Here is a 60948-nt window from a genome sequence, read left to right as displayed (position 1 = left end):
TGTGTGTGTGTGTGTGTGTGTGTGTTGGGGGGGGGGGGGGGGGGGGGGGTAGTCCATTTTTGCGTGTAATGCCACCTTTTCTTTTGAGGTGGAGCCTGTGAGTCCCTGACTTCTGAAAAGAGCCGTGGCGGACACAGACCAAGGGATTATTCGAGAGAGAGACTGAACCAATCAAGTGTATGATATCATAGGTTGGTTAACCCCTACCGCTCACATACTCGCGCCGGGTTGTCTGAGGTAATCATCAAATTGTCTGAACATTATTTCCAGGATTGTTTCTCAACATCTGAGGCAGACCAAACCTCTCAAGATGCATCGGATCTTATTGCCATTGCTATTTTCCGTAGTTTTGGCTGAGAGGACGCCTAGGCTGAAATTTGTTATCCAAGGTATGTTTTATTGCATGCAGCAATAACATAACGTGATTATGAAATAAAGTTGCTGGGACGCATCCACGTTATCTATGTTGAGACGTGTAGTAATACAGTTGATTCATCCCACGCCAAATGTATAATTTTCTGTTTCATCCGTCGAAATAGTTAAATGACCGAATGAATGGTAGATAAGAAAAATCCTGATTGAGCCCTCAGCGTATGGTTGAGGAGAAATGAATGTAAATAATATAACGGTAGCCTATTAGTCGTGAAAGATGTGTGAGAGTGCAGTATGTGCATGAAAACATTGATTAGGCTACATCTCAAGTAATCAATCAATCAATTTTGCGGCGGTGCAACAACAGCTGTGTGCAACAGCAAAATATATTTGTCAACTGGACTAGCGTCATCACTTAACCACTTGTGGAGTCAGCTGACTGAAGTATTAAGGAAAATGCGCAGCATATAAATTGATATCCCAGGTAATAGGTCGTAAGTAATGGAATTTCTGTGCTTTCTTTGCGATGTAACTTTTGTGATTTTATGACCACCCAATGGTGATGGTCCTGAAGCACGTTGAATTGCTTCTCAGCCAGCGCGTTGCCATTTGCCCAAACCTAAATTGATCGTTACACCGATGTGTTGTTAACAACCTGCTTTATATGAAGGACTACACTACAAAGCGTATGCGTATAGTGTTTGTGTTAAAGCGCACTTATCAGTACTCAATACGTTTCGGCGGAGCGGGTCTTGCGTTGCAGAACTGCAATGCAGTCGCTCATACTAAGGTAATGATGCCACTGCAGCAGTAGCCTGCCGCTGTCTCACTGAAGACTGAGCAATATAAGCGATCTCGAAAGCATCGCACATAAACGCTCGCACGCGCCCGCACACACTGACACACACACACACACACACACACACACACACACACACACCAATCAGACACTGGATAGATGGAAAATTCCACTCATCCAGAGCACAATTATTCATTCAAAGCACGCCCGCCACCACACTTCGTTATCAGACGCAAGTGTATAGGTCCATAATACACAAAGCTGTATATTGACGTTGTGTAGAAGTTGCAAACATCACTCCCGCTCATAGAAAAACCACCCCGGGTAAACCCTGTTTAATTCAGCGATCCATATATTGTTTCTTACTTCTGAGCAAAAGGCGCCGAAGAAGCACTATAGCCTAGCATTTGACCGCAAAGACTCAAAAGAGAATGTATGGCGCGATACGTTTCAGGACCACGGACAGCACCAGTAGCCTCGCCCAGCATCTCCTATTCCAGACACGTTTAGTTAAATTGTCAGAGGACTGGCGATGCGAAACGCTCTGACCACAGGATCGAAAATGCCCATCCCATTTGCATTTTGTCATAGCAACCACACTAGCATGTATCACCGATTCTCCTCGGCTTTACCTTTACCAGTTCAGAAACGGAGTAATCAAGTTAACTATTTGAAGGTTTTAAAATAAATATATTACACCGACGTCTGTCATGTCCTACAGAACCAGACAGGTTTCATTTCGAGAAACCAGAGAACTACATGACTGTATACCACAAGCAGGGAACTGATGTCCTCTACGTGGGAGGCCAGGCAGTTATCTATATGCTGACATTCACTGACAAAGGAGTCCAAGACACGAAGGTAGGCGGTGATTTAGTAACCCTACACTAGGACACTGTTCCTCTGCCCTAGCTTTGACCCAGGGAAAAGACGGTGAGAAATTGATTATCAGACTCTAGCCTATAAGCTTACATATATACACCTCTAAACTAAACCAATTCAATATAGGTTAATCGTTGTGTATTAATATAATAGTAGCCTAGCCTATATAAACTAATATATAATATAATTAACACCAGTAATGTCTGTTTCACCTGGTTAACATGGTTTATATGTTTAAACAATGTATTTTCTCTTCAGATCCCAGTTGTCACAAATCAGAAAGTCAAGGAGACATGCCTCTCCAAAACTGCCTGGGGCAAGGTATGTTGTTGCATTTGACTTGAGTTATGCATGTTGTGTGCATCATTCACATTTTTACACCTAATGATTACCATCTGAACTCATGTAAATTGACAACTGTTTTATGCACATTGAGATATGTCAATTAACCTTGTTTGATTCTTAACTTTGTTAAAAAAAATAAATACTATACTTCTGTGAAGTAGAGTAGTCTCTGCATTGCTAGGCTATTGTGAGAGGATAGCTACTGAGTCAGCTATATTGGTTTCCCATCAACCTTATGCTGACACTGAAAACAGGCAAACACAAAACCCAGAACATCTGGTGCTGTTTTTCCTTGTTGAATGGTTTTGCTATAATCTACAGCATGACTGAAATTGAAGATATTGAAAGTATTGATCATAGTGGAGACTATCATTTTGATGTTTACTACCAGGCTCTCTGTCCATTTCCAACACCATGTTCAATTTGAACTTTATAACTCAATTGGAAAACCATGTAAATCCACGATCCACCATGCAGTAGTCGGTTTAGCAGTTTATAGCAAGGCATATTTGTACTGATAATCATGTCTAGTCCCCATGCTTGTGAGCATATACAGAACAGAATACAGAATATACATATACTTTGACATTTAACTTAGTATTGGCAAGATTAGCTGAGTCATTGTGACATTCTACAAATAGCCTAAATGTGCTTCACTTCCAGTCATAGCCTGGGTCATGAGAGATTTTATTTAACATCTCTTTTGTTATCAGCTAGAGTGTGATAATTTCATCACCGTTCTTGAAGAAGTCAATGGTACATTTGTGGTTTGTGGAACCAACACAGGCTCTCCCAAGTGCTGGCTTCTGGTGAGTCTACTTCCTCCATTTTTGTATTATGTTAATGCCGATTGTCATATTTTTTATTTATTGGAACTTTCCACGACTTGATATGACCTCATCCTTATTTCTCAGAAGCCCATATGGCAGGCCACCTTTACTAAGATGGGGAGAAAAGCTTTTAAAATGATGCTCTCTCAGCAAGGGTGTATGACAGTATGACTGGGAGGTCATGTTTAGATTAATTATCACTGGCAGGTCTAAGCCATTTGCATCAACATGCTATTCTACTTGCCTGGTATTCCAACCTTGAACACGTTGTTGTTGTTGTCTGATATTTAGCAGATGCTTTTATCCAAAGCGACATGGACTCATAACTGCGGGTTACTTTTCCAATCCACAAAATTGCTTTCTGAACTTAAGATGTCGATGCGTCTGAACACACATAAAGTAAAAAAGAAATGTGATAAAGAATCTGTAATGAAATGAAACACATCCTTGAGGTATGGTTTTAGCAGGGATATATTACTGCACGGGCCTACCGGGCCCAGGCCCAGGGGCCCAAGGGGTCAGGGGGCCCTGAAGCCCAAGCCTTTGCATGGAATCATTGCCTCAATATCAACACATCAGTATGTACGCTATCAATCTGATTGAATTAAAGTATTGGCCACCCCCAAAATGCACCAGAATACAGGAAATCACATCAAACAAATAAAAAAAATTTGTGACAATTACTGGGGGGCCCTTAATACATCTGGGCCCAGGGGCCGGAAAAGTTCATAATCCGTCCATGGGTTTTAATGAGTGTAGGGGGTGATGGTAGTGCATTGTGGATAAGGAGCTGGGTTGCCATGCAGTAGCCTGAAAAGTTGTGAGTTCTGTTCCCAGCAGCCACTGTTGTGCCCTTGAGGAAGGCACTTATCACTGCTAATTATGCTCATTCATATCTGTAAATTGGAAAATAAATAAAGATGAAATGTAGCAAAGTGTGAAGACTATTAGTATAATTAGATATAACTGTGAACTTAAGTATCTGCCTGACCAGCATCCAAAACTATTACTGAAACAAAAAGAAGATTAGACTTTCTGCCAGAATATACGAAATGAGCACAAACAAAGATTAAAATAAGAGTGCACTAAGCCGTGGACACAGACAAAGCCAAATAAGGAAAGGGAACTGCAGGAACTAAACAGCTTAAGATAAGAACTAAATGCACAATACAAAAAGGTACAAATATAGATTTTAAAAAATCAACATCTAGTTTGATAATCCACATTACATTTCTGTCTATACTGCCCTGCAAAAGGCAAAAGACCTTAACTCGCTAGAGTGTGAGACTGAGAAAAATGACTTTAAACTTTCTGTTTCGTATGGTTTTGGAAGTTATGGTTGTCATACCCCCTTATTTGTTTTGTTAAAACAATCAAATTGACTCACAATATTTATTCACATGATAAAGGAGGTCTCAAATACCCCATGATGTTAAGGTGTTTTGCCTTTGTAGGCCAGTATAGCTGTACATTTTAAAATAACCTGTAAAATCAGTCTAGATAAAACACTGCTAAATAGGCAGTTACAGAGCATATGGGGGATAAAACGACAAAGGATTTGTTTCCATTCCATGTTAATCATGTCCTTGGTTTAGGTAAGAGAGTCTAATTAGTTCATCAAAGGTTAAATGTTCTGATGTGTAGCCAAGACCAATGCCATGAAACAGTTTGTAGCTAATCAATAAAGCCCTGAAATCAATTATTAGACCTACTCAGTTAGGTTTTCACTGAGTAGCTGAACGGTAACTTTGTGGGGTTTGAGAGTTGAAAGTATAAATAACTGATAAATAACTGCTGAAACAGTCCAGGCACGGAAAGATAAGGGAACTGAGAGCAAGCATTATCTTATAAAGGAATGCCCCTCAAAGATCAAAGGCACGATTGGAATTTGCTTTCTCTGTGCAAAAGAAAAAATAGATCTTATCTGTAAACACAGTATTTCTTGAATGTAGATTTGATGTTTTAGAGTTGAGAGAAGCCGACAGTAACTGTACATGTCTGGTAGTGTTCACAGTCAAGGAAAAGTACCCCGGTTTTAGTGGGATTTAGCCAAGTTATGTAAGGGATGCCGAGCAAAGTGGCTAAATGCATAATCGTGCTGTATTTGACTGACGTGGAATGTGAAGAAATTAAGGCTCAAGTAGAAATGTGTTCAAAAGCTGCTAAGTGTATACTTTCTTGACCTTTGACCTGGCACAGAACTCCTGAGTTTCCTGAACCCTTTCTACTGAAACCAGTGTTTGTATCTGTGTTCTGATGATCTCCACAGAACAACACTGTGCTCAGTGAGGTGCCCAAAGATGGACGCATGACCGCCGCGTCGGACATTTTCCCCCGCTTCCCCTCCCACCGCTCCGTCAGCCTCTCAGCAGGTAGCAGACCAAACGCCTGCGCCTCAGCCCCAGCCTGCTCTAATATACTGCTCTAGTTTATGCCACAAAGGGGTCACAGGAAACTGAGAGACAGGCAACTGCGTGGGGATATAGGGCAATGTCAAACAGTGGCTCAGTTTGGCACTGCTCTGGATGCCCTTTTAATGATTTTGATGTACTATATGCGTCTCTGGATATCTCGTGATTGGAGACACAAACACACACACACACACACACACACACACACACACACACACACACACACACGCACAGAAACACACACCACTGATTGATGTGTAATTGCAGTATTGTGTTTTGCCCTATTAAATATGGCCTCAAAATATAGTGTTGTTGCACAAAATTCAGGCCTTTTTTGACCCTTTGGGAAGTGATGTCCTACATTGACACTCTTTTCTTATGGTGTACTGTGATGTGATTTCTTGTGCTTTGAGAGGGGAGTCTCTACGCTGCCCTGTCGACTGTGGATCAGCAGCAGGGTTCTATCCGTCGAGTCTTGGGGTCTGGACGGCTACTCAAAACCGAGAGCAAATGGCTCCTAAGTAAGTGTGTGTGTGTGTGTGTGTGTGTGTGTGTGTGTGTGTGTGTGTTTGAGTGGTTGATATATTGAGTTGTCAGAGGACACAGGAAAAGGGGAGGAAGTTGGGGTGAGAGTGGGCTCAGATGAATGTTTCTGCGAAGACCTCCACAATGGAGTCCTCTCCACCATAGACATCCATAATGGAGTCCTCTCCACCATAACACCAAAGACCTCCATAATGGAGTCCTCTCCACCATAGACATCCACAATGGAGTCCTCTCCACCATAACACCATAGACCTCCATAATGGAGTCCTCTCCATCATAACACCATAGACCTCCATAATGGAGTCCTCTCCACCATAACACCAAAGACCTCCATAATGGAGTCCTCTCCACCGTAGACCTCCATAATGGAGTCCTCTCCACCATAGACATCCATAATGGAGTCCTCTCCACCATAACACCAAAGTCCACCATAACACCAAAGACCTCCATAATGGAGTCCTCTCCACCATAACACCATAGACCTCCATAATGGAGTCCTCTCCACCATAAAACCATAGACCTCCATAATGGAGTCCTCTCCACCATAGACCTCCATAATGGAGTCCTCTCCACCAAAGACCTCCATAATGGAGTCCTCTCCACCATAACACCATAGACCTCCATAATGGAGTCCTCTCCACCATAACACAACTGATTGGTCTCTGTCTGTCTCTCTGTCTGGATGCGACTCCTGGCTCCGCTCACTCCAGACCCCCAGTTTGCGGGAGCGGCCTTAATCCCAGCATCGCACAAACACAAGGAGGAGATCTATTTCATGTTCAGTGAGGTCAACAAGACAGCCAGTGTGGACGAGGAGCTCTACAGGGCACGTATTGCACGTGTCTGCCTGGTAAGTACATTTACAGTAGCAGCATTTTTAAATGGTGTAAATGGCCTAAATGGTTTGTGTTTGTTATTCATTGTGTTACAATGTTGTGTGAGACTGTGATTATAGAGCTTTTCATGTCAATACACTGTATATGTTGAAGAACATACTGTGTAATGAAATTCTCTCTGTCACTCATGGGTACAATAGTATATAACCATTTGTACCCATATTATTATAAGTGACGGAGAGGATTCCAAGGCCAGTGCTGGATAGTGTTTATTTCTGTCTCTCTCTCTGTCTCTCTGTGTCTGTCACTCCCCTCTCTCTCTCTCTCTCTCTCTCTCTGTCTCTGTCACTCTCTCTCTCTCTCTCTGTCACTCTCTCTCTATCAGACTGATCAGGGGGGTGCGAAGAACATCCTGCCGGACTCCTGGACCACCTTTCTGAAGGCCCGAGTGATGTGTGGCAGTGGGAACACCGCGCAGCAGTACAACAACATCAAGCAGGCCTACGTCCTGACATCGCAGAGGACTGGCATCATGTACGGTCTCTTCTCCAATGCCTGGTAAGTGGATGCACTGCAGCTGAATTTTTAGGTGGACATTGAGGTAAAGATAAGTTTGCAGTAATTTACACAGGGGTAAACAGACCCATCTTTTCCCAGAGGACACAGAGTAAATTGAGTTAATGTTGATTATGCAGCCTTAACATTGCATGTGTATAATTATTTTTAAAGGTAGTGTGTGTGTGTGTGGGGGGGGGGTAATTTTATTGGTTAATAAGCTAAAATATGACCAACCTTTTGCCAGTATCTATGAACACCATGCATATATTCCCTATATATATGCATATATATATATATATATATATATATACAGCGGGGAAAATAAGTATTGAACACGTCAACATTTTTGCATGAAATTTTCACCAGACATTAGTATTAACTCAGATAATCCACCCATATAAAAAAATCCAAACATTAAAGTCCATAGGTAGAGTTATGTGCAATAAAATGGAATGACACAGGAAAAAAGTATTGAACACGCCTGCTGAAATTTCTTAAATTCTTTGTGGAAAAGCCTTTATTCGTAATGACAGCTTCAAGGCATTTCCTGTATGATGAAACTAATCAGTCACAGTATTCTGGTGTAAGTTTGGCCCATTCTTTTAAACATATAGTCCTTTAATATTGAAGATTTCAGGGGTCCCTGTTGTGAATCCTAATCTTTAGCTAACTTCCAAAACTGTTCAATTGAATTGAAGTCAGGGCCTTGACTTTCTTTCTCTGAAACCAGTTGAGAGTTTCCTTTTCTGAATGCTTTGGATTATTAGCAATGTCTCATCCTCATCATCCTGGTGGATGTAAAGATTCTCCCAGAACAAAATGACTCCATTCATCATTCCTTCAACTGTATGAAGTCTGCTAGTACCATGAGATGAAAAACAGCCCACACCATGATGCCACCACCTCTAAACCTCACTGTTGGTAGGGTATTTTTAGGGTGATGCACAGTGCCATTTCTCCTCCAAATATGGTGTGTAGTATGACATCCGAAAAGTAAAATTTTTAACCAGAATACATTCTCTCAGTATTTCATAGGATTGTTCAAATGTTGTGTAGCAAACTTTCAACGAGCTTTGACATGTTTTTCTTCAGCAATAGAGTCATGCGGGATGAGCGTGCATAGAGGCCATGGCAGTGGAGTGCATTAACTATGATTTTCTCTGTAACAATTGTACCTGCTGCCTCCAAATCTTTCTGGAGCTTTCTAAGAGTGGTCCTTGGCTCTTGGGCTACTCTTCTGACTATCCTTCTGACTTCCTGGTCAGAAATCTTGCAAGGAGATCCTGTGCATGGCCAGTTGATGATGTAGTGATGTTCCTTCCACTTGCAAATAATGGCTCCAATACTGCTTGCTGGATGATTCTGAAGTTTTGAAGTGCATCTGTAACCTGTTCCATTAATATGTTTTGCAACAATAAGGTTGCAAAGATCTTGGGAGGGCTCTTTGCTTTTACCCATCATGAAATGTTTCTTGTGTGACACCTTGCTAACAAAAAACCTTTTTATAGCCCACCAGTATGTACTAACCCAGCTTATATCAATTTGTACAGATAGGAAGGATAATTTCTCTAACTACTTATAGATTCCAGTTTGTTCCTTGCCATTCTTTGCGTTTGTGTACTGCTTTTTCTTAGCGTGTTCAATACTTTTTCCCAGTGCCATTCCACTTTTTTACTCATAACACTACTTTTAGACATTAATGTTTGGATTTTTATATATGTGTGGATTACCTAAGTTAATACTAATGTCCGGTGAAAATGTAATGCGAATAGCCTCACTGGAAGAATACTTACTGAAAAAAAGGTTGACGTGTTCAATACTTATTTTCCCCGCTGTATATATATGAACTATCCTCTCCAGGGAAACGACAGTTGTTTGTGCCTACTCCATTGAAGACATCGACCAGGCCTTCTCCACATCCAAACTGAAAGGCTATAACAGCCCTCTTATTGGACAGCGCCCTGGAACAGTGAGATTCTCATTTTCTAATAAAATGGCAGAGAATATCCTATATAATATCTATTCAGTTGGCTACCAGATATACATGTTCAGATGTCTACAAGAAAACATGTATGCATTTGATGGAAAACATCTAAGTAGGGCATTAAAAAACATCAACAAGAAAAGTGTTTTCTCTTTTAATTTACATCAGTCCCTTATTATGTTTGCAGTGCACTGTGAACACCACAACACCTCCAAACACCAAGACCCTTGAGGTCATCCGAGATCACCCCGAGATTGAGGATGTGATACAACCAATCGGTAACGCTCCTTTGGACTTGCCCACGGACGACCATTTCACTCATATCGTCATGGGTACTGCGCTGGCTGTCAACGGCGAACACTATAGTGTGGTCTATCTCGGCACAGGTAAGAGTCTGAAGGCTGACACGTGCAGTAATTAATGAGTGGCGAGCAAATAAGACTCAGATCTTTGCCTCTGTAGATGATTGAATATGTTTTTTCTTGGTACCCCAGAGCAGGGAAAGGTGCTGAAGGTCCTCCACACTTTTGATGAGGCATTCATCATTTCCCAGTTCTCTCTCTTCCATAACGAGGGGCCAGTACTGAGCATGGCCATAGACTCCCAGAAGGTACAGAAACAAGTCGTCATCATCAGTTATGTATCCAATTATGTGTATATGCAGAGTTTCAAGATTAGCTTCCAAATACTGTACAAAGTTCCAAACATTCACCAAAAAAGGTATAAATAATTTAATGAAATTTGGGGAAAAATCTGTTTTGGAGACTATAATTGCTATACCATTATTATGTCATAAATACACTTAGCCACTGAAACATTCATTATTTTTACTGGAGAGTTTGGTTCCAAAACGTTACTGTATATTCACCATTTTAATGAATTTTCATTTTTTCATTTTGTTTTCCAAATAATTTCAGTAGAACTGTAATTGGGTATTGCTATTTGATATATCGTTACTCAATCAAAACAACACCACTGCAATTTGATTGATATTACCTAAAATAGACAATTAAAAAGCATGACTTTTTAAAATATTTTTAAAAACGGAGACATAGCATTTTGGAACCGAACTCTTCACATGTGAACATCAGTTAGAGACCTTCGCTTGCTAGGATTGCAATAAGAAGTAGAGGAGCCTCTAAATGCTACACTGTGAATTCCATTACGGTGGAACATGGGCTCACAAGTGAGTCCTCCTGAATCCCAGCCAATATAAAGTGATTGTCCATTCTCATCACATCCCAAACGTCTGGCCTGCCTCCCCAGGGTCACCTCTACGTGGGTACCTCCACAGAGATCCAGCGTGTTCCCCTCGCAGACTGCAGTCGCTATGGAGACAGCTGTCGAGAGTGTATCCTGTCTAGAGACCCTTACTGTGGTTGGGACCGTGCAAAAAGGAAGTGCTTGGCCATCCCAGCTGGATACAACATTAGCACTGGGTATGAGACACCAATGTTGGCAGAATACCTGAAAAATATAACATTTAATGGATATTTAAAGGATAATTCTGAAGACCAAATTTTTAGTGAAAGCTTTTGAAATGTGGAGTAATGACCATCCTTTTTTCTCTTTTACTCCAACATAGTGCACTCAGCCAAAACCTTGATCAGTCCAACGCCTCAATCTGCGGAGATGTTAAAGGTGGGTAGGCTATAATGCAGTGTCCTGCAAACCCCAAGAAACTGTGGCCAAATGTTCAACAGTTCAATTACATTTGCCTACTCTACCTCTGACTAACATAATGCTTCTGCTTGCCTCTCCAGCCATGAAGAGCCGAGCCACGGTGCCTAAAGATGTGGTCATTAACTCCAAAGGTCCTGTCCTGCTCCCGTGCCCTGTCCACTCCTACCACGCCACATATCGCTGGGAAAAGGACGACTGTAGCAAGCACTATCCCTGCACCATCTCAGGGACCTCCTGCGTGCTGGCGCCCACACCCGAGCTGCCTCTGAAGGAAGGCGTGTTCCGCTGCATGGCCGTGGAAGACGGCTTCAAACAGGAAGTGGTGTCCTATCGCCTGGTGTTCAATGGCAGTCCACTTCCTGTCTCCTTGGCCTCCACCCTGAGCGTCTCTGTTCTTCTGGCCGCGTCCACCCTTTGGCTTCTGTAGGTCTGTGTTCCCCGTCCCCCTACCCCCACATTGGTGAGCGAGTTAGTGAGCGATGGACAAGATGATCTCAAGGTTAGGTTCGCAGAGCAGCGTTGCAGGTCTGGGTGAATGAATGACGTGAGTTGACCCTGTCTGTGTGGCACTCTTGGCTGTTTACGGCCTGCGTGAATACTAGGATTGTAGTACTTGAGTCTGGTCTCGAGACCACAAATTAATGGCCTTCGTCTTTACACTGTTCTCCAACATGAATTTTTACTTACCTTCTTCCCGATATCACCACAGAGACCTGATCTGAATCACAAACCAAAAATTACAGAAATAATTTTGTTAAAAACAATTCTGTCTTTTTTTGCCCCACTCATGCAGCTGTGCCACCCCCTGCTACTTAGAACTGATCAAGTCTTTGGCCTCTTGTCTCCTAACTATTATGGTAGTTTCAAGAAGGTACTTAAAGTCCCAAGAATTCAAGTAGTGGTCTTGGCCTTGTCATGATTTTTGGTTGTGGGTTTTTATGCAGTCCTCATTGTTCTGGCCCATTATACAAGACAATACAGGCCGAGATCGTAGATCATCCATTTGCAGCTTATAGTTTTGCAATATGGCAAATACAGCTTTTCTCTCTGAAAGTGCACTTCAGATGGAAGTGGCTCATGAATTCTCTTTGGAGCTTATTACAGTGACAAAAATACTGTACTATGCTCAGTTCTACTCAGAAATCAAATGATCATTTAGTCAGTAAGGTCATTCTTGATTTACCATCAAAATTAACATCTTCAACTCATGGTGTAAAGATTGGAATCATCGAAATATGGAGGTTATATAACCCTTAGATAAAAAATAAAGAGTAGTGGGCATATTGTGAGTGTGGAGAGTTGCTACTAGATGGGGGTCCGAGAGGGGAGTGTTATCTGGAGAAAAGCATATTTCATGTTTTAAAATGTACCTCAGTGACTCAGTGTGTGAGTAGGAGTGGGCTTCATTTGGAGAGAGAGAGTAAACAAATATAAATAGCCAGAAGCTGGAAAAGGAAAGCTGGGCTTTGTTATAGTTAAATATTACATTTGTTTTAAATTACATTTCTTGGTCTTGATCTTGACTCATACTCTGTCACCTATATTTTGTAATGCCCCCCCCCCCCCCCCCCCCCCCCTTCTTAGACTTGGTAGCATCTTGATCTGAGGCTCAGAATTATGATCTTCAACACAACATGAGTAAAATGCTAAATTTCACCGATGAAGCCTACAATTTGCCTGGGGTTAATACATTTACTAATGTTAAGTTAGGTTACCTTTGTATTAAATTAATGAATACAAAAACAGTACTGTACAACTGCTGAAGTTGTTGCATCATAGTATGCATTTAGAATACAAATATGTATACATATAGATAATAGAAATTATTTTATACTCATATACAATTTATGTCTTGCCAAACATACCATATAATTTTTAAAAACTAATTTGAGTGCTTGGCAAACCTATCTTTGGATGCTGTAGGAGGCCTAATGTCCCTGTTTGTATTGGTAAATGCTTTGACACTTGTGTGTAGGATTTCATGAATTCTTAAAGCTTGAAAACTGCTGTAATAATGGCAACTAATGAATCCTCAAACAGAACAATTCTGGAAAGTGGAGAACTGGAACTAAAAAGCCTTAACATATATGGGATGGTATGTATCCCTAAGCACAATTCACAGTGAGAGCAGATCTAAACTGTTGTTAATACATTTGAGAAATGGCTTTGTGCATGCCATAGAGCCTTACTCTTCTTTATTGTATTACAAAGGGAGACAAACCCCAGAGGATCCACAGGTATCGATCCTACGTGTCACTGTGTCCAAGATCAGTCTGCCGTCACCGCAGGCTCTGTGTAATTCGTCAGAGCACATTCCATAGTTTTGCCTCTGCTTTGGCTTTTCCCAGTTGAGGTCATCTTAAGTGAAGGTCAAGTTAGTTTGAGTAAATTGTAGAATTGCGTTTTGTAGTTGCTGTGAAACGATGCTTGTGGTTATATCAATACGTAGGTATTGTGCATTTTCTCTGCTCTGCAAATGCCTACTTCCACCATTGCTGCCTATTTCCTAAAAACTGACATTCTATATATTAGTTGTGTAGTAAGGATTCATGCATAAAACACTAACCATGACCATCACCAAATGGCAAATAACTTCACTGGCAGAGAAAAGGGGACAATTATTTGCCTAGTTTGTAAGTGGTAACTGAAGAAACTGAAAGTGCATTAACCGCTAGAGGTTGAAATGGAGCTTCAGATAGCAGTCATACCCAGTAGAGACTTAACTGTGCTAGTAGGTTGTGCTGTAAAATGGAGCAAGTCTTGTTATTTCTGAAACTCTGTCTCTCATAACAGCTGACCCCAAATACCAATGAGGTTTTCATCCTTCTTTCATTCCAGCACACAGTATTAACCCATCAGAACAACCAATATTGGTGTCAAATGCAACAGATGTGTTTTGAATGTAATTATGGTTTATGGACCTTTGCTTGTCCTTGTGGCCCTGATGTGGCTAATGTTTCCTCTAACGTCATTTTCGTAGTGTTATCAAATGCCAAAATAGTGATGCTGTCGTAAGTGCCATATCTAAGTCCTCTGTCTGGCCCACTCAGCTGTGTTGGTAACAGACCAGAGTAGAAGCTGCCAACGTCCAGAACAAGTGATTTAGTAGTGCTATACTGTGCTATACTGTATATAACATGGAAGAACAGACTAATTCAGAACTTCTGCTAAACACTTTGACAAACAGCATAATGTATTTGCTATGTGAATGTACTGGATCTGGCGGCTGCATTTAACTAACACATGTGAAGAACTGTGCCAAACTCTGCTTCATGTGATTACACTTTGGACTATGTAATGGCCATATATGTCTGTCTTTGTTTCTTTACGTTTGCCTCCGTAACTGTCATACAGACACATTATCAATATAAAATACCATATCTACTAGGCATATTGTGGAACAGTGAAAAGGAATCAGTGTAAACATTAGGAGCACCTTTTCTAAACATTTGTTTGCATACGAGCTAGACAACTGGGCCTGTAATTTCATATTGCCTCAAATACAACCATACAACAAAACACATGTACATTAATATTAATTTGGGCCAAGAAATGTTTTCAAATGGGAACTAAGAGTTGACAACAATTCAATTGAAAACATTACATCACTTCTTGCAGCCGATTCTTCTGTAATGTAGGCCTACTGATGAGCGGCAGGGAGGGTTGTTTTCCCATTATATAAAACTGCTGGTACATTTGCACTGCGTTTTGCCCAGGCAAAGTATGTAATTGTTTTTATTTGTATCGATAGTAAAATTATTGTTAAGGTCTCTGTTGATACTGTGTGGCCTCATGGTACATCATGTTTAAATGCCAAATAACTTACCAGCATTTATTTTTTTAACAGGACAGATGCCTGAAATGCAATACATCCAAATGTCATTGTGTATCATCGGCATACATTTCCCTGCACTGAATATGTACACTGAAAGAATAAAGTATTAAACAAAAATGAATATATTTGTCATGCATTGTTTTTATTATTATTTTTATTTCTAATATTTCATATCTGATCGAGTACTACTTTGCTTTGCTCACTGCTTTGAAGATCACCAAGCCTCATTTTCTTCTATGAAGTATTTTTTGCTTGTGCAAGTGCCATTAAGATAGGATGTTTCAATCGCTGGGCCGGAATGAAAACCCAGAATCTAAGGCAGTTTAATTTATAAATGAGTTGTAGTTCATTCCAAGTAGAACCACAGTAGTATGCTCTGGCTAAGTTACCTATTAGTCACAATGTCTCTGTTGTCTTGCTTTATCATTCTGGTGATTTTTCAAACTGAACAGAATTGTCTTCCTGTAGTATGTTGCTCAGTTGGTTGTATCATTATTAGTTTGAATTCACCACCCCAGAACCCCAGAGATCCTTCCTTCAGTCTACAGGTCTTCATGAGTTAGCTATTTTATTTTGTGTGGGAGTATCGCTGCCTAGTGGCTACTGACTGATCATTCTGAGATACCACAGAGACACGGAATATGCTAAAAAGGAGATTATTAATCATGGAATGAATTAACCCATCTGATCTCATCATCCTTCTTCAGGATGGTTGCAGTAGATCCTCCAACACTTTATACAGCTCAAGAATGATCAGTGGTCCTCAGTAGCAGACACAGAAATATCCATAGAAGCAGATACAGTGGCAATAAAAAGTATGTGAACCCATGCCATAGTTGACTAAAAAGAGGAATAAAAAATCATCTTTTGGCAATTGATCTTAATGCCTTAATTAAAAAAATGAGGAAAATTCCAACATTTAAGGACACCAATTTTCTTTGTGATTGAATAATGTATCATAAATAAATAAATGTTCTTTAAAATACAGGAGGCATAAGTATATGAACCCCAATGTTAAATTTCCAGAGACAGGCCGATTTTTATTTTTAAAGGCCAGTTATTTCATGGATCCAGGATACTATGCATCCTGATAAAGTTCCCTTGGCCTTTGGAATTAAAATAGCCTCACATCATCACATATCCTTCACCATACCCAGAGATTGGCATGGTTTTATTTCAGTTAGCCTAATAGCTGGTTTGATTTGCACTGAGCTATTTTTTGAAGGAAATAACTTACGTGTAATTTGTTACACATGCGCATGGTTCATTATGTATCCTTAGTATTTTGAATGTAGTTGTTACTAGGCTACATCTTCAGGCAAATGTAAATGTAGATTTTGTATTAGAGGTGTGATAGTTTAGGTATTCATTCCCAGAGATAAGATACAATATGGAGGAGATCTCCAGTGAACCTCCCGGTCCTGGTCCTTCCTCTCTCCCTCATTACTCTCCCTCAACACTCTTCTGTGTGGCCCCCAGTGTGTCCCCATGGACAGACTCGGAGATGTCCCTCTAACATTCTAACACAAACAAAAGAAACCACGGAGATGTCCCTCTAACATTCTAACACAAACAAAAGAAACCACGGCATGTAAGAGGCCAATAAAACCACAGCACGTAAGAGGCCTACATTCTCAAAGAGATGGAAGCCATCTACTGACCTCAGCAAAGCTCACATCCTGTCTCATCTGAGCACATACAGTTCTGTGACTTTGTCTTGTTGTCATCCAACAATACTGTGTCAATCAAATGTATATATCTAATGAGTGTATGGTCCATTTCATGAGATTTAGAAGCATTTGGAAGCACTAATGTTTTGTTTCATCATGGTGATGCTGTAACATGAATAGACAGTAAAGACCCTGTGTGCTGAAAATCATGTTTTTCATCTGGTTAAGATGTCTGGAGTTTTATCATGAGAGAAATAAATCAGGATGATAGATAAGGATGTCTGCTTTGGATTGACAGTCTAAGAGCATACCCATATCCTTTCACACAGCCTCAAACAGGAATTATAAAATATGGAATCATCACTGAGTACTTTATGGGGGACAATTATTCAAAAGACACTACGTTTACCTAGGGTTAGTGTTAATGTGTTTGAGTGTGTTTCTGTGAGTAAGCCTTTGTGTGTATGTGTGTTAATTGTATGGGTTTTTGTGTATGAGCCACTGTGTTCTTGTGTGCCTATTGTGATTGTGTGTGCATGTGTGCAATGCTTTTGTGTGTGTGTGTGTGTGTGTGTGTGTGTGTGTGTGTGTGAGAGAGAGAGAGAAAATGTGAGCTTATCGCCAAGTAGGAGTACAGAGGGTTCAAATGAGTCTCAGACCGGGGCGGCCTGGGTTCACAGGAGGAAATTTATGGTCAGCCGTGGCCTACTGATTAGCGCTTCGGACTTGTAACCGGAGGGTTCGAACCCCGACCAGTAGGCACAGCTGAAGTGCCCTTGAGCAAGGCATCTAACCCCTTACTGCTCCCCGAGCGCCGCTGTTGTTGCAGGCAGCTCACTGCGCCGGGATGAGTGTGTGCTTCACCTCACTGTGTGCTGAGTGTTTCACTAATTCACAGATTGGGATAAATGCAGAGACCAAATTTCCCCCACGGGATCAAAAGAGTATATATACTATGTAAGCAATGAAAATGTCAAAACTGTAGCTTGAATGACTCTTGAAATATAAATACAGATAATTTATTATGCAGCAGCAGGAAGAGGCCTACAAAGAGATGACCACCTGCTCTCTACCTCAGCATAACCCTCTTCCTGTCTGATCCAGCTCAGGACAGTCAAATATGTCAGTTTTATTTTTATTTACACAATCCTCATTAGTGGGAATGAGAACTATATGTCCTCAAAGAGACAAAGGTTGCATTGTCAAATCCTTCCCGTCTGATGTTAACCAGGAACAACAACAACAACAAAAAACCCCAGCATTCTTCAAATTCAATGGCAAACGTTCAGCAAAGGAGGTCAGTGGGATAGTGAGTGGTTGTTTTCGGCTAAATACAGGCATGAGACATTTGAAAATCTCTAGCACAAAGGTAAATAAAGTTAACCTTGCCTAAATACAGCCTATATGTCCCAGAAACAAAGACAGTTATCCTTAAAACCCGCAGATAACAGACACGTTTGTAGCAGCACGCATTTCTGAAGCCCACATTCCTTAGACTTTGACATAGTTACAGGAGTCACAGGAGTTCCGTGTAGCCAGACAGAAAGTGCGCAGCGTTTTTCTTTTCAATGGTCTCCTTGTTATCATAATCAAAGGTAAGATTATTCTGCTGGATTCGTGTCATCTTGACGATATCTTTAGGCGTGTCTGCCGTTGACAAGCTCTTTTCTTTGACATGAGGGATACATTTTTTAGTTCGGCATCCAGACATCGTCAGGGTAATGGTTTTCGACAACATCGAAACTCAAGCAACAATTTCAGCCAAACTACATTACATATCGTTTTATTATTGTTATATTATTATTATTATTATTATTATTATTATTATTATTATTTTGTCTGCTTTAAGTAGACTATTCCAGAAAACTATTCGAAGTCACGTGTGCATGTGTGTAGTTGCCGAAATGAGTGAAACATCCGTTTCACAATTTTGGCATAGGTCTCCTGCAAGGAAAGGTCCTTGATATGGAATGCACACACAATTAACGCTTCATTTGGAGTAGTGGAATGTTGTGGTATTTAAAACGCAAAGAAACGACCACACCAAGAGCCCTACCATGCACTCATAACATGTCTCAAAGAAAAACAATATCAGCTCGAATCTTCAACTCTCCTTCTGGTTAATGAGTAATGGGAATATTGGTCTATTTAAACCATTTCTACATGGATGGTGAGAAAAATGTTTGGAATGTTTAAAAAAAGATGTCATCCTGAAATCGTGAACTTTGCACAACTTTGTTTTGAGGCATCTAATGTTTTGAAAAATAGGCTACAGTAGTTATTGACTGTGTTATTAACTCATCTAGATCTACATGCTTAGGCTAAGTGAAAGTCATCAATAAAGAATGATATTGGTGGGCTGTAATGAGAGCTTGTCATTGACATGTTTTCTGACTTCTGTTATTGTCATCTTTGCTCCTGTTTTAGTTAATACATTTTACAGACTTAAAGGAATGTGTTCCAGAATGTGTAAACATGTTACCCAGTTACTCAGAATGTAAGAGGTACAAAACAAAGTAGTAAGGGTTTGTGAATGATGATCCTTCTGCATGCCAAGTATGTTGTGAAACTGAGACAAGTTCTCACCGTTTGTATGCGCTATTGTGGTTGTTGGTTTGTGGCCACTTTTTCAAAGTATCTTGTAACACGTCCCTGACAAAGTAAAGTGCCTGGTAAGTTTTCACATCAAAAGCATTTAATTGAATGTGATTAATGATTGATGCAAATTATTTAAGTGATGCAAAAAAATCATGACTAGTATGTTACAGCATATGTTTATTGTACATTGACTCCACTGTTATTTGACTCTGTCTGTTCTGATCTTGTCATTCATCATCAGTTATCATAAAAAGTACAAAATCTCTCAACAGTTAGTACCTTTCATGACTGATTAATTATGTAAATCAATAAGTAATAAGTAAATTTTTTGATGAGACTTGAATATTGGTCCATTGCCTTGTGTGAGAATCAGGTTGTGGTGGGTCAGGTGAAAAATATACAGTAGTTCAGTTCAGTTAACTTTATTGTCCCAAAGGGAAACTTGTCTCGCAGTCAGGTACACATATAAATAGCATAAGATACACAAAGACACAAGATGGGGTAAAAGACACAGGTTAATATCAGTTAAGAAGGTTCAGAAAGAAAATAAGAAAGAAAGAAACTGTCTTATCAATCTACGTTCCTGACAGATGCTCATCAGAATCGTTTCTGTGCAATTAAGCAAAATTGTGCAAATTTAGCAGGCGTATTGCACTAGGAATAAAAGAGTTTTTTGTCCTATTGGACTTATAAAATGGGACTCTTAGTCTCCGGCCTGTATTACTGTTAAATGAGATCCCGACTGAAATTATTATAGAAATCAGTAAAATTACCTATTTTGGCAGTGAGAGAATTGTGTGTCTCAGCAAAATCACATGCTTCCACTGTACAGATGGAATTGTATTTCAAAAATGAGTTACTCAGCTGAAGTAAGAATTAAATGAACCTTATTTTTTTCTTCTCAGATCATGCGTGGATTCATGTGGACTGTGGCTGTTATGCTTCCCTTAGTGCTGGAGGTCCATACTGTCCAGCAGTCCAAGGTTGCGCATTTCTGCTCTGTAAGTAATGACCACCGTAGGGCTGACTGCCGTGGACAATACCTGGATCATGTACCCAAGGAGAGTCTACCTGTTTCACTTGAGCAGGTGGATCTCTCTCACAACATCCTTGAGAGGATCCACAACACAGATTTCTCCCACCTGCCACACTTAAAGTTGCTCAATCTCGAGTATAACAACATCTCTGTCATCGAGGATGATGCCTTTAGGTTTAACAGTCTTCTGGAGGACTTCAATATTTTTAACAACTCCTTGACGGTCGTCCCGAACAAGGCATTGAGAAATCTGACTAGGCTTCAAAACTTGGAGATGTCAAATAATTTTTACGACGAAGTGGCTCTTGGAGAGGTGTTCTCAACCTTCACTAGCCTCCGGAAACTCTCCGTTGGTGGACCTTTTGTCAAAGAACTAAAGAAAAGCAACCTCATTGCTTTAAAGAACCTCTCACTCTTCAAGTTTGCCTTTAAAAGTGGTCCAAGTCTTGTGAAGTATGAGACAGGTTCTCTGAAGTTTCTAAAGACTAAAGAAATGTGGTTTGATGTTGCCATGGACAACATACCAAATGAGCTAAATATTATGCTAAATGATTTAGCCAATAAGTCCTTTGATCATCTTCGCTTCCGTAACCTGTTTGAGTTTGTTTACTACACAGGAGACGGTGATATTTTTCAAGGTTTGCAGCACATCAGAGCTCAGCAGATAGTTTTTTTTCGTGGCAAATTTAATGAGAAGTTGCTAAGGATGGCTTTAATAAACATACAGCAAAGTCCCATTAAGGAACTTGGGCTTTATAATATTGACTTTGCACGCTCTCCCACATTTGTGGATAGTGGAGCAGGATCTAGTGTGACAAATCTAACCTTAAATCATCTTGTGCTATCGTAAGTATGTCATAATGATCAATTATACTTAAAAAAATATTAAAACACAAAACATGTGATCAAGTGTCTTTAGCTGAATCTGAACCTTTGTGTCCCACAGGGGTATAAGCAATCCAGACATTTTACGTTTTGACTGGCGCTTCACATGGTTGAAGAAGATACGCAAACTGTCCATTTGGAATATCAATTTCAATTTTGTGCCCTGTGATGCTTGGCTGGAAATGGGTGGTGTGGAGGTACTGAATGTCTCCGGAAACCAACTGAGAGACCATTACCTCTTCAATAGAAGATGTGATTATACAGGCACCATGCCAGTTCTTCACACCTTCGATGTCAGCTTTAACCAACTTACTAGTCTAAATGACTTTGCATCATTTGCTGGAGAGTTTGAGGGGCTCCAGATTCTAGATGTCAGCAACAATCAACTTCAAACTGTTGATGACAGTGTGTGCAACTGGAAGCAGAATATATCACAACTGATTGCACACCACAATGCTTTAGAAGTTGCCAGTTTGAGGTGTTTGCCCACAACAGTGCATTTTCTGGATCTCTCTTTCTGCAAACTGGATCAGCTTGACGTGCACTATTTTCAACAAGCAGTCAATCTAAGAGAACTTCTACTCAGTGGGAACAAAATCAAGTTCATTCCTTCCGGCTGGAAAAGTCCCAATCTGCAGTACTTGTCTCTTGATGGGAACTCCTTTGGCCTCATAAGCATGAACTCTTTCAAGTACATGCCCAGCTTAGCTACACTAAGAGCAGGAAATAACCCATACCACTGCACTTGCGATCTGTACACTTTCATCCAGAAGACGACAACCGACCGAAGAGTGAACATCACCGACTGGCCGGAGAATTACAAATGTTACTACCCAGAGCACCTGCTGAACAAAATGGCGGCTGAATTCAGTCCTGGCCGCATAGCTTGTGACATGAAGCTTGTAATTCTCATCAGTGTAATCACTACTGCTTCTGTGGTCATTGGCATCATGGCGATATGTTACTGCTTTGATGTGCCCTGGTACACCAAAGCAACATTCCAGATCATCAGAGCAAAATATCGAGCCCACAAAGAGGGACTTAAACCAGAACAAAGATATGATTACCATGCATTTATTTCCTACAGTCACTCGGATGCTGACTGGGTGAGAAACCAGTTGCTGCCATGCCTAGAAAGCTCCAGGCCTCCATACCGTGTTTGCATCCATGAGAGGGACTTCACACCAGGAAAGTGGATCATTGACAACATAATTGAGAACATTGAGAACAGTCTAAAGGTATGGCGTGCATGAACAGACAATCATTATCATCTATGAACCTTGTTTTTAACTGCCAGTGTCAGTTCCTCTCAGTAATATAATGTTTTCTTCTGTTTCATAAATGTAATTCTATTTTAATTGTATTTTGTGTCTTTGCCCAGGTTATTGTCGTCCTTTCACAGAATTTTGTAGACAGTGAATGGTGCAACTACGAGCTCTACTTTGCCCAACAACGAGCCATTGGTAAAACCTTCAGTGACGTTATCCTTGTTGTGAAAGAGCCCATTGACCCAAACTCTTTGCCAAGCAAGTATTGCAAACTGAAGAAAATGCTAAGCACCAAGACTTATCTAGAATGGCCTCAACAGCCAAAGCACCAGGGCTTCTTCTGGGCTCAGCTCAAGAGCGTGTTGGGCAAACCCAGTCTCCCGCAAACTCCCCAACACCAGCCTGGCAGCGATCCAGACATCTCTTCTACTGCGAATATGTCTGACACAGAGTGCAGCGAGAGTATCCATTTATAGGAACAGGAAGAGCAGGTTCAGGTCCACTTAAACTAAAGGCATGTTGTTTCTGCAGACACATGACTTCCCCATGCAGAAGTGGTTCTAACCAAGGAAAATAACTTGCTGTGTGGGTATTGTGTATTGTGTTGCATAGTGTGTGTAACACATCTCATCTTTAGACAATGAGTAGTCCCTTACCATTAAAACCACATCACCTGCGGTGTCCCGCCGGCGGGACGGTTCCCCCCCCCTTCCCCACCACCCCCCAACATTCTAAATCATTTTTATACATCAGATTGTTATGTGGCATAGTCATATTATACAGCATTTGAAAGCTTGGACTTTTGGGAATCAATACATGACACTTTTTTCATGCAAAATATGTAGTGCTTTACATTGTCAGATTAATCTATGTCTCAATTAAAATGAATCAAAAATGCCCTCCTCTCCCTCCTCTGTCTTTGATGCTTCCCTACCTTCTAACTGCGGTGCATATCATTAGCAATATGCTAGATATAGAATATTGGGTCTTGACATATTCACAGGAATCCATAGAAATTGAATAGTCATGTTATTTTATTCAATATTAGTTGTGCAGATGTATAGTCCATCTTATACACAAATAGAAATTGTAAAGATTTATATTTTTTGTGTAATTATTTATTGTTAGTAGTCATTCCATATCATAACCCCTGAAGTACAATTTAAATGCAAGCATGAAACTTCAAAGTGTTACCTTTCATTTGAGACCAAGATTATGCTTCTACACAAAGTGGTTCATAGGCAGTAAGCATTTGATTGTCAGTATGCATTTTGGATAACCAAAAGTCCTATGGGGAGTTTCCATTGGGCATTTTACAAAACGCATGAACATACCTTGGCAAATAATGGTCTAAAGTACTCTTCACTAGTTCGCCCGTCAGCATGATTGCTATACTGAGTGTATAAGCTAAGCGCGTGTTTGGCATGGTAGCTGGCCGTGGTCATGGAATGCCTGAAGATCGCGATAGAGCGATGGCCGCTTGCACCCCCCAGTGTAAGGAGGATGCATAACTGGGCTATCAGTGAAATGGAGGAGTAGGGGGAGGAGGAGGGATAATTTTGCAAGCGCCGCTGCGTGTGACGTATGGATAAGGAGGCCAGCTTAAATACCCTGGCAGCGGAAGACAGGTGAGTTAATTGCTGTCAATCATCCCTAAGGGCTCCTCCCGAACTTTGTTTAGAAAACATCATTTCACTAGTTCGCCCGTCGGCATGATTGCTATACTGAGTGTATAAGCTAAGCGCGTGTTTGGCATGGTAGCTGGCCATGGTCATGGAATGCCTGAAGCGGAGATCGCGATAGAGCGATGGCCGCTTGCACCCCAAAAGAGCAGAAAGGAAGGCCACTACCGAAAATACATTAGCGCTTGATGGAGTGGATGTACAGTAAATACATTAGCACTAGATGGAGTGGATGTACAGTAGGACTGATAGGCATCTGTGGACCAACGGCTCAGTATTTGATTGCTGCTCTAATAGGCCAATGCATGTAGCTGTAGTAGCAGCTCCCATCCTAAATGCACAGAGACTCCGCAGAGCGGTCTGCGGGAACCGGATTTGACAAGGATATATATTAGAGTCTGGAACCTGTAACGAGTGATGGGTACCCTTCATCTGAGATGAAGAGCGGGCTAGTAGGCGATGTTTGAGCTGACCGATATGAGATGTAGTGTGATGGGTATGAAAGCTGAGGATCTGAGGCAGAGTTAGATATGAATATGGAGTGTCATTTTCAGAACTGATCGGTTTAGTCTGATTGGTAGTAAACGTATTGTGTCCTGGTCTAACTCTCAAGATCTGCCATCGCGAATGAAATGAGACGAGGGGCATGTAGACTCAGCCCAAATGCAGCCCAAAGGAGGCCGGTAAACATGATGGAAGGTGAATCAGAGTGCTGTGACATGAACCCCTTGCGAAGTATAGCGAGGCAAGCGGCAAGTACGCAAGAGTGGACATTCGTGTATGCATAACCGTGGGAACGATGGGTGTCAGGGTTCAGCAGAGCTGCTGCCACGAGGGTCTCGGGACGTTGACGTGAAGTAAATGTGAAGCATAGGCAAAATAAGGGAACTCAGTCCTCAAGGGAAATTTTTAGTAGAGTGTGGTTCATCCTGAAAAATGTCAATCTGCATGGTCTTGGGGCTCAGCGGAGCAGTCATTAGATGGGTCCTGAACCTTGGCGGAGCTGTTCCTAAATGGTTCTATGGGCTCGGTGGAGCCGTCGTTGCCTGGGTCCTGGGGCTCGGTGGAGCCGTCGTTGCCTGGGTCTTGGGGCTCGGTGGAGCTGTTGCTGCATAGGGTTTTGGGTCGTGGAGCTCGATGTATTTGCTGCATGGTTCTAGGGCTCAGCGAAGCCATCGTTTCATGGGTCTTGGGGCTCGGCGTAGCTGCTGTTGCATGGTTCTCGGGGCTTGGTGGAGCCGACGTTGCATGGGTCCTGGAGCTCAGCGTAGGTGTTGCTGCATGGTTCTCGGGGCTTGGTGGAGCCGACGGTGCATGGGTCCTGGAGCTCAGCATACTGTAGCTGTTGCTGCATGGTTCTCGAGGCTTGGTGGAGCCGACGTTGCATGGGTCCTGGAGCTCAGCGTAGCTGTTGCTGCATGGTTCTCTGGGCTGAGCAAAGCAGTCGTTGCATGGGTCCTGGAGCTCAAAGTAGTTGTTGCTGCGTGGTTCTTGGGGCTTCAGCGAAGCAGTCGTTGCATGGGTCTTGGGGCTCGGCGTAGTTGTTGCTGCATGGTTCTTGGGACTGAGCGAAGTTGTGGTTGCATGGGTCTTGGGGCTCAGTGAAGCCATCGTTGCATGGGTCCTGGAGCTCGACGTAGTTGTTGCTGCGTGGTTCTTGGGGCTTCAGCGAAGCAGTCGTTGCATGGGTCTTGGGGCTCAGAGTAGTTGTTGCTGCATGGTTCTTGAGGCTCAGCGAAGCAGTCGTTCCGTGGGTCCTGGAGCTTGGTGTAGCTTTTGCTGCATGGGTCTTGGGGCTCAGCGGAGCCGTTGTAGCAGGGTTGCAGGAGCTCAGCGGAGCAGTTGCTGCATGGGTCTCCCTGAAGCTGTTGTTGCATTGGGTCCAAGCTCATTCCGTACTATCTGTGGCAGCCTTAAAAAATTCAACCTGGGCTGAAAGAAGACTTTTAGAATACCATTACCTGATAAAACATGACATATTCAACATGATACGACATACAACACATAATACATGATAGGCAGATAAGGCAGATAAGGCATGAATAGCATGAATGATGAGCATCCAGATGGAATGAAATGGCTGTGGCTAATGAATAGCTGGGTAGACGGAACGGGATGTTAAAGCTCAAACGTGCAGCGTGAGGAGGTGGTCGAAGGCCCTTTGCTGTGGCAGCGGAAGACAGGTGAGTTAATTGCTGTCAATCGGGCTCCTCCCGAACTTTGTTTAGAAAACATCATATATTTCATTTTATATTGATCTACTTTTGAACACAGCCTTACAAGACCTGGTGCTAGGGCTCAGTTGTGTTTCTAAGTCAAGTGACCTAGAGGGCTGAAATGTGGTTAGTTCAGAGATGCTTGTTATCCGGCAGAAAGAGAAAACAATATTCTAGCCTCTGTAACTCTGTGTACATCACACAGTTCTTCTGATTGTTTTCCAAGAAACTACAACGTCTCAACTTTCCAAAGAAGTCAAGCATTTGATTATAGGCCAAAGAATGTAGGAGCAATGCCCTCCTAAGTAGATGATGTGCAATGTCGGGCAAAAAACTAAAAATGTGGCATAAGTATAAGGGGTTCCTTTTTTTTTGGTAAGGGGTGTAGCATGTTTCCCCCAGTGCCAGAGCAGAGCTGGCTGAACCAGTTAGCATGTGTCACCACAAAGCAACAGGAAACTATGTAATCATCCCTACTCTCATGGGCACTCAATCAGTGGGCCCTTTGAGGACACAGATGCCCTTCGTGTGGAAACTCCAAGGTACTCGAGCGAAGGCTTGGAAGTGATGAAAGATCACAACTCGGTGGCTCAGGAGGGATATCTCGTGTCTCGCTTGAAATAACAAGTGAGCTGTGTGACAGACATCCGCTACTGATGAGGGTTTAAGGCTTGCACTCAGCTGACACTGAATGAATAAATTCAGTCTAGTGCTCAGGCTAGAAAGACCCATGTAGCGTTGACGTCAGTTATCAAATGTATTACTTCATTGATCTCTCTATTGACCAACATTTTAGTCATGTGACAGGCTCCTGTTATATATATAATCCTGTTAGTTTTAAACTGACATCAAATGCAGGAAAAATATGAAATTTAGGTAAATACATAGTTCATTTGTATTGTGTTGGTTTCTGTTCTGATGGCTGATTTCCTGATGTATTTTGCTATAGTAAGGGTGGACATGTCTGGTCTTGACTTGTGGACTGTCTGTTAGGACAAGTCCAGACCTGCTCAGAGAGGAAGCAACTACTCACCAATCCATGACGGAACATAATCCTGCCTCATCCAGTCGATTACAGGTTGAATAATAACCTTCATCCTCTCAGGATACCATATCCTCTCCGATGGCTGATGCTCCATGAAGAATCAGCTTCTTTTTGATCTGACATTAATTCTTCTTAAACTGTCTTTTATTATTATTATTAAAAATGTCACTATTTGTCACCACACAGGTAAACATTTGAACTAACAGCAATATAGATGGTTTTAGGGACAATAGAATAACTTATTTCTTTTTCTGTACTCACTTGAATGTGTATTGCTATTGTAGCAGGATGGACGACTTAGCACCAGATTGGTAGCAAGTAAGTTATTCTTGCCCCCCCCCCCACACACACACACACACCTAGGGGGTAGAAGAGATGCATTTGTACACTATTCACTTGTAAAGAGGATAAATGTTTACCCAGACTGTGAATTTGAGAGGGTTTACAATTTATAAACGCAAGGTCATTCACATCCCAGGCCAAAGTTGGATGGGTGCAGGATCCAGCATAAAGGTATCACAAGAAGAAAAGACATCCGCACACCATTTAGCTCTTATAATGCTGTTAGTTAATCATATATATTTCCATATATATAATATATATAAATGTATATATATATATATATATATATATGTATATATAGAGAGAGAGAGAGAGAGAGAAGAGCTCTTGGCTCTTTTAAGTCTGAGGAAGGATACAAGGAAGTTTATTGTCACATGCATATAGTTACTGGAAGTAAGAAATGCAGTGAAATTATGTCTGGTGTCAGCCTATTTGTGCATTTATGGGGGCGGGGTAAAAAGTGCAGTAGAAGAGGGGTTTAGTAGATTAAGTGGCAAGGGCTGCATAAGAAAGGTGGGGGAGGATTGGGATTGTATCCTTGTATCCTTGTATATATATATATATATAGAGAGAGAGAGCTCTTGGCTCTTTTAAGTCTGAGGAAGACCCAGAAGCTTGAAACTTCACACAATAATAATCATAACAATAAAAAAAAGACTATGAATGGGAGTTTTTCCGCTTGTGTTTACCAATTACAGTCTTTCAGTAAGAACTGAAATCCATTCCATTCTCCAAGAACGCTATGGCTCAGTCTCTCTGTATCTTTGCATAGGGCAATTGGGGTTTACAGTTTTTTTTCAATTGTTTACACGCAATTTTGAAAACCGGGTTCTTTTTTTGAAAATATAATCACAATTATCCAAACACCACAATCAATTTGCATAATTCCTAGATTGTTTGCAAAATGACACACTTCAGTAAAAACATACACACTTCAGTCAAAACATATACACATATTTGTAAAAATGCTATTAGTTTTCATTTAACCAACACAGTCCTCAATGATCAGACACTATTGCCGCCAGTTCCACACTGCTGTGATAAATAAAAAACATGTTTGTAAAAAAAACTAATTTTAGGAAATAGCATGTGCTAGATTTTTGGCCAGACATTGTTATGTAAGGGATAATTTAGATGACAATAGTGACAAACCCACAACATTCTTCATGATTAGTTTGAGATATACCGTAGGGAGAATGTACACAAATAGGCCTACTATAAACCTACCGAGCACTGCACAACCCTGATGCTGCAGACTGAATATTTCAAGTATTTATTTCAATACTATTTCTTACCATAATCAGTTACAGTAATCAACCAACAATGAAATCAATGAAACAAATAAAATCTGTAGACAAATAAAAATTACCACATGAAGTACATACACTTTGACTCTGAAGAAAAACTAAGCAACAAGAATACTGTAACTATTCATCATCTCTTTGTCTGCCTCTTCCTCTATCTCCTTCTTCTCCTCTTCCTCTACCTAGGCCTCCTCCTCTACCTCCTTCTCCTCTTCCTCTACCTCCTTCATCTCCTCTTCCTCTACCTAGGCCTCCTCCTCTACCTCCTTCTCCTCTTCCTCTATCTCCTTCTTCTCCTCTTCCTCTACCTAGGCCTCCTCCTTTACCTCCTTCTCCTCTTCCTCTACCTCCTTCATCTCCTCTTTGAGCTCCCCCTCTCATTCTCACTCTTCTTCTTCTTCTAGCTCCTTCCATTTTTGTTGAAGACAGGTGAACTCACCTGCTGCCTTTTATAGCACACCTGAGTGCAAATTAGCTTAGTTTTCAAATTAATTAGTTTACAAATTAGCACATGTGTGCTTCCACAATTGGTGGATGTGATTATCCAATTCGTTCATTAGTGTGGTCATTGGCAATCCGGGGCTTTGTAATGACAAGGAAGTAACCTTACAATCCTTATCTGTGTCTAAGTGTGAAAATGTGTGTAGAGTTGTACAAATCACTGTGAGTAATGTTTTGCTCCTTGGAGTAGAATTTTGCAAATTGTGTGGACATTTTTATTTTAGTGTGTAAACAATCGTAAAAAACTGTAATATTAATCAGCCCCCTGCTGGTCATATACTGTAATTGGTTTAAATGGCAAAATCATGTTTTAAATTGTTAAAGGGTGCATGCTCTCTCCAGTGAATACATCATTTATCAATATTTCTTTATGGGTCTTAAAAAATTTGAATATCATGGAAAAGTTAATTCCCCCCCCCCCTAATTTATTTAAAAAACGGAATCTTTTATATGTTTATACATTCATTACATAGAGTGAAATATGTCAGGCCATTTTTTGCTTTGGTGTCGATGATGATGGCTTACAGCTCATGAAAATCAAACATCAGTTTTTCAAAAAGATGTTATAATACAGAAATGTCGGTCTCCTGCGCCTTTAATCTCTTAGTCTGGTTCAGTAAACACAAACACAATCATAAGAAAGACTGCTGACTTGGTAGTTATCCATAAGATAATTGTAAGTAAGTAAGTAAATTTAATTTATAAAGGACATTTAAACACAGCATAAACTGACCAAAGTGCTGTACAGTGGATAACTAAAAAGACAAACAATACAAAAAAACACATTGGACCAATAGTCATAATTCATGAATAAAAGGAAACCTTCAATATACAGAGGACACCAACCCGCGTGTGTGATCGGGTTGAGGACACAGACACCAACAAGGAAGGTAAGCCACAGAAGGTCATTGCTTAAAAGGCAGGTTGTTCAGTTCATTGAGTGCTGTATCAAAGCACATTCATGAAAAGTTGACTGGAAGGGAAAAGTGTGATAGAAAGCGCAACAAGGATGACTGCAGCCTGCAGAAAGAATTGTCTGAGAATTGACTGAGGCTGGACTGCATCAAGAACCACCACGCACAGACATGTCCAGGAAATGGTCTACAAGTTGTACATTCCAATAATGTCAATCAGAGACAAGGTTAGAGTGTCTTACCTGGGCTAAGGAGAAAGTAACCTGGAGCATTGCTCAGTGGTTCAAACTCCTCTTTTTACATAAAAACAAATGTAGCATTTCATTTGGATATCAAGGTCCCAAGAATCTGGTGGGAGAGTGGAGAGGCACAGAATCCAGGTTGCTTGAAGTCCAGTTTGATGTTTCCACAATCGATGATGATTTGGGGTGCCATGTTATCTGCTGTTGTTGGTCCACTGTGTTTTATTAAGTCTAGAGCCAATTCAGCCTTCTAGCAGGAGATTTTTAGAGCGCTTCATGCTTCCATCTGCAGACAAGTTTTATGGAGACGCTGATTTCCTTTTCAAGCAGGACTCGGCACCTGCCCATAGTGCTAAAAGTGTTAGTTTTTTGCTGATCATGGTATTACTGTGCTTGATTGGCCAGACAACTCATCAGACCTGAAGCCATAGAGAATCTATGGAGTATTGTCAAGAGTATAATGAGAGACACCAGACCCAACAATACAGACGACCTTAAGGCTGCTATCAAAGCAACAACCCAGTCGGGTTGCCAACCCAAAGCAAACTGGGCTTCCATAACACCTCAGCAGTGCTACGGGCTTATTGCCTCCATACCACACCATGCAGTATTTGTGCAAAAGCAGCCAGACCAAGTATTGTGTATAAATGAGCTATTTTAGATTAGTCAGATTTGTTGATTTCTTTTCAAAATGTCGACATTTCTGTATATTATAACCTCTTTATTCTGTTTTGAAATACTACTTTTTGATTTCCATGAGCTGTAAGCCATTATAATCATGATTAAAACAAAAAAATGGCTTGAAATATTTCACTTTATATCTAATGAATCTAGAATATATGAAAGATTCACTTTTTGAAATTAATTAAGGGGAAAAAGGGAACTTTTCCACAATATTTTTGAGTGAGACCCACCTGTATCATAATGTATCTGCCCCTGATGGTCAATATTTGTATTTGTATAGGCCTATGCCAGAAACAAATAAAGTTACCTGGGAAGATCTCCTTCAGTTTTTGTAAAGTTGTTAATGTTGTCACTGACATTCCAAAAGTCAAACACTGAGGAGGTGTATGGCTGTATGCCCTTAAAAACATACATCAGTGAGTCTTTACTGGTTATGTACCCCTATATCTGACACAGTGGTGAATCTGAATCTGAATGCAAGAGTGATCAAGAATTTACAAAAGCAATTAAGACGAAAGGAAAATAAATCCATATCATTTCTTATTTCATTTGTCAACTGAATTCATTATTAGCCACTGTTTTTAAATAGGCCGCCTAAACATTCGATCTATTTTCTAATTAGCCAACATTCAATCTATTTACAAATGCTGGACACAAATGAAACATCCAAAAGCTAGCCTATTGCATCCAAAGAATGGAGTAATTTCCAGCGAGGTTATCAAAGTGTTTTGAATAGATCTGCGGTACATTCACTCGGTTGGCCCTGGCTGTAAGTAGAGATGGCATCTTGGATTTCGAAAACAAGGAAAAAGTTAGTGCAGCCTTTCTAGGTCACTAGGGTCGACATGATGAAACCCGACATCCCCTGGGCAACGCGTGCAGGGGACACTTTCCCTGAAGAGATGCTCGTCTTGGTGAGAGATTACTACTAAATATTAACGATATTTATATAGTGTAAGCCTACTAATAATCGTGTCTGAAACACGATGGCGTGCTGGCAAAAGTTTAACATACGCACATTTAGAAGATGAATAATGTAAGAGACATGCACGGCTGACGCCTCATATGCACCTCAAATAAAATGCGCGGAATAAGAATGTCTCCACAACCTATTTAATGAAGATCGGTCCCTTTTACAACCAATGACGTAGGCTTACTGCAGGGTTACCTGCCAGGCAGATGGCACCTGTGGTACGTCGTGGGAAGGTAAGCTACGGCAAGGAGGAGGCGCCTTGTGTTGAATCATTGAGCAGGTGAGGCGAAGCTTTATATTCAGTTGAATGTTACATTCACACACACGAACGAGTCATTCTTCTCCTGTCTCTACGCGGTGCCTAGGTAAGTTTTCATACAGAATTCTAGACTGAATGGACGCATCTAGAGCCTAGAAGTTGAGGTCTGGAGTGTTTTTTTTAGAATTCTGCTAGGCCTACATTTAGCTACGATATTAAGCCATTTTCTACGCTTTTAGTTTAATTGGTATGCAGTCTTTTAGACACCTTGCGCGTGATGGCCTATGCGTCAAATTTCATCTTGCTTGGGGCGAAAGGCCTCGTTTAGTCTACAGGCTATAGCCAACTTAACATTTTCACTAAACCGAATAAAAATAATTCCCCAACTTCTTAGCTATGTAATATGGGGATTGCTACTGTTAAATGTATTTAACTATTATGTAACGTGTAGAACTGGCCTTTCAAAATTACCAATGTGCTGTGAGTGATGTAGCCTTGATTGTTATATGAAGCCTTTGTTCATTTAGGCAAGATCTGATAACATCGTTTTGCTAATGGATGTACCTCTTGTTGGATGTTCAACTTGGACAAACTCAAACAAAGAGGGCATGCATAATTTATACAATTCTGTCTGCTCATATCGACATCAACGTAACAGATATCACAGTCTGGCACACAATGACCTCAAATATAATTGAAAGGAAATTTGTTGTAAGGAAAAATAGTATTGTGCCTTGTTAATCTTTTGGGTTAAATTTAATTGGTGACTAATTTTGTTTGGGCCTGAAGGCATGTTGAGAAATGTGTTGTAAAAGGTTACTAATGTTAACCTCAGGGCCTTTTTCACCCAGGCTTCACTGATCAGAAAGAAAAATGGCGTCCCAGTTGGAAAAATCAATGGAGGGCCTTATCAAAGTATTCCATAACTACTCTTCAAAAGAAGGGGACAAGTACAAGTTGAGCAAAGTCGAACTGAAGAGTCTGTTACAGGGAGAACTCAGTGACTTTCTGGCGGTGAGTCCTACATGTTTTCACCAATTCAAGTTACTTTAGTCATATAACCATACACATACATTTAACTGGTTTCTCCAACATCCAATCTGTAGGCCAGTAAAGACCCAATGGTCGTGGAAAAAATTATGTCTGACCTGGATGAAAATCGTGATGGGGAAGTCGACTTTCAAGAATTTGTTGTCCTGGTTGCAGCACTAACTGTTGCTTGCAATGAATTCTTTGTGGAGAGTATGAAGAACTAAGTCTTTTCTTGTTGGCATGTTTCCTAACCTGTCCTTCACATAACATGAAGGCAGGCAGGTATATCTTTGGTAATCATTTTAATATGATCAACATGTTTGTTACAGTCCTTTGAAAAATGTTGCTAATACCACATTTAATTAACATTTGTTGTTAGATCAATGTGAATAATTTAAATGTATTTCAAACTTAATGGGAAGTGTATTTGGAATTGTACACCTATGACTAACAACTTTGTGGTAAGTTGTAGTAAAATATACATTTCCTCTCAAGACTCCTAGTGTGTGCTTTCTATTTTTTTTTTATTGAGTATGACCTAAGTCCCTTTTCTCCAACACACTGATTAAATCAAAGCTGTAAGGACCAGGTGCCTGCCAGAACTGCAGTCTATTATTTAACCTGTCACTCATGTAAAACAACCTGTGTAGCCCATACCTAATTGTAATTTATAATGTCAAACAGAGGCTTGAAAGAAATTGGGAATGAAATTGATACTTTCACCAGAGTTTTTAAATATCACTTTGATGGAACACTTTAAACACATAGTTCTATGCTTCAGAGGTGATAAAGAATTTTTCATTGAGGCTATGAAGGCACTATAAGTACATACAAACCTTTCCAAAATCTCAAGACACAACCACCCAAGGCCTTTCTTTGCTTTTATTTATAGGTACATGGCTTCTGCAGCTCCCCAGGGAGCAGACCTTTCCATGGTTTCTATCTACTGGATATGCCAGAGCAAAACAAAATAACTGGACCCCAGGCAATAGAATATCAAGCCCCATTTCACCTTAAATACTGAGCAGCTCAGGGAAATTGAAGGAGCATACATGCTTAGACAGACATCGCAGTAAATGGAAATTTGGTTTGAAGAACATGTTTTTAACCTTTTCAATACACCACACTGATTTCATTCAAATAAGATGCACAGACTGCCTAATATGTTCTTAAATAGTCTCATCTTTCCACCTGTTCCATGAATTATGCAAAACATTATTTAAAATGTTGAATAAATCACAGGTGTGTTTGGTATACAACCACATACATACAACAAGCACAGTATACATTACAACCATTTATTCCAAAAGACTGTATCCCATGAGTCCAGTCTGTCATAAACTCTACAGTAAAAAATGTAATACATTTTAATGTATATATTATGCCCCAAAAATGCATACTTGTAGATGCGGTCATCTCTGAAAACTAAAAATTCCTTAAAATGAAAACCAACATAATCTGTAAATACACTCTGTCGACGGTACTACACATGAAACTCGTATGATATCGACATTGTGAAGCACAGTGATGGCCCTGTGTTGTATAATAAAAACCTTCTTGTACGTTTATGTTCAACAAGCATCCTTTACCCCTCGGGTAAGTCCCTGCTTCACGGCCACAAGTACCAGGTTACGAGGAGAGAAAGCAGGATCAAAGAGAGGCACCAGCTGGCTCGGTATACCTGCCGTCACATCAGTAACAGGACATAAGACATGCCTTTAGTCATTCACGTCACAATTTTTTTTATTTTTATGACATTTAAACATGGCTCTAGCTGTCAGATTAGAATTTGACATTATGTGCACATTACATGCTGAGCGGGTGATAATTAAATGAATAAAACACCATGCAATAGCACGTATGACTACCGGTACAGTTAAGAACTAAATTATTCATACCCCATACACCTTATTTTTTTGATTCCATGTTTCTACCACATTGTCTTACAACCTTTTGGCATGTGGCAGTGTCAAATTATTCATACCCCATACACCTTATTTTTTTGATTCCATGTTTCTACCACATTGTCTTACAACCTTTTGGCATGTGGCAGTGTCATTTTCAGTCAGAACAAACATATTGGTCAAGAGAAAATCAACATTACATCAATATTTGCCAGGGGTATGAATAATTTTGTTCTTAACTGTATATGATATCACTGTCTTTCTGCAAGTCAGATTAATCTGACAAAGATGCAGGTATACATTTATATTTTAACAAATAACCTTTTTTAAGTTTGGTCACCTTGGGATTAACATGGCCACGACTAGGTAGGTAGTACACTAAACAATTGTAGATTAGGCATCCCTGGACTACCTCTATGCTATTTTTAACAGTAACTCTTGGAATAACATGGCCTTGCGTAAACCGACACAGAAAACTCCAGAGAGCAGTCTGGGCTCACCTTGTTCCTGCAGGAAGAGCATCCGGTCCAGCAGCACCAGAGTCTCCACCACAGGGGCCAACAGCAGCACCAGGCTGAAATAGGTCACCACACGGCCCTGCTGTTGCAGCATAGCGTCCACGCGCGCCTGGTCCAGAGGCAGGTCAGCAGGTAGGCCCACGCGTGGCAGACCTAGTCGGGCATATCTGCAGTGGTACGTGTTATGCTTTTATTAGAGTGAAATCACAGGGCGGAGGTATTTCATATGGTTAATATAGTTACTGCATTTTATTTAGCTGGTATACAATGAGCTTTCTTTTTTGTTTTGTTTAATACGGCATAATTTCAACCACTCATTTTCAGCCTCTCAAGATAATGAGCTAAATACTTCATTCACTCTCTTAAAAAAGAATCTGAAAATACTAGTCTAAATTAGTCTGATGGACAAACCAAGAGAGTGTATTTTTGGGAAATACAAATTCTTTCTGTAGTTAATGTATGTAAAAAGGAGCCACAGGTGCCATTATTCAGTACTATTTACCCAGAGCCTATTTACCTACCTCAATAAAGTTAGTGAATGCTCAAACATATAAAACCATTTAGACTATGGCTGCACGATTTGGGGAAAATATCTAACTGCAAGTCAAGATTTTAGTTCAATATTCCAAATTTTGCTTTAAGTTGGGCCACTGATGCCCAGCATGCCTAGCCACAGAGCTTCACTATCTATCACACAAGGAGCGTGACATGAATATAAAAATCATGCATGTGACAAGATTGGGACAGAACTGTGAGCTGCACCATTAATGGCAGCTTCTGCAATTGAATGCATTAGTTCAAATTGTGAGTTTGATTAAAAATCAATTCATTGTGCAGGCTTAGTTTAGACTTGGTGCCAAGTCACACAAGGCGGCCCATGTACTGACTCTGCAAAGGGAAGGGTGTGTGCTTTCTTGATGGTCTGGATGCCGGCCCTGCGCACGTCTGGACGCGCCTCCCGGATGACTGTCTCCAGCACGGCCCGATAGCAGTGCGTCTTCAGCAGCTCGCTCTCCTCACGGAGCCTGTGGACATAGTCCTCCACCGCGTGGCACGCCCCCTCTCGCGCCTTATAGGACAGCTGGTGCCCGGGCAATCCCCTCACCCACTCGCTCATTGGGTAGCCAAAGTCAGAGGGCGTGAGGGCGTCAGCCGATTGGGCGGTGGGGGGAGGGGCAAGGACACCAGGCGGAGAGGGATTCTCCTTGGTGGTGATCTTCATGTAGCAGCAGGCCACCGAGGTGATGCCCTGAACGCGAGGGCAGCTGACAAAATGGCGCAGGAGGGTGGCGCTCAGGTCTCCGCAAGCATGGAGGCCAGTTAAGACGAAACCTCCGCCCATGCGCTCCTCATCCCCAGGGCCAGCAGTCGAGTCCGACAAGGTGCTATTAAACAGGCAGCTAGCTGATTGTCCTGAGCAAACCACTGGACTGGACCTACAGGGACGCTTCACCAGTGGCGTTTGGGTGTGTTTGACATCTGCTGCTGGCGCCGAATCTGATGAACAGCAGGGATTAAAGTGAAAAAAAATCGTTTGACTGAACTTTTTTCAGGCCATAAGTCATACATTCTTCATATATACCTATAGAGATAGCACCCCTTTTGCGGTCGCGACCTATTGGTTTTTAATGTACAAAAAGATGCAAACAGCAAAGTAAAGGGAGTATTCGCCTTATTCACACGACGGCCATTGTTTAAACCAAAACGAGGCTACAGGGTACACTTACTATATAATTAATGCCACCTACAGGCAGTGTTGGGCAAGTTACTTCAAAATCGTCAAAGTAATTTGTTACATTATAATATTACTGTCTCTGAATTGTAAGGCATTACACTACTATTGTATTACTTTTAAGTTACTTTTACCAAAATATCTAGAAATATGGATTTGGAATTCTAAATGCAGTTTATTATGCTCAATGCAGCTCATTGCACTTCTAATGGAGGGCGATGTGGTATAACATAATGACTAAGCTAGGCTTAAGGCTAACAACAGTAGAATGCAATAGGCGCAGTGATGGCTCACGATGCAATACAAGGAACAATCATAGCCAGAATTTTGTTAAAAGCAGACAAAAGGTCGAAGTCTGGTCAATTGTGATAGAAATGCTGTAACTTTAGGCTTAGGCCTACTCATTAAAATCAACAGAGAGCCCACTACCTGTATATTGTAACCCAAAACTTGTCAAGATAGGCTACGCAGTGCCACTGCTGGCCATTTTGGTGCCCTAACTGGTGAAATACAGTATTAATCAGTATGTCATCATATGGTCAACTATAAAGATGTAGGCTAATCTGCCTGTTCCCAGGGATGGGTAGTATTTCTGAAACATGTAATATGTAATTCAAATACAAAATAGTATTTTGTCATTTGTATTTTATTTGGTTGAAGGAAATGGCTCTGTATTTTGTATCAAAATACTTCATTGGTGTGTATTTTTGTATTTTAGAAATACTGCAAAATACTATATGTGAAACACACTAAAAAAAGTAGATACTACACACAGGTGTAATGAATAATTGGTAATTAGGCAACAATGGTTTATTTTTATCGCAATCAGCTAATGTGAGAACAGCTGTGTTCAAAGACACTAACAGCTTTTCAGTGACGGCTATTGTTGAAGCATCAGCTCTGGTCTGAAGCACTGGTGTGAAGTCGTACGCAAGTAAAGATGAGCAAGTTTACCTGTGCAAGTTCACATAAGGGCACCGACAAAGGCAACCATGTCCTATTGTCTCCATGCCAATCTTTAACAGAAAAAATGTCAGATATCTCAATGAACCACAATGACATCAATAGATGGTAAGGTGTTGAGTGTGTTTGAATTCCCTTCCTTGTAGCATCCATTTCTGCATTCTACAGTGGGGACAAGTTCACCTTGTTTAATTAAATAACAATTCTATTTCCTTATTAGCTGCATACTTGAGGTTGGAGATATTAAGGTATATCAAGTTTCTCACATACTGGAACTTCAAGATACATAGCCTTATGATTTTCTTATTCAGTTCTGCACTGGACTTGAATTACGAAATTCGGCACAGATACACAATTATGATTTTGGCCTATTGATTATAATGTGGTTAATTGTAAGCTATGTCAGTCGTTTTGGATAAGCATCAGCTAGTTGACTAAATGTAAATGTAAATTCTTGAATTATTCTTCTGATCACACTACATGAACTTGCATACGGTATACTATTTGGTATGACGGGCCAAATTGTATTGTTTTTTACTATATAGTTTTAATAGGCTAAATGTTTGGGGATATTAAAAAGCTTTTTTTGCAGTGCTTTCATACTTCCTTGAAAAAAGTATTTTGAGTATTTTCTAAATACAAAAATACAGTATTTTATTTTGATACATAATATGGTTACTGTATTTTGTAGTTTATTTTGATACATTAAAAATGAGGGTATTAGGTATTTTATTTTGAAATACATTCTGATGTATTTTTGCCCATCCCTGCCTGTTCCCAGCATCAGAACACTTTGCGATGGTTAGCGTGTCGTAATTCAAGTCCAGTGCAGAACTGAATAAGAAAATCATAAGGCTATGTATCTTGAAGTTCCAGTATGTGAGAAACTTGATATGCCTTAATATCTCCAACCTCAAGTATGCAGCTAATAAGGAAATAGAATTGTTATTTAATTAAACAAGGTGAACTTGTCCCCACTGTAGAATGCAGAAATGGATGCTACAAGGAAGGGAATTCAAACACACTCAACACCTTACCATCTATTGATGTCATTGTGGTTCATTGAGATATCTGACATTTTTTCTGTTAAAGATTGGCATGGAGACAATAGGACATGGTTGCCTTTGTCGGTGCCCTTATGTGAACTTGCACAGGTAAACTTGCTCATCTTTACTTGCGTACGACTTCACACCAGTGCTTCAGACCAGAGCTGATGCTTCAACAATAGCCGTCACTGAAAAGCTGTTAGCTGTTCTCACATTAGCTGATTGCGATAAAAATAAACCATTGTTGCCTAATTACCAATTATTCATTACACCTGTGTGTAGTATCTACTTTTTTTAGTGTGTTTCACATATAGTATTTTGCAGTATTTCTAAAATACAAAAATACACACCAATAAAGTATTTTGATACAAAATACAGAGCCATTTCCTTCAACCAAATAAAATACAAATGACAAAATACTATTTTGTATTTGAAATACATATTACATGTTTCAGAAATACTACCCATCCCTGGGAACAGGCAGATTAGCCTACATCTTTATAGTTGACCATATGATGACATACTTGGGTTAATACTGTATTTCACCAGTTAGGGCACCAAAATGGCCAGCAGTGGCACTGCGTAGCCTATCTTGACAAGTTTTGGGTTACAATATACAGGTAGTGGGCTCTCTGTTGATTTTAATGAGTAGGCCTAAGCCTAAAGTTACAGCATTTCTATCACAATTGACCAGACTTCGACCTTTTGTCTGCTTTTAACAAAATTCTGGCTATGATTGTTCCTTGTATTGCATCATGAGCCATCACTGCGCCTATTGCATTCTACTGTTAGCCTTAAGCCTAGCTCAGTCATGTTATACCCCATCGCCCTCCATTAGAAGGAATGAGCTGCATTGAGCATAATAAACTGCATTTAGAATTCCAAATCCATATTTCTAGATATTTTGGTAAAAGTAACTTAAAAGTAATACAATAGTAGTGTAATGCCTTACAATTCAAAGACAGTAATATTATAATGTAACAAATTACTTTGAAATGACAGTAATAAGTAATACATAATACATTACGATTTTGAAGTAACTTGCCAAACACTGCCCCTGGCACTTTCATTTCTTTACACCATGGCTTGTTAGTTCTCCCCCATTTCCAACAGCTGCCCATCTCCATTTATTTTTTAGCTTTTGACACCTGCCTTCCTTTAGCAACAACGCATCCATGACAGCTAGTGGCCTTGCCAAATAGACGCAAATTACGCTAATATGCGAGGTTCTGGTAGGCATACTGGTTATGGTTTTGTGCTATAAATTAATAATATTTTTTAGCAAAGTTTTAAGTTGACTATTTTGATTGCATGGTTATTTTTTGTCAACATACACTCACAACCTACTGTCGTTATAAGTGAGGCCTAAAGCAAAATAGGCTACAAGGCTGCCTGTGCGTCACAAACACGACTGACCCCCTTACTAAACAGTTCGCGATGAAGACAATATTATTATTATTTTATGTTAACACGCTGTCAAAACCTTCCGTTGCAAATTGTGAAAAACATTGTTGTACATGTCATAACAGACGGGATAATACATTGCATACGGTTTATATTGCGTCGCTTTACACATAATGTTAGTTGCATTGATTAAAAACTGTAACAATAATAGTAGCCTACATGGGGTGGCATAGCAGGCTATCTGTTCAAGTCATAGGTGACACCCAAAATGAATGACCTCCCCTGACAAGAGTTCGCGATAGTAAGAAATTGTCTACATTGATGCACGGAAAGAACAGCCTAGGCCTACGCTTCTTCTCCGAATTCGCACATAGAGCTCACAATATCATATCCAAAAAAGTTAAACGGATTTGCCAACCTCATCAGCTGTCTCGATTGTGTCACTATAATCCAACTTTTAGACCGTTATTAGTCCTCCATATGTGTTCTTTTTTTTAAAGCAAACGCCCCAGGCCAACGAGACAAGCGTGTAGCTAACATAAACAAAGCGGAACTCATGGCTGAGGTAGGCTAGGCTATCTTCTTGAGCAGTCACTGATTGAGACACAGAAAGTTCTCAAGAACACTATTAGCAGCTAGGTCTTTAAACATTTATCATCACACACATTAATTCATCGGACCTAATATTTGTAGTTGCCTTAAAAAAAGGAAAGGAAAAGAAAAGGTGATAGCCGCCCCCCCCCCTCCTATTTTTTTTTCTCATCGGATCTGCATCGATCTCAAATATGACATTTCTAAAATCAAATTGACGGAAATCCGTCCTACGACGGAGAACTTTAATCCTTGGAACAGTCGTGTGCCTGGAGGTCCTCCAAAATGGGGCCAGGGCAATCTGTCACCTGGTGCATTGACAGCGCTCTGGCTATGGCTCCTTCAGCGCAGCTTGGCGAGTCACACTCCGCTGACCGCAGACACTGGCCCTTGGAGTCCGGCTGATGATCCGAGGCTGACATGGATATCCACTGTCTCTTTTTACAGAGGCCACCAGCGGAGGCCGGCCACTCACTTTCATCGTCCCTCCTATTCAGCTGCTCAATGAAGTCTTCCCACGAGGCCTTTGGATTGACCCAGCCTACAACGTGATGAGGTGACGGACCAGACACCACTTGGGGAATATGGTTAGCGTCAGTCTAGGAGGGTAGAAATGGGCATTTGAGACATTGTTTGATTGGCAGTTAGGTAGGTATAATAGGGGGGAAAGTGAGTTTAGCTGAAATGAACATGGAGTTTGTTTTGTTAGAAGCTTAATAACAGCTACCTTTTTGAGCCTCTCCTTTTCCAGTGTAAAGCGGAGCTGTCCGTCAAACTTTTTGGCCATCGACACCAGGTTGGCATCTGCCTCAATTGCAGTGACAGACAAGCCGAGCCCAAAGGATAAAAAACGTGTCAGGTGCCCCTAATAATCAATTAAAAATTAAGATACATTTGGTGCATCGCTGTTCTTAATTTGTTTTGTGTAAAAGTGGGCAAGAATTACCTGTCCTGAACCCACGTCAACAACGTCATCACAGTTGGTCTGTTGACACAGATTTGTCACCATCTGACAAAAGAGACAAGAAACAAATCAACACATGTACTGACTACCTTCAAAACTAATAACCTTGACAAAATGGGGGAAATATCTTTGGTCCTATAATTTTTGTGTGACTGGTGGTGGATTAAGACGCTACTCTGATGCTAAATGTTACTAAGGTTACGACATTGATGATGGCATCAAGCCTACACAATGTCCTCTGAGCATACCATCCCCAGCCTGCGAATCTCATGCTGCTTCTTTGGTTTCACATGCTTTCGGAAGATGTGTCCTAAGAGGGAACTCTGGCTTTGATTGCTGTGGAATTCTTCCGGCTTTATCCCAGGATGGATTGACCCCTGATCAGGAGGGACTCTCGGATAGGCCAACGCATGGGCAGAGGCTCGGAAGGCGAGGAGAGAGAGAGGCCAGACAGATGGATATCTGTTCAAGTGGCAGGTTGAGGGAGGGAGGGAGAGAGAGAGATTTGTATAGGGTACATCAACAAAAATCTGATCTGTACGCTTTTGCCAAACCTAAAAAGATAGCTCACAACCTTACCCTCTGTTTGTGACACTTTTGTCAAGCAGTAGATCAGCAATCTGTGGTGGTGACAGCTGATTTAGAGGCTCCTGCCAGCTTAATGGCAAGGACTCCCAGAGATTTTCACTGAAAAACTCCTGCAGACAATCGAGTTAAACAGCCTGTAGCTCAACCTTATAACGTGTAAAAGGGAAACACAGTAGTGGATAAATGACTTACAATGATGTATGAATCTGAGATGTGCTTGTAAAGAGAAAGCAGATTCGTAACACTCTTCGCCAAATGTCTCTGTTGTTCATCGGTGAGGGTGGCAGAGAACATCCTCTGAGGGCAGCACAAAAAAAGGGTAAAGAAGTCGCCCACGGCAATTTATCAAAGAGATTGTCAAGACATAACTAATGCTGTTTTGCCCGCCTGCTGAGAACCATAACATAAGATGCCTTTAGTTTGCTGCAATTCAGTCAATCTAGTGACCTACTTTTCGATAATACACAGTCATATACTTAGGTCATATTCATCAGCTCGGCACATACAGTAAAAATGCAGTTATGAAGTCAATGAAAGAAATAGGACCATCTAGCTCCTAACCCCGGTTTCCCACATTGCGTTTGTACCCGGAAGCACATTCGTTGTAGTTCCCAGGTCCCAGGAAGCCGAAACAAATCAGCGTGGCCAACAGTAGAGTTAACATATGATTATGTCAGTTTTTATGGTCTAGTAGGCCTACATCTGGACTAATGATTTTACGGCTACATAACACGGAAACAAAAGTCATTCGGTAGGTTTGCGATTTTTGTTTAAAAATGATTGAATGTTCGCTAGTGAGATAGGAGCTAACCATGTTAGCTCAAAGGCTAACGTTAGCTTACTTAACGTTACTTGAGTTTGCGACATTAGCTCAGCTGTTCTCAAAAATATTGCTGGTTTTGGTACCGCATACCAATACCAAAAAAATAATTTCCTAACTAGTTGTAAGGTTAAACTATAGGTAGAATAAAGGCAAGCACCTTGTAGGCTAACGTGAAGTCCATGTCCAATGTTGTTGAAACCTCTGTGAAATGTGTGCGGTTACTTAACCTCTGGACTGTATTGTATTTCCTGTTAAATAAATGCGGTTGGTCTTCTGTTTTAGATGTTCAAGAGGCAGACATGGTTTGGCATTTTTACTTACTGAATTTTTAATTGATCTACATCAACATCACCTCCAGTCTTCCCACTCCACATCGTGTTAAACAGTGACCGACTGCAACCATCAGAACAGTGTGCAGGTAGTTGAAAGACCACTGTCAAAAATGTCGGGACTCATGGTGCATTATGATGTGTCTGGCAGTAGTGAGACTGGCGGGGATTGTAAAAAGCCAACAGGGAACGACAAGCACAAACGTTTCCTCAAGAGCCGACGATTCCTTGAAAGAAAAGGCTTCCTGAATAACAAACAAAACAAGACCCAGCAAAGACACAACTCGTGCCCAAACGGCAAATTCCAACACCAGCAGCATCACCCAGGACCTAAGCCTTTCCACACTGCTGGTAAACAAGCTTCAGAAGCCAGCAAATCCTTCCACACAAAATTCACCCCACAGCAAAGAGAAGGTGCAAGTTCCTCCACTTCTACTTCAGTCCATACTAACCCGAAACCCTGCCTCGGTTCTAGTCAGACCAAGAAACCCACAGCCCCTGCAGCCAGTGCCAGCTCATCCTTACCTCAGGAAAGAACGGTTACAGCCACCTCAGAGAGCATTGTTGTCACACAATCGGTCCAGGGGAGTGTGCCCCCCTGTGGTAATCCACTGAAGTACTTGGCCATAGACTGTGAGATGGTGGGCACAGGGCCAAAGGGTAAAAACAGTGAGTTAGCCCGCTGCAGTATTGTGTCCTATGAGGGTGACGTTGTCTATGACAAGTTCATCAAACCCATCAATCCAGTTACGGATCTGAGAACCCGCTGGAGTGGAATCCGTTGGCAGAACCTACGGAACGCCACACCATTTATAGAAGCCAAAAAAGAGGTGCGTGAACAGTGATTTTTGTCTTTAATAGTGTCTGTAGATTTGATGTAAAATAAAAATCCAGTAGCCTTTGACAGTATTTGAAAAAGCCTTCTTTCAGAAATGCTGATGTTATCTTTTGCTTTCAGAGAGTAGTATTCAAATGTAACACTGTACTGTAAATCTGTGAATGTCAATAAAACAAAGAAGAACTTGAGTGGCCTTGTTGGTGACAGTGCAGTATTCAGTGTCCCTTCTTTTTGACAATGTTTGTAGATTTTGAAGATCATCTCCGGCAGGGTGGTGGTTGGCCATGCCATCCACAATGATCTCAAGGCCCTGAAGTACACTCATCCAGCTGGGCTGACACGAGACACCTCTCGCATCCCGCTCCTGAATAAGAAAGCAGGCATACCAGAAACAGAGGTTGCCTCCTTAAAGAGACTCACCAAGGCTCTTTTCAATCGGGACATTCAGGTAAGCACCAGATGGAGGGACCCATTCCCATACACTAGAACAGAGGTCACTAACAGGCAGACCTTAACATGATCCTATCCAGACCCTGGACCCATATCCTAGTTATAGAGATGTTCCATATAACAATAAGAGCATTAAAACCAACTTCAGTAGCTTTAAGGACCATCACATCGCTTAAGCTTACTGCTGCTCATCCAATCAAATCTGTGCATTCTGATAAAGTCGAGTCTGTGTTTGAAGTTGCTATGACAGCTGACAGGAAAAATGAAAGATGAGAGAAGAGGGATGAGACGAGAGACACTCAGATGAATAAGTAGGTTGGCGATGAGTAATTTATTTTGTTTCATGCCTTGCTCAAAGAGAAGAAAACTAGACTGCAAGTATAGAGCTTTTAATAACGGTTGGACCAACATGTATATCAAATATTTTGAGATTACAGCCATCATTAAAGCACCTTGAAGTGCCACTATATGAGACATAACAAATCTTCTGAGCAAGCATACATTACTCAGTCAACAGTGAACTGAGGGCACAGAAACTTAAGATCAGAGAGGGCAATGGGATTGACCAATCAGAATCTTATCACATTCATTCACTGTCCAACAATATGCAAATTAATGTTCCCTGAAAGTTTCCTGGATTTTGGGTTGACATGAAAAAGTTGCTGATGGTGGGGTTCAAGGAACCTTCAGCTGCGGAATATCCCTCCTGTCTCAGCCCAAGTTCTATTTAAGTTCAACTTAATATCTTAAAATACTCCCTTTTGGAGAAAAAGGCGTGATCTCATCTTAGACTTTGCTTTCTTATGGGTATGCCTACTTATTTGATTTGACTTTTGACTTAATTAAACATTGATACAACTAGGCTACCACTATACATATACTGATACAAACACCATCATAATGCATGTTAAACATTATTATGCACTAGAATAAACGCTATGGGGCCCTTAATCAGCAGCACAAGCAACATAATCAAAAGTCAAAATCTGAGTTCCTAGTTTCAAAAGAATAAGTCTGAACGTGTATATTTATGATTTGAAAACCACCATGGTCAAGGCTCCATGGTTTGGTCTGTCAGACCACAAATGCATATTTCTGCTTTTTCCCCAAAGTCGGTCGGTAAAATAACTTTGCTGCTTCAGGCGATCTAGGTACTGCTATTATGAAAAATGCTGTTTCCTTTTTCCAGGTTGGGCGGAATGGGCATTCCTCAGTGGAAGATGCAAAGGCCACCATGGACTTGTACAAAATGGTGGCTGTGGAGTGGGAGAAAGCATTAGCATCTAAACCTCCTACTCAGTGATTACACTGTGAACCTTATGCCCTCTGTTTAAGCATTTAATATGAAGACTTTTTGCCATTCAACATTTTCGGATTTTATCTTGGGAGTCACTGCGCTTCCCTGAGAAAATGTTCTGATGTGGTTGATGCTGCCACATGGGGGCAGTAATAGTTCAACTTCAGGTTGTAGAGGAATGAGAATGTTTAAAAATGGGGATCCTTCCACAAAGACCAGACAAGAATCTCTGTTGGTGCTTAATATAGTCAATTTCATGGGGTAAAAAAAGTAAAATATGATTTTATACTTGCTATCTCTCTGTGCCATGTCAATGTGTTTTAAATAACGTTTACACCTCATTTGAAATGATGAATGTTTTATATGTAAGTGTTGAATATGTCCGAAACAAGGGATGTCATAAACACTCAGGAAATCCCAAATGATTCTCGTCTTCATGGGGACATTGAGGTGTCCCATATTTTTAGTGTTCACTACCCCTCGGCCTTCCTCCCCACTGATTATGCACATGAACAGTCCAGTCTCAGACTATGAGTTTTGGAAATTGGGGCGGGGACACCACACATTCTCAGTACTCATTGAGGAACTTATGCACTTAGAAGTAGATTTTAAAAATTGAGTTTTTTAAGCTTGCTTAGAGAAATGAGCGGAAAGTTACTGTTGCCTGAATAATGTCAGATCATCGGTCTAGGATGAGTCGCTTAGCAGCGGGAGTGATGGAGTTGTGTGTAGAGTGAGGGGCCATTCCCTCTCGCTCTGCGGTTAGGATGGAAGGTTACAGGTTTGTCTGGGAGGAAGATGAGACTTAATCTCACTCCTCCCGGCTCACACTGTTCCCCTTCTTTAAGCCACTGGCCAGGGCCCTTGGCAAACTTGGAGCAGAAGCATCGCTCCTCGCCTGTGAATTCAACACCACAACATTAATTATGCCACTTCCTTGTCCCCACGCCGGGGCTCATGCAAAGCTCCACAGCTGCACTGATGCTGCAGCTAATCAAAGAAGGGCTTTTCTCACTAACCGCCACTTCACACACACACCATTCTCAGTTCAGTCCCCCGATCACTGCCCTATTCGCCACACCACTGTGTTGTGACTGCACTCAGTCAACCTGTTAAAGTGGAGCATTCCTCAACAATCTGTGTTTATTGAGCTGGGATGCTTATTTCTTGTTTAAATGCCATGAGAGAAAGAAATATTTTTTCCAGTACAGTCATCTTAACCATCAATGTTTTTTCTGGGAGAGGAGTGATATACAAAAGAGGAATAATATATTCCTGCAGACTTCAGCATATTTTTTTTCTCTTTTCCTTAAAAGGTGTTTTAAGTGGTGGAAAAGAGTGGTCTCCACGTCATCAGTTGACAGTGGGCAATCTATTTCAGGTCATTAATTAGATTACTCAGGATTTGGTTTGGATTACACTCAACTTCCATAAAAACCTCTGGAAGGCTTTGGTAATGTCTTATAAATCCTCTAGTGGTTTTGGTGAAACTGTGATTCAGAAAAAAGCATGCTCATCAGCTACCAAATCTTTTATGGCTTTACCATGTCGATGGAATAAAGGGCAGATTTTTGTTCTCTGTACTCTGAGCATGGTCCATGTTTTAGTGGTATTTAGCACTAAAAGCATAACTGTCTAGGCTGTACCTGAACCGTATATCATCTTCCATTACATTTGGAACTGGCATAGGAGAGAACTTTGTGAAGCTGCCTCATTTGTAGTCATATTTGTGTAAGTTACTCATACTTTCAAATATGCATTCTCCACTCGCACTGTCCACTGAAGTGACTGTGTCAACTGAGTCCACACACAGGACTGCTCTGTTCTTTGCTCTCTCGGGCGCAGCATCAAAACTCGAGGCTAGGAGCTGTCGGCACCTCATCTACCAGTTGGCTAAATCCAGAACACTACACTCCCCCACAACTGGACAGTAGCAGATTAGAGAGTGGGCCTTCAGGTGATGCACCATTCCTTCTAGGGATGTAACGGTATGAAAATGTAACCTCCCGCTTATAGTGACCAAAGTGATCACGGTTTTCAGTATTATCATGGTATAAAAAGACGCAGAGTGGCTACATGATACAGTACACGTTTTGCGGTGAAAATGTTCCGCCTTTTAGGTGTAACTTAATCTGAATCGCAGTTAAATCCATCAATTAGACAACAGAATCAGTAGGGTACCGTTTTTTTTCCCCATTGTACCAGGCCTACTGTAGGGGAGAGTGGGGTGATTGGTGCCAGTGGGGAAGTTGTGCCACCCCATATTTCTAGGAAACTATAGAAGAAATTGGTCATGTGACCACACATTTTTGAAGACTCAGCCATTTCAATCATCCTGCAGAGAAGAGAGCCTCATTGCATGAGAGGTAAGCACATTTAAGTTAAAAGAACTGTTTTTTGCCTTTCAAAGTAAAAAATGATCATGTTTTTTTTGATTGTTGTGTCAAAACAGTTATAGACAAGTTTGAAACATTTCACACATGTTTTAGTGCTTTGGTAAGCTACATTATGAGTCTATACAGGTAGCATGATGTTAGCTCAAATCTGATGGATGATGCATTTTTTCCAAAATGGTGGGGTTGGGGTGATTTGTGCCAAAGGCCCTGGGTTAAGTTGTGCCAGTGGCACCTCCACTTATACTCACCCCACTTATAAATAATGTTTTAAACATATTATTTTATTGTAATTGTGCATTTTATTCTTACATTTTATTACTAAAACTATGTGACATTCTTTATTTTAGACCAAAAATAGAAATATACCATCATGCCACAGAGTTATAAGAGGAAGACAGGCAGGGCATACTGTATGGAGACGGAGCTGGCAGAACATATAAAGGCACTAGCAGTAATGTTTCACGGTCTAAGTCCATGAAATGCTGTGAACTTCACACACACTGACCAGGAAGCCTGGGAAGGAGAGGGGGAACATCATCTCTAGGTAGTAGCAGTGGCAGAGTTGACATCTACACAACCACATCCAACCACCTAAATCTGCTGTAAACTTCTCTGATCAACAAAACTTTAATCTCATTTCAGGTATGACTTCCCTCCACACAAGATCTACAACATGGATGAAACTGGTGTGACAATGGAAAATGACCTTTGATGTGCTCATGTGGCGTAATAGGCTTGTAGAAAATTGGCCTTTGATGTTGTAAAATAACTTTAAATAAACCTTAAATGAGTAATTTTGTATTGAATTTGTCTAGCTTTTATAAAGCATTACAGTGTCTGAGATCAAAATATACTGTTTTACTTCAATAATCGATGGCACAATTTACCCCAATGCATTCTCTTCAAAGGCACAACTTACCCCGCACCGGGTGCAAGTTGTGCCATAAGACCACTTTTTTTCAGAAAGCTATATCTCTTAAATACTATATTTCAGATTGAAAGTGATTGTTCCCAGAGATGCACCACATCCTGAAATATATGTTCATATTGTAGTTGGAAGCATTACTCTCATGGCCTCCCTTTAAAGTCACTTTAAGTAAAAACTGGCACAACTCACTCCACTCTCCCCTATGTCAAAAGCAGGCTCGAATGAAGCTGGGAAGGATTTTACGGTTTTCACACCGTAGTAATCAACTGTGATAATTATGAAATTTGAAATGAAAACGGTAATTGTTATCGTCAACATTTTTATCGCGGTTTACCATTATACTGGTAATCGTTACATCCCTAATTCCCTCTTGGTCAGGCTTTCCATTTCAGAAAAGTGGGTAGCACCTAAACATCCTGTAGGCTACATGTAGTTCACTGCTTTGAAGGATTGTTCTGAGTTTTGGTTAGTTTGACAGGAATTAGTAATTCTTTGACAGGAAGCAGGGATCAAGGTGAATCAAACATTTTACCAATATCATATATAAAGTATAGTATAATGAACTTCCTGCATAGCTCTTGTAGTTTCACCTTCTATTTGAATTCCTTTTTTATACACTTCAATATACGTGACTATTAAAGTATGCCTAATGAATAATAAAAAGAGTTCAGCGTGTAAATATAGCACACAGACACTGTGAAACATGGAGATCAAACAAATCCTTCTGGATCCAACCACTTCCTTGAAAATCTGTCTCAGCCTTCCTTATTCCTGTGAAGAGATGCAATGTCCAGCCATCTCCTAAGTCCTGGCGTTGACCCTCCAGTCTGTGCCTATATGTTAAATTCCTCCAGGGCCTCACACCTAGCCTGGGCTGTCAGCTTCAGCAGGACGGGCACAAAGCTGTATTCACCCTCCCTCCCCATCACTGTGCGTTGCTCATCACTACCACGCTCCCACGCCCACCTCGGTTGTCTTGTTGCTTGCAGTCTGTGCTGTGCTTGCCAACCTGAGAATCACTTCATGTCTGCCACAGAGATGAGCAGCGTGAGTCACCACGTTGTTTGCCATGTCACAGGTCACCTGTTAGTACTTAGTAGTCAACCGCATTCAGAGTTAGGAGTGAAGTCCCTAACTCTTCACCTTGTCTTCAGTTACAGTTCCTAAATCAACTCAGTCTCTGACACAAGTGTTTTTGACAAACATGTTGGCAAATATGGCTGGTTGGTCTTGCAAGTATGCATAAAAAGAATCAGCTGGAGGTTGTTCACAGTTTATTTATCTGAAAAACAAGTCAACAAATAAATCATGCACACACTGACATTTGCTTTGTGAGTGCAGCTATTTAAAACGTGTAAATCAAAAGAAAGACAGAGTAGTCTGCTTACTGTTCTGTAACTTCTTCCCACGTTTATTTAACTGATGTTCGAGTCATTCTGATGAAGGTCTGAGTTACCAAAATATTAGTTTAGTTATAAAACATGGTGTGTTATAAGTAGTAAGCACGCAGAGCTGTGCTATTCTCTCCTTCTTTTCACATATACAACCCCAACACGGAAAAACTTTGGACGTTCTGTAAAATGCAAATAAAAACAGAATGTGTTAACTAGTGAGGGCCAAAATATGCACACTAGTTAACTAGTGGGAGCCAAAAGGCTCACTAGTTAACTAGTGAACACATTTTAGCTTCACTAGTTAACTAGTGAGAGCCAGAAATGTCTACTAGTTAACTAGTAAAGGCCAAAATGCATACCAGTCAGCTAGTTGAAGGCTTTTGGGTCTTACTAGTTAAACTAGTGACAGCCAAAAATTTGCACATGTTTACTAGTGAAGGCAAAACACCTCACTAGTTAACTAGTTGCAGCAGGTCAATGTCACTAGTTAACTAGTGAACCATAAATGGCTTACTAGCTAGCTAGGTGATTGCAGCAGGCTCACTAGTTAACTAGTTAATGCATCATTTGTCCAAACTAGTTAACTAGTGAGGTCATAAATGTATACTAGTAAACTAGTTCAAGACAAAATTCACACTAGTCAACTAGTGGCGCAGAATTCAAATTAGGAGGCGGAGAATTCTGGAAATTGAGGCTTTCTATTGGCTCTCTATGTCCAAATAGAACATGACAACCAATCACAGTGCTGAATTTCACGAAATCCCACCCACAACATTTGCATGTGGCACACAAGTTAACATGCTGGCCAAAGGAACTCTAGCTAGTAAACTAGTGGCTTCAGTGTGACACTTACATGTAAACTAGTGAAGGCAGAACTGCTCACTAGTTAACTAGTGAAGACACAAATGCCCACTAGTTAACAAGTGAGGTCTAAAAACTGTCACTAGTTTACTAGTGTGCACCAAAACACCCACTAGTGAACTAGTCATGGCAATTTCCATTCGACTAGTTAACTAGTGAGGTGCAAAAAGTGTCACTAGTTTACTAGTGTGCCCCAAAATGCCCACTAGTTAACTAGTGAAGGCCATTGCAGCCCCACTAGTTAACTAGTGAGATGCCAAAACGCTCACATGTTAACATGTAAAGGCCAAAATGCCCACTAGTTTACTAGTGAGGGTGTTGTGAGGCTTACTAGTTAACTAGTGGCATGCATATTTTGTTCACTAGTTAACTAGTTACACCTAAAAACACAAACAAGCTGACCGTTTTTGTCCACTAGTTAACTAGTGGAACAATTTAAGTCTCACTAGTTTGCATGTGTGGCAGTAAAGCAGCTCACTAGTTAACTAGTGCGCAATGTCGCACTTACATGCAAATGAAGAAGGCGGTACAAGGATTTTGATTGGTCCATTTAGGAGTCAGAAACCTAGAAAACATGGCTGACTTCATCCAGGCTGTTCTAAGAGCAAACTTTTATAAACTAAGATCGTTTGGGCATAAAAATATGTTTTGATAACACGTCTAGTGACAAAGTTGTGGTGTATTGCTATAATCTTCGTTCAGTTAATGTCTACAATCTTTAGTTTTTCAGTTATTAGTCTGAAAATCGCGATAAAACTGGAGGCATTTGTATATGGTTGCCTAGCAACGAAACCTTTCAGTAACATGAACATTGATGATAGCATTGCTGATGTGGCAAGTCTAGCTCAAGTGGTTAAGCAGCAGGAGATTATGTGGGAGACCAGGGTTCAATTCCTTAGAAGTGCATGAATTTTTTTGTTGAGCTTTTAATTACTTTTGAAACCATGTGCAGTTAATGTGTGCAGTTAATGTGTACAATCTTTTGTTTTTCAGTTATTAATCAGAAAAGCACGACTGAATGGATACATGTCTGTGGTTGTCTAGCAACAATAAACAAAGAATAATATTAAAATCGATCCCTTGCATGGGGTTTCCCTGTTATTATTAAAAACCATTTTGACAGAATATGAGATACTGCATACTGCAGGCTCTGCTTTACTATCTATACTGAAGTACCGTTGCAGAGCAGTGTGTCACTTTAGCCACTAGGGGCACCCATCAGGACCTGATCGCGAGGCTATGAACAGTAAATTTACATATAGACTGGGTGGGATTCTTACATGACACCCAATAGGAGTCTTCTACCCACCCTCTCATTAGAATATGCATAATGATCGTTTCAGGCACTTGTTAACTAGTGAGCTGCTTCACTGCCACACATGCAAACTAGTAAGACTTAAATTGTTCCACTAGTTAACTAGTGGACAAAAACGGTCAGCTTGTTTGTGTTTTTAGGTGTAACTAGTTAACTAGTGAACAAAATATGCATGCCACTAGTTAACTAGTAAAGCCCACAACACCCTCACTAGTAAACTAGTGGGCATTTTGGCCTTTACATGTTAACAAGTGAGCGTTTTGGCATCTCACTAGTTAACTAGTGGGGCTAGAATGGCCTTCACTAGTTAACTAGTGGGCATTTTGGGGCACACTAGTAAACTAGTGACACTTTTTGCACCTCACTAGTTAACTAGTCGAATGGAAATTGCCATGACTAGTTCACTAGTGGGTGTTTTGGTGCACCCTAGTAAACTAGTGACACTTTTTACCTCACTAGTTAACTAGTGGGCATTTGTGTCTTCACTAGTTAACTAGTGAGCAGTTCTGCCTTCACTAGTTTACATGTAAGTGTCACATTGAAGCCACTAGTTTACTAGTTAAAGTTCCTTTGGCCAGCATGTTAACTTGTGTGCCACAAGCAAATGTTGTGGGTGGGATTTTGTGAAATTCTTCGCTGTGATTGGTTGTCATGTTCTATTTGGACATAGGGAGCCAATAGAAAGCCTCAATTTCCAGAATTCTCCGCCTCCTAATTTGAATTCTGCGCCACTAGTTGACTAGTGTGAATTTTGTCTTGAACTAGTTTACTAGTATACATTTATGACCTCACTAGTTAACTAGTTTGGACAAAGGATGCATCAACTAGTTAACTAGTGAGACTACTGCCATCACCTAGCTAGCTAGTAAGCCATTTATGGTTCACTAGTTAACTAGTGACATTGACCTACTGCAACTAGTTAACTAGTGAGGTGTTTTGCCTTCACTAGTAAACATGTGCACATTTTTGGCAGTCACTAGTTAACTAGTTAGACCCAAAAGCCTTCAACTAGCTGACTGGTATTCATTTTGGCCTTTACTAGTTAACTAGTGGACATTTCTGGCTCTCACTAGTTAACTAGTGAAGCTGAAATGTGTTCACTAGTTAACTAGTGGGCATTTATGCTGTCACTAGTTAACTAGTGTGCACAAACATGGCTCACTAGTTAACTAGTTGACAAAAATGGCTTGCATGTTGGCCTGATATCAAGATATCAGAATAAATGCTTAAGCGGCTGGCCAAATTACATAGAAGTTAACAAGTGGGAATTTGACATTCAGTAGTCAGCTAGTAAACATTTTTGTACCTTACTAGTTGACTAGTAATATATAGAAGTCTTTAAACTAGTTAACTAGTTCACATTGCAATGTCCACTAGTTAACTAGTGAACATGCTGAGCATTACTAGTTAACCAGTAAGATATGAAACATATGAACTAGTTAACTAGAGAGAATTTGGGCCTTACTAGTTAACTAGTGAGCATTTTGGCTGTCACTAGTTAACTAGTTCACAGAAACATGGCTCACTAGTTAACTAGTTGACAAAAATGGCTTACATGTACATGATAATTATGCCTGATATCAAGATATCAGAATAAATGCTCAATCGGCTTTCCATACGCACTGTCACAAGATGTAAACAGCCCTTAGCATGAGTCCCAGGCAACACTTGTCTGCTGGATGAATATCCTTAGGATTTTTATTCAGTCATTCGAACATTATGGGCTATAAGTGTCGCTTTTTTCAGGCTATGTTTTCGAATGTAACCCCTTGGCAGTCAATAGTGAAAGTAAATAACTAAATATAAAACTGTTTTGTCATTGCCTATGAGACCACGGTAAAGTTAGTTTCAGTTTGCCAATGAGTTCAAATAATAGGCGAGTGCGGATGCACGTAGGCTATCTTCTGCTAGTCACACACGTTTTAGTAAAGCAAGGTTTAGTGGAATCCTGGTGTTGCATACAAGGTATTGAGGTCTCTCAAAATATAAACGCACTGTTTGATGTTGCCACTGTTTAATATTGAACTGCTTGCTCTTAAAGGGAATGACAGATGTCATTCTCATTGGTTTAAAGGATGGTACGCCCAAAACACTCCCATGACTGATTAAGAAACATAAAAACAACCCTTTTGAACATTGCACATGGCATCTGGCGAATTATTACGCTGTAAATAAAGTGATTTTGGATTGGCCACACCCTAAACGTATTTAAACCATCCGTTTCAGACAGTGCGTTTCAGATCGCTAAAATAGAGCCCAATGTCTTTCAGGGAAGACCTTGAACATTTCAGGAAATCAAATGGCAAAATTAACTCTGCACATATTTAAACAGCATTTATCCATAGAGGAAGAGTCCAGGTGCTAAAATGGCCTGTCTGCAGTCCAGACCTGTCAAATTGGGTGCGTCATAGAATGAAAAACATGATTAAGAGAAGACTACAGACTGCTGAGCAGATGAAATCCTATATCGGGCAGGAATGGGACAACATTTGGGAATGGGACAACATTTCATTCAACTGGTCTCCTCACTTCAACATGAAGCACACACAACATGTTCTTATATGAAGAGGTGAAGCAGCACAGTGGTAAACATGCCCCTGTCCAATTTATTTTCAAACAGGTTGCTTGCATCAAATTCAAAGTTAAAGAAAAATTCAAGTATTTAGCACTTTGAGTCCCTCTTCTGGTTTGTTTTGGATGAACTAGAGTGGTGGACACCGGAATTTTGACGGTTGGTCCTGTCTCGACTTTTCTGACTCGTTTTGAATCGCCTTTCTCTAGTCAGAGTGGCTGCGTACAGGCATGCTCAAACATGTCCTAAAACAACCCTTAACGTTCGTTTTCAAAACTGTGCAACTCACAGAGTGGTTAGTGGTGTTCGTTGATGTTCCAAAACAAGTAGGCCTAGCGTAGCGAAATACAGTTTCTGTTGTGTTTTATTTGCCATTTTGTAAAATCCCATTGATTTCTGTTGGAAGACTCATTGCACTTTGATATTACTGCGCTACCGTCTATGCTTCAGGCTCAAATATTGAGCAGAAGTTTATACTCGGTTGTGAGGTGTCTGAAAAAATAGTTCCACAATAGCAAATAAGACGGCTGGAAATCAACATTTGCTATGTTGTCCATGTCCTTTTTGCGGCTAATATATGGGATTATTACATTTGTAGATTATCACATTCTGTTTTTTTATATGCATTTTACACAATGTCCCAACATTTTCTGTGCTGGGCTTGTACATTATTTTCATGAAATGTTAAAATGCTTCAATGTTAATAGCTTTGGATGAACACATCCGCCAAATTAATAAATGTTAATAAACACTGACCAGCAGCATTGAAGGCCAAAGAGGTATGGCAAGCAAAAATGGACCTGCGCCACAATAATAAAAAAAAATAATAGCAATAACTAAAGTCTGCAAAAGTTCATCATTATCATGAAGTACATTTTACCCATTTCTACCTGCTTATTTTAAGCTTTGTGTTATTGAATTGAACAAATATACTGAGGCCACAAGGTCACAAGTGTAGTGTCACTTTAAGACCACCTTTGACCCCTTGTATATGTTTTGACACATCAAATTGAGAAAGCCTGGCAGGAAGAGCTATGAGGGTACTATATGTTCTTGCCATATAGATGTGATGGCGAGAGTTCATGCGCCGGCCCATTTGCTGGGAGTTTACATGGAGCAGGAATCTTTTCAGTGCCTGCACTACCCTGCAGGTAGACTCCTCTTGAGCCTTTGACCCCAGAGCTGATTTTAAAGACTGTGGTATTTGGCTAAACAAATACTTAAATACAGTCATCAACACAGGTGTGCTACCAACTTGGAGGCTATCAAGATATTTAGTTATTTCACTGTTGAGTTAACTCTGTGTTCTGACTCCCTCCTGGGACTATGTGAGGTTATTAGGCTACTGGTAATCAGCTCACAGCTAATTTAAAACCCTCATTGAGCAAAGGCCCAGGACATTTTCTTGGTGACTATAACTCGACTATAAATCATCACCTTTCACAAGCATTTCAGTTCAGTTCAGTTCAGATATCTTTATTAGTCCCCGAGGGGCAATTCGGTTTACAGCCAACCCATCCATGAAGGGGTTAAAAGTTAAAAAGTGCATTAGCATACACTGTATAAATGTATGCAATGTTAAGAATAATAAATAGACAAATAAATAAGTACTGCAGCAGCCATACATCACCTGTCTACAGCCACACACACACACACACACACACTCTCACACACACACACACACACACATACACACTTCACCTGCCAGTTACGGAACAGAGCAGCAGAGTCCAAGAACCAGTATTGTTGTAGATATGTGCATTCTTTTAACAGTCTTATATGATGCTCATTTAATAGTCTAATAGCAGAGGGAATGAATGAGTTTGCATAGCGGTTAGTTTTACGTATTGGCACATGGTACCAATACATAAAACTAACCACTATGCAAACTCATTCTTGGACAGACACATACAGGTTGCTTGCAGAGTGAACACAAAGTTATATGTTTGAGTAATATTATTTTTAGCAGTCTTAGTCAGTGCACCCGGTTTTATTTTGTTCCATTGCAGTGGAATTAAGACCTGCTGACTAGACCCAACAGGCCAGTGAAGATGAATTCACTGTCAGGTTGCTAGGAGCAACAAAGGACAATCCCTGCCTTGTGTCTCAGGGAATTATAAACCTCAACAACAACAAAAAACAGTCACACATGCACGCATGGCTGCTGTCAAGAAGTCTGTCTACTTTTGAACTACTCACTGCAGTGCCTTGGCATTAGGAAGTTGTTCCACCATGATCAAAGAGGTCAGTGTCTGTCATGAGAACACTCCACACCGCCACACCAGAACTGTCGGCCTGTCGATATGTTTATATGTGGCATGATGCAATAAGACTGTTTCCTCTCATCCCTGGACCGATGATGTATGGAGGAACAGGAGGAAAACAAATGGTCAGACAACGTTCCTTAGTAGGCTACTCTATATACAGACAATATAAATGGGCTAGTTAACTATCACATCTAGAGAAGATTTTAAATTTTAATTGAATTATGGTGCCTTTTTACTTTTCTACAACATGACATAAAACTACCCCAAATGTTAACAATCCAACATGCAAACAAACAATCCAAAACAATCCAACATAAAAAACATGATAGGCTATTGCCCTCAATATGTAGATGATCACCTTGAGGTGACACTCATTTTCTTAAATGTAACTGTAACACAGCCTTTAAAAATTTGTAGAGAAAAAACAGGATGATGTCTATGTTTTCAAGGAAAGTCCAATAAAGTGAAAGAGCACAAAAGTGTTTAGGAGCAGGCGATTTTCCTGGGTAACCACCAATGAATTGCTGCAGTTTGATGCCGTCAGCTTTTCTCTCCCTTCGCTCACTGGGATGCGCAGCCTAGGCTGTGACGAACGGTTGCAGGTGCAGGTGCAGGCTGTGGCAGCATCAGCAGCGTGCGTGCCAGTCTGCAACGATGCGGTAGGCTATTCCAAACCTCAAGTCCTGTTGTTCCGTCGTAAACCCAACTCAGGACAATTTCCCAGAACCCAGAAGTGTAGCCTAACCCTGTAACTAGCCTATCCGAGCCACCTCGTTACGCAGTGATTCAGAACATCGTTTAAAGATGATGCGTGTTTAAAAAAACGGAATCAGTGCGTCTTGTAGGCTAAACATTTTCCTCAGTTCCCACCCGTCCCACTTCCCCTCACATAATTCAAGGGACAAATAAGAGTGCTTTTGTCGTAACCAAAAAGTGGGCTGTTCAGGCGTTTTTCCTACGTAGTTTCGGCCACCTCTCCATCTCAGACTCTTTCTCTTACCTCCTTCGCTGGCGGACGGAGCGTAGCCTACTAGTATTCTGCACCTTTCTGTTCCGATGAGTGTTCAACTAAATTATCAGTGACATCATTTCTCCACTTTAAGGTACTGGGTTAATCGACTGGGAACGTCTACCTGCAGAAGATTCGTCAACGGAAATACGTCCAAGAGAGATTTTACGGACTTTCAAGATACCGGTATGTAAAATGATGTAGAATGATATTTTTAAGTATCTATCTGTATCTATGAGAAAAGACATAAACATAGAGATTAGACATAGAGCTCATTTAGATTATTTATTTTATGGTGATGTGTGATCAGCATTAATATTGTAGGCTATTTTTTCCACCAAAGTCTCTTTATTGTCACCATGCATCTTCACAATTTTGCATGGTTGTTTTGCGTGGTCTCGGTAAAACTCGAGGAAGCTGGAGATTATTTTTCTCATGCAGAATTCCTATTTTGCTCTTTCTTTCTGTTGTTTCTTTCTCAGGTGTATCCTTTAGCTAAGTGGAGTTTCCCTATCAATGTCAATATGATGAACCCCAACACATTTGCTATTGTGCCATATAGGCTCATACATTTTCATTTGCAATAGCAGAGGCTTTGGTTTGGTCTGATTCTTTCTGAATGAAAATTATGTTCACTCTTTTGTAGCTCTTTAGTAAGTGATATTTGTCATTTATCTTGTGCATTCTCAAGTATGACTTTCTATGCAGAATCCCCCCTCTTAGCAGTTGTCTTTTGGGAGGAAGTTAGCTTGGTGGCCCTTTTAAACGGATTCATTGTTTGTAGAACTGCGTGGTAAAATGATATAAGATTACTTATCTGAGGATTTTTCATCCCGTTTAGTACTGTGTGTGTGTTTGTTTGTTTGTTTGTTTGGATGGACTGTACTGAACTATAAAATAAAATCTTTAATGTAAATGGATGCATGAACTGGAAGGGTAATTAAAAAGCATTCACACTTTGAAGAAGGCATTGATTCAATATCTGCGGTCTTATCAATACCAGTTTACGCACTCCTGTGCCATGCCA

The 60948-nt window shown here is 40.7% G+C and overlaps 6 protein-coding genes across 11 annotated transcripts in view; 5 read left to right on the top strand and 1 right to left on the bottom strand.

Moving 5' to 3' along the window:
• Positions 1-310: 310 nt before the first annotated feature.
• Positions 311-11673, top strand: LOC143118911 (semaphorin-7A). Its single transcript, XM_076280048.1, has 14 exons — positions 311-389; positions 1893-2032; positions 2312-2374; positions 3112-3207; positions 5498-5600; positions 6053-6160; positions 6896-7035; positions 7407-7579; positions 9440-9548; positions 9751-9949; positions 10058-10173; positions 10830-11002; positions 11149-11204; positions 11327-11673. The coding sequence occupies exons 1-14, from the start codon at positions 311-313 to the stop codon at positions 11671-11673; spliced, it is 1902 nt and encodes a 633-aa protein (XP_076136163.1).
• Positions 11674-18263: 6590 nt separating this feature from the next.
• tlr18 (toll-like receptor 18) lies at positions 18264-23435 on the top strand. Of its 2 annotated transcripts, XM_076280047.1 has the most exons (5): positions 18264-18346; positions 20255-21231; positions 21332-22252; positions 22358-22508; positions 22652-23435. In XM_076280047.1, exons 2-5 carry the CDS (start codon positions 20258-20260, stop codon positions 23012-23014), a joined length of 2409 nt encoding a protein of 802 aa, XP_076136162.1. In that variant the 5' UTR covers positions 18264-18346; positions 20255-20257; the 3' UTR covers positions 23015-23435. The 2 variants fall into 2 exon arrangements, with proteins under 2 accessions (XP_076136162.1, XP_076136161.1); XM_076280046.1 differs by having other exon boundaries at positions 21332-22508.
• Positions 23436-32663: 9228 nt separating this feature from the next.
• Positions 32664-34228, top strand: s100a1 (S100 calcium binding protein A1). Of its 2 annotated transcripts, none has more exons than XM_076280052.1 (3): positions 32664-32721; positions 33552-33714; positions 33807-34228. In XM_076280052.1, the coding sequence occupies exons 2-3, from the start codon at positions 33574-33576 to the stop codon at positions 33954-33956; spliced, it is 291 nt and encodes a 96-aa protein (XP_076136167.1). In that variant the 5' UTR covers positions 32664-32721; positions 33552-33573; the 3' UTR covers positions 33957-34228. The 2 variants fall into 2 exon arrangements, with proteins under 2 accessions (XP_076136167.1, XP_076136166.1); XM_076280051.1 differs by lacking the exon at positions 32664-32721 and adding an exon at positions 32727-32806.
• A 384-nt stretch (positions 34229-34612) lies between these two features.
• On the bottom strand, positions 34613-44458 carry mettl25b (methyltransferase like 25B). Its single transcript, XM_076279635.1, has 10 exons — positions 44423-44458; positions 43635-43739; positions 43434-43552; positions 43103-43316; positions 42837-42899; positions 42618-42755; positions 42150-42489; positions 37042-37657; positions 36137-36321; positions 34613-35413 (listed from the first exon to the last, which is right to left on the bottom strand). Exons 1-10 carry the CDS (start codon positions 44444-44446, stop codon positions 35304-35306), a joined length of 1914 nt encoding a protein of 637 aa, XP_076135750.1. The 5' UTR covers positions 44447-44458; the 3' UTR covers positions 34613-35303.
• isg20l2 (interferon stimulated exonuclease gene 20-like 2) lies at positions 43743-50369 on the top strand. Of its 4 annotated transcripts, none has more exons than XR_012986230.1 (5): positions 43743-44193; positions 44548-45424; positions 45680-45880; positions 47072-49545; positions 50218-50369. XR_012986230.1 is itself a non-coding variant. In XM_076280050.1 (4 exons), the coding sequence occupies exons 2-4, from the start codon at positions 44708-44710 to the stop codon at positions 47183-47185; spliced, it is 1032 nt and encodes a 343-aa protein (XP_076136165.1). In that variant the 5' UTR covers positions 43743-44193; positions 44548-44707; the 3' UTR covers positions 47186-50369. The 4 variants fall into 4 exon arrangements, 1 of the variants encoding a protein (XP_076136165.1); XR_012986228.1 differs by having other exon boundaries at positions 49923-50369; XR_012986229.1 differs by having other exon boundaries at positions 47072-50119.
• Positions 50370-59932: 9563 nt separating this feature from the next.
• The window catches only part of bcan (brevican), an 18441-nt gene continuing 17425 nt past the window's right edge, over positions 59933-60948 (top strand). Inside the window, exon 1 of the mRNA XM_076280045.1 lies at positions 59933-60107. The gene's annotated coding sequence lies outside the window, so the exon portion shown is untranslated. The remainder of the gene's footprint in view (positions 60108-60948) is intronic.

The sequence above is a fragment of the Alosa pseudoharengus genome, unplaced genomic scaffold (assembly GCF_046254945.1).
Source record: "Alosa pseudoharengus isolate Yale_2024_CS ecotype anadromous, Long Island Sound unplaced genomic scaffold, YU_APseudo_1.1 YU_APseudo_1.1_scf_12, whole genome shotgun sequence".
NCBI lineage: Eukaryota > Metazoa > Chordata > Actinopteri > Clupeiformes > Clupeidae > Alosa > Alosa pseudoharengus.
Note: the sequence above shows the minus strand (reverse complement) of the source record. Positions and strands in the feature narration are given on the sequence as shown.

Excerpts from the sequence above, each read along its gene's own strand:
- LOC143118911 (XM_076280048.1), top strand. The coding sequence starts at position 311 with ATGCATCGGATCTTATTGCCATTGCTATTTTCCGTAGTTTTGGCTGAG. Across the intron at positions 7,036-7,406 it reads GTATTGCACGTGTCTGCCTG|ACTGATCAGGGGGGTGCGAA; the intron begins GTAAGTACATTT and ends TCTCTCTATCAG. Across the intron at positions 7,580-9,439 it reads GGTCTCTTCTCCAATGCCTG|GGAAACGACAGTTGTTTGTG; the intron begins GTAAGTGGATGC and ends TATCCTCTCCAG.
- mettl25b (XM_076279635.1), bottom strand. The coding sequence starts at position 44,446 with ATGGACTTCACGTTAGCCTACAAG. Across the intron at positions 43,317-43,433 it reads AAAAGTGTCACAAACAGAGG|ATATCCATCTGTCTGGCCTC; the intron begins GTAAGGTTGTGA and ends CCACTTGAACAG. Across the intron at positions 37,658-42,149 it reads GGACCTCCAGGCACACGACT|CATCAGATTCGGCGCCAGCA; the intron begins GTTCCAAGGATT and ends ATCCCTGCTGTT.
- s100a1 (XM_076280052.1), top strand. The coding sequence starts at position 33,574 with ATGGCGTCCCAGTTGGAAAAATCAATGGAGGGCCTTATCAAAGTATTC. Across the intron at positions 33,715-33,806 it reads AACTCAGTGACTTTCTGGCG|GCCAGTAAAGACCCAATGGT; the intron begins GTGAGTCCTACA and ends TCCAATCTGTAG.
- isg20l2 (XM_076280050.1), top strand. The coding sequence starts at position 44,708 with ATGTCGGGACTCATGGTGCATTATGATGTGTCTGGCAGTAGTGAGACT. Across the intron at positions 45,425-45,679 it reads TTATAGAAGCCAAAAAAGAG|ATTTTGAAGATCATCTCCGG; the intron begins GTGCGTGAACAG and ends CAATGTTTGTAG. Across the intron at positions 45,881-47,071 it reads TTTTCAATCGGGACATTCAG|GTTGGGCGGAATGGGCATTC; the intron begins GTAAGCACCAGA and ends TCCTTTTTCCAG.
- tlr18 (XM_076280046.1), top strand. The coding sequence starts at position 20,258 with ATGCGTGGATTCATGTGGACTGTGGCTGTTATGCTTCCCTTAGTGCTG. Across the intron at positions 21,232-21,331 it reads TTAAATCATCTTGTGCTATC|GGGTATAAGCAATCCAGACA; the intron begins GTAAGTATGTCA and ends TGTGTCCCACAG. Across the intron at positions 22,509-22,651 it reads ACATTGAGAACAGTCTAAAG|GTTATTGTCGTCCTTTCACA; the intron begins GTATGGCGTGCA and ends GTCTTTGCCCAG.